The sequence below is a fragment of the Opisthocomus hoazin genome, chromosome Z (genome assembly GCF_030867145.1).
Source record: "Opisthocomus hoazin isolate bOpiHoa1 chromosome Z, bOpiHoa1.hap1, whole genome shotgun sequence".
Lineage (NCBI taxonomy): Eukaryota > Metazoa > Chordata > Aves > Opisthocomiformes > Opisthocomidae > Opisthocomus > Opisthocomus hoazin.
The window spans coordinates 49,555,761-49,624,856 of record NC_134454.1 but is presented as its reverse complement, the minus strand read 5'-3'; the positions used below and the strand labels follow the sequence as shown (position 1 = coordinate 49,624,856).

Sequence of the window (69,096 nt, the reverse complement as noted above, 5' to 3'; positions counted from 1 at the left end):
GAGTCAAATACATTGAAAAATATTTTTTTCCACGTAACTAAGCATAGATAAGTGAACACACATATAGCCCAGAAATAATTTTTGCCTGATATTTGTGCTGCAGACACTGGGAGATGTTTGCACAGACCAAAGACTTGTCTCACAGAAGAAATAAAATTAGATGCATCTGAAAGCACCTTCCCATTGCTATTTTAGGGACTGTTTGAAGAGTAAGCAGGCAGTGAGGGTGACTTCTAATGCAGGAACAAATTCTGTACAATTTTAGCATCCTACTGAATCCTCAAGGAAGTGCAAAGGACATCTCTGGAGATCAGAATAGCAATGATTAGATAAAGGATTTTATTTTTCTAGTTATTGCAATACACTCAAACAAGCATAAGAAAGGCCTTCCAGTTGGCACTAACATTTCCCTGGGAAGAAAAAGAATATAGAGAAAACAGTACAATGAATTAGACGAACACATTAATCTTTTCCTTTTGGCCATTATTTGCCAACTTCTTTTCTGGAAACAGCCAAGTTAAAGTCTGCAGGACAGAAATGTGCCTTCTGGAACTAGCTGAAATTATCTTTGGAGACTATATTCCCTTTCCCATCTAAGTAAAAATACTTTCATGAGCAACATACCAGAAGAGAGAGCCTTTTCAAAGCTGCGCATCACCGGTAAGAGCAACACCACCACTCACCCCTCTACTGCCCAGAAGGACTTTAGCTAACTCCAGCGATAAGCATACTCAACCACCTTTCACAGAATTACAGAATGGTAGGGGTTGGAAAGGACGTCTGTGGGTCATCTAGTCCAACCCTCCTGCCGAAGCAGGGTCACCTACAGCAGGCTGCACAGGGCCTTGTCCAGGCGGGTCTTGAATATCTCCAGAGAAGGAGACTCCACAACCTCCCTGGGCAGCCTGTTCCAGTGCTCTGTCACCCTCAGAGGGAAGAAGTTCTTCCTCATGTTCAGATGGAACTTCCTGTGCTTCAGTTTGTGCCCATTGCCCCTTGTCCTGTCGCTGGGCACCACTGAAGAGTCTGGCCCCATCCTCCTGACACCCACCATTCAGATACTTGTAAGCATTTATTAGGTCCTCTCTCAGCCTTCTTCAGGCTAAACAAGCCCAGATCCCTCAGCCTTTCCTCGTAGCAGAGATGCTCCAGTCCCCGCATCATCTTCATAGCCCTCCACTGGACTCTTTCTAGTAGCTCCTCATCTTTCTTGAAGTGGGGAGCCCAGAACTGGACACAGTCCTCCAGATGGGGCCTCACTAGGGCAGAACAGAGAGGAAGGAGAACCTCCCTTGACCTGCTGGCCACACTCCTCTTAATGTACCTCAGGATGCCATTGACCTTCTTGGCAGCCAGGGCACACTGCTGGCTCATGGTTAACCTGTCATCCACCAGTACTCCCAGGTCCCTTTCCACAGAGCTGCACTCCAGCAGGTCCGCCCCAAGCCTGTACTGGTACATGGGGTTGTTCCTCCCCAGGTGCAGGACCCTGCACTTGCCCTTGTTGAATTTCATCAGGTTCCTCTGCGCCTAACTCTCCAGCCTCTCCAGGTCACGCTGAATGGCAGCACAGCTTTCTGGTGTATCCACCACTCCTCCCAGTTTGGTGTCATCAGCAAACTTGCTGAGGGTACATTCTAACTCTTCATTCAGGTCGTTGATGAAGAAGTTAAACAAGACTGGGCCCAGTACTGACCCCTGGGGGACACCACTAGTTACCAGCCTCCAACTAGACTCAGCACCTCTGATGATAACCCTCTGAGCTCTGCTATTCAGCCAGTTCTCAATCCACCTCACTGTCCACTCATCCAGCCCACACTTCCTGAGCTTCCCTAGGAGGATGTTATGGGAGACAGTGTCGAAAGCCTTGCTGAAGTCAAGGTAGACAACATCCATGGCTCTCCCCTCATCTACCCAGCCAGTCATGCCATCATAGAAAGCTATCAGATTGGTCAAGCATGATTTCCCCTTGGTGAATCCATGTTGACTACTGCTGATAACGTTCTTTTCCTCCACTTGCTTGATTATGACCTCTAGAGTGAGCTGCTCCATCTTCTTTCCCGGGATGGAGGTGAGGCTGACCAGTCTGTAGTTCCCTGGGTCCTCCTTCTTGCCCTTTTTGACGACTGACATGACATTGGCTTTTCTCCAGTCCTCGGGCATCTCTCCTGTCCTCCAGGACCTTTCCAAGATGGAGAGTGGCTCAACAATGACATCTGCCAGCTCCCTCAGTACTCGTGGGTGCATTCCATTGGGGCCCATGGATTTGTGGGCATCCACATTGCTTCAGTGATCTCTCACACAGTCCTCCTCGACCAAGGGAAGGTCATCCTTTCTGCAGGCTTCCTCTCTTACCTCCCGGGCCTGGGATTCCTGAGGGCCTGCCTTGGCACTGAAGACTGAAGCAAAGAAGGCATTCAGTAACTCTGCCTTCTCTGCATCCTCCGTCACCAGGACACCCACTTCATTCATCAGTGGCCCCACATCTTCCCTAGTCTTCTGTTTGTTGCTGATGTCCTTGAAGAAGCTTTTCTTGTTGTCCTTGACATTTTACAGAATAACGTTAGGAGATATGAAGAAAAGCTGATGTAAAAAAGCCAAACCTATCTGACCCTGTCACAACAGCACACTCCCTCTAGCTTTGAGTCCCTTGAGTGTTTTGAGAGTATTCTGCGGATGGTTCCAGTTCAGGTTTCTGAAGGATGGTGCTCAAATCCCCTTGACTTTGTGTATGGTTTTCCCGAATGTTCCCATTAACACAATCACAGATCCAAGAGATGGAAGAACTGCCCAGAGTATGTAGCAAGTGCTCTGCTGCCTCATATTATCTGATGAAACATTTCTCGATTGGAGTGAAAGTAATGGAGAGACACTCTTTATTTAGGTTTTGAGAAGACTATAGCCATCCAATGTCTTTTAAAGAGCCTTTTAAATCCTGTACAAGCTCTTGCAACTCACTATGAGCAGGTTACTGTTCTGCAAAGTGGATTATTTTGCCATGTTAGCAGTAAGTATTTAAGCTCTTGAGCAGTAGTTCTAGTATCTCTGGAAGGCAAGGGAGAGTCTTTGTGCTTCCCTCTTCCCTGTAAATAAAGACTTCGCCAGACACTGCAACAATTGATACTCCAGAAACAAGCCATTTACTTGAGTCACATCTCATAAGGATATCTTGTCAATCCTTTCTCCACAACATATCAACTCCCTCTCCTTTCCAGGTACCGTTTTCTAGGGCTGCCACTCATGGTCTATGTCATCCTTCATATGTTTTTTCTTAACTCGCTTTATACTACAGTGACCTGATTCTTCTTGCTCTCTCTTACCTCTACAAGGCAACTAAGGAAAAGTATACCAGCGTGTGAATGGCCTTATTGCGTTCAGCAAGCCCCAAGGCAGAGGACATGCTGAGACCTGGGCTGGTGGTGGAGATCACAGTAAAAGGGACTTCGGTATTGTTATTGGTGTTGCTATTCTGGGCCATGCATGAAGTTTAGAAACCTTTAGCCACATATTACCTTCAGCTAAATAGAACAGGGTTGTTATAGCAAGGTGCACAACTACCCTCCCCACATAAGCATCTGTTGCAAGATTTTGCAGTATCTACGCATTAATTTATTCCAGAATTCATTTATTCAGTAATTCATTCTTCTGCTTTCACTAAGGTTACGAAAAAAGGATTTTCAGGGATGGCTGTATGGCACTCTGAAGAGTGAAGCTACTCAAAGTGCCCACAGTGGCTGCTTAAAAACCACCTTGGCCAAAGTATATAATTTATATTACTTGAAAATGGCGGGGTAGTTAAGTGTTTAACCTCAGTAGGCCATACATACACAAATGAAAAGGCTAGATACTTGTATTCCTACGAGTTTTCTTGGGAAGAGCTTTCACTGATTATGTTCTGCCACCTAGTGATCTGAGAAAGGAAAAATTCCAGCACTCCAGTGGTGATGTGTGAAATCAAAACAAAGGTGCTCAAGAGTAAAAGCAGCAGATACAGAAAGCAAGATGTGAACAGTGCTACTGTAAAGCCACGGAGCAGTCAAAAGAAGAAAGGATGAAAGGAGGGAAGCAAGAAGCTTGGGAATAAAACAGTTACCTGGCAAAGGAAGAAGTCCAACCTGAAATCTCAGTCTGGGGTCTGCTGTGGTTTCATTACAGCAGGCAAGGTAGCACAAGGAGAGAGCTGATAGCTCTGAGGGAGTTCTGCAAGTTTTCCTAGGTGGTTTCAGGTCAAGCCAGACACCGCAATCACTTATGAAAGGTAAAGGTCTAGTACAGAGAGTACCTCAGTTGGCTTCAGCTGAGCTGTTCACAAGAATAGGGTGTGACTGTAAGGACAAATTCCTTTTTTTGAAGTGCCTGGGCATGGTTATTCAAAAAACTGTGGGGGTCTGGGTGTCTTTTACACAGTATTTGTGAATTGAAAATTGATAAAGGCTTTTTTCAGTGGCTTGTTGGGGGAGCACCTGTGACACAGAAATGATTCAAGATAAACAGATAAGAGACTTTGGAGTCTTTCCCTGTGTAATAATTGGTGTAATTCAGCCAAATAGCCAAATAAAGTCAAATGACACTTTTGTAGGACAAGTTCAGTCAGCAGTTAAGGGTACTTGGAATATTTGGGGTCATAGAGATAATACAGCAGCTATGGCAGGTAGCTGGGATGGTGCGATGTAACTGCAGTCATTTGGTATGGGCATGAAATTTTTTGTGTTATTGAGCTCAGATGCTACAACAATGCAATAGTGTTTCTTTAGAGGTGGGAAATAACATTAGTATGAACCTACCCACAGTCTTCTTTCTTTATTTGAACCAGATCTGTTAGTATAGAAAAAGTGCCAGACTGGTGGAGCTATATCTGTTTCCATGTGCAAGAGCCTCTGACAGAAGCTAGGCACATAATACATAGTTCCTCGTTACTTTTCAACACAGAATCAGGCTGGAAGTAGCTCACAGGTGTACAGCCTGACAACTGCAAAAGTGCTGCTCTCACATTTCTGCTAACAATTTTTTGCTGTACTGCAACTGCTAACAACATCCCTAGGCTACTGCTTCATTTTAGAGATTGGGAACAGAGACATCCCAGAGCTGAGAAACCTTCCAGCACGTGGGGCCTGCTGCAGAACTCACAGCCGGACACAAATCCAGGTTTATTATCCTACACACGAGGCCATTCTCCCTAACATGAGGACTTCAAATGTTGCAATGCAATTGCTGCTGAGGTAGGAACACTTCCCTACCATGTGGAAAACAAGTAAGCAACAAGACGCAAGTACAATATTTCTTACATGTACTTAATCCTGGCAACATGCAAGATTTTGCGCGTAAAAAATCAAGATTTTCTCATCTCATGTAGACAAACATGGTCCTGAACTGCCATCTACACTTGTCACCAGGGAATGTGCAGCAGTCTCAGGTCAGGTGCTCTCATCTCCCTGACATTTCTAGTCACCTGATATCAAAGGCATCAATCAATATAGCAAAAAGAAAATATCTGTTTTCACTATGGCATCCATGGCAACTGATGCATGGTGATCAATGCCTTTTGAGGCAGTGCATTTGTTGCTATAGTGAATCCCTATGTTGCAGAATGCCATAGCAACAAGAAAACGCTTTTTTTCCCCCCCTCTGTAAAACCATCATGTAGTTCTGAGCTGAAGCGTAAACTGGTTTTCACCAGCCTGTTTTTCTGAATATTCTCAGGTTTCAGATTCAGAGCTCCACAAGGTAGACCAGAAGCATGTCTACAGCTGCACTGACTGTCATACAATATCATATTAATTGAAGTACTTCCATTGGCTCCTATGGACAGATAGACTTTAAAACCAGCTTGAAATCAGAATAAAATCTAATGGAACAAACTCTCATCTGATTTACACTGATATAAGCATATGGTAACTCCAGCTTCAGTGAAGATCCCCCAAGTTTAGACCAATGTAAACAAGAGGGGAATTTGGTTCAGCCTGTCAAACATGAAAGTTTTGTAACCTGCCACTTGTTTTTATGCTTGATATCAGATAAGAGCTTAGGATAGCAGCAGGCCTACTTCTTCTGCAGGCCTTCTTGCAGAGTCAGGATGGTGCCACATGGGTGAACTGTGCCCACAAACCCCAAACTAGGGGCCTGACACCAGCTGCCTGCAGGGCACGTGTGCCTGGGCCGCCGGCTGCCAAGCAGGGTTCTGTGCTCCCCTTGCCACACACCCCACGAGGGCAGAGAGCTTTCCCTGCCCTGCACCAATGCCCTAGGCACAGATTTGACTTCTGGCAGGGCTACTGCTGGGGCTGAGGTTCAGAGCCACCTTCCCAGCTGGTGAGCAACCTGCTTAAGCAACTTTAAATGTACCTGTATCTAGTTGAAAATTAGAGTTCTGTTAGCAATCCACAGACTCACAAAATCTGTCAACCACGTATTTATGGTACTGCATAGTGGGAAGCAGCCTGATCACTGCGTAGCAAAAACTGTTTCAATCTGCAGAAGAAAAGAACTGGTATTCACATTCTGTACCTTTAGCATCTTGCCTCTCTCTGCTCATGGCTTTAGTGAGAAAGATGCGATACCTGGTTTGGAGAACACTTCCTTGGCTCCATAACTTTCTGTATATGACTTGTCTCTTTGGCATAGTCAATTATTCACCTGTTCACAAAGGTATATAGGTTGCAAGTGCTGCTGTGGTACACAGAATTGGAAAATTAGTTTATTTCTAAAAGTGGGTTTTTTTTTTCCATCTGCCTCTCAGCCAATTAAAATAGAAAGATTCCCGTTACCTACCAGCCTTGTTGTATTTGCGTATTTCAGTGCTTTTCTAGACTGGAGCCAGAACTTCTCTTACACTGAGGATAGTTTTCTTGGATTGTATATGCTCTGAGCATGATAAAGGCTACACAGTATGTTTCCTGGAACTGTTGTACACTGAACTGTGTTAAGACATTTCCTGGAATTATTACCAGTGATTTCTAGTGACTAACTAACACCCTGTGAATGTCAGAGTACGAAGCTCCACAAGGCTATCAGATACGTACTGACATCCAGTGGGTGGGTAGCTTCTGAGAATGGCAGACTGACTCACACCACTCGTGCTTCATCAAGTTGTCACCTGCATTAGTTACCACCTATTGTGTACTGCCATGCCAGTAACCGCAAAGCAGGTTAGGCTATTCCTTTCTTGCAAGACCTTTGAAACAGGGATACCTCCACACAGGCTTCATCCATTATTTAATCCATTATTTCCAAAATGTTCATGTAGATCTCTGAATCTATTCAAGTACAGAGTGCCAGCAAGCATTTGATTAAATGATACGTTTCTTCTCAGGTTTGTGTTGCAAGTGCATTGCTGCTGGCAGTCATGTTGTTGGAAATGTGTTCCTGGGTGCTGATATTTTGGGGTCCAAGATGCCAGATTAACCCCAAATGGGTGAAATGCACGGTTTTGTGTCAAAAGAGACACAAAAACCTCTACGCTGAACTCCTAGCACTATCACAAGGACAAAGGTAAAACAGCCACCTGAAAGCATGTGGGTTGTGTTCTGCTTGACAGTGAAAGTTAATGTTCGTGATTAATTTCCCTTGAAAAAATATATTTCTCTATTTCAGACTCTAAACTTATTTGAAAGTTAAACCCTGCTATAATCAAGATGATGGCTAAAAATTGTGGACCAAATCCATGCAGTTTCTTTAGGACAGGTTCGCATAAAATATTTGAGCTTATATCTACCATAATCAGGACTAGCGACATTCTTTCAAAGCACCGAAAACTGAGGTTAGCATGCAGACTCCTATATCTCAGTGGATGAGGCCAAAGTAAAACACCTAACAATACAATACTTGTGATAAAAACCACAAGCAGTGGTAATACTGGCATTTACAAACTTTCAGAGGATTAGGTTAATTAACTGAGTTTTACAGAAAACTAGCATCTTTTACAATAAGTCCAAATAAATGCCCCTGAAAAAAAGCTGTATTGGCAGCTGTTTATGAATCTGAATTTCCCAGAACAGATTCTGCAATAATTCATGAAAGATTGAAAAGTTAGTTACTGTTTTATCCGAATAAACTGATTCATTTCCATCTGCACATGTTTTATTTGGAGGGTATGTCAGGACTTTCTTATGCTCCTGTACTTCAGTTCTTAGCTTTTTTTCCCAAGTCTTTGGCATTAATAGTGTCATGGGACAGGAATACTTATCTCGCAATCTTCTGCAAAACAATCCGCAAATAGCTTTTCAGTTTTGGAGTTCATGAAATGTCTGAAGCTTAAAAACATAAGACTTTCCTCTTCAACAGGATCTTCAAGAGGTCTTGAAGATCCATTAATATTGCTTTCACAGGGACCAGTCAGATTGTAATTTGATTTTACCCACATTTGATATGCAGCACAGCTCTGTTGTTTCTGGTAGGATTACTGCTCTGAGTTCCTGGCTGGTGAATTCAGGATCAATTTTCACAATTGTTAACAACAAAGATTGAGCAGAATCGATACAGGAAACTTTCCTGGGAGTTTGACTGCAGTCAGAGTTGCTGTTAATGGCTCACTGTCCAAGCAGAGCTCAATGACAAGTGGTATTCCTCAGGGGTTGGTATTGAGACGGGTGCTGTTTAACATCTTTGTTGGCGACATTAGACAGTGGGACTGAGCACACCCTCAGCATGTTTGCTAATGACACCAAGCTGTGTGGTGCAGTCAACACTATGGAGGGAAGGGATGTCATCCAGTGGGACCTTGACAGGCTTGAGAGGTGGGCCTGTGTGAACCTCATGAAGTTCAACAAGGCCCAAGCACAGATACAGGCTGGGCAGAGAATGGATTAAGCGCAGCCCTGAGGAGGACTTGGGGATGTTGGTGGACCAGAAGCTCAACATAAGCCAGCAACGTGTGCTTGCAGCCTAGCAAGCCAACCATAACCTGGGCTGCATCAAGTGTGGCCGTCAGGTTGAGGGAGGTGATTCTGCCCCTCTACTCTGCTCTCGTGAGACCCCACCTGGAGTCCTACATCTAGCTCTGGGGCCTCCAGCATAAGAACGACATAGACCTGTTGGACCTGATCCAGAGGTGGACCATGAAGATTATCCGGGGGCTGGAGCACCTCTCCTGTGAAGACAGGCTGAGAGGGTTGGGGCTGTTCAGCCTGGAGAAGGCTTCAGGGAGACCTTATTGCAGCCTTATAGTACCTGAAGGGGGTCTACAAGAAATCTGGAGAGGAACATTTTACTAGAGCATGTAGGGACAGGACAAGGGATAATGGCTTCAAGGTGAAAGATGGCAGATGTAGGTTAGATATAAGGAAGAAATTCTTTAGTATGAGGGTGGTGAGGCACTGGCACAGGTTGCCCAAAAAGCTGTGGATGCCCCCTCCCTAGAAATGTTCCAGGCCAGGCTGGATGGGGCTTTGATCAACGTGGTCTAGTGGAAGGTGTCCCTGCCTAGGGCAGGGGTGTTGGAACTAGGTGATCTATAAGGTCCCTTCCAACCCAAAACATTCTATGATTCTATGACGGTTTGGACATTTCCATTCATATGAGTTCCTCTAAACAGAGACCAACCTCCTGGATCAAGATGTGGCCTGGATACCTCTGTGGGCAGAAGGAAGGGGCCTAGGGCACACAGTGATTAGTCCCTGATTTGGGTGCTTCAGTGACAAAGCTGGCCATGTGCAGCTGTAGTTACCAGAAGAAATGTGCAGAGATTCTGAGAACAGAGTCATTTATCTTTGTGCAGTCAAAACACTAATTTGGTATCCAAAAGAGCAGAAACAGTATTGAGAATGGATGGAAATTTTAAATGTTATTTCAAGTTCACAACTTTCTGTAAGTGGCAGTCAAACCCTCTGAATCTGATTTTCTTCTTGCCTACAGCAATTTAATTCATAGATTCGTCAGTTTCAGTGTAGAAATGAGATCAGGAGAATCAGGCTCAAAAATGTTCTTATTCCCTTCTGATCTGTAATGGGAGAAAAGACCTGCAACAAGAGGTGTCTTGCATTTATAACAGTTTAATTTATGAGTAATTCCAAGGAAGTCAGAGGCATTGTGCTGGTAAGAGATGGAGAATAAAGGTTGGGGAGTTTGCGTTCACAGTTGTTGTGGAAAACGAAATTTTTTGTTACCTTTCTACCAAGGAATACAGCTCTTATTTATGGTCTATCTGCCCCGCAATATTAAGGCTTAATCCAAGTGCAATGAGAAGCAGGTTGATTGAGTATTTGGCAACATCCTTTCCAGGAACTCAGGCTGTAATTTCTTCCAGGGAAGATCTCCTGTGAAAGATTTCCACTGGGGAAGGAGATAAAAGCAGAAATCAGATATACTCCTTTTCTCTCATGGAAATATATATGTGTGTGTATCTCTAGATACATCTATATATACGTATCTGTGTATATGTACACACACATATGCATGTATACATGCACACACAAGCGCATACATGCACACACACTTTCTCCAAAGCAACCTTACACATGTTAAAATTTTCATGAGGATCAAAACAGAAAGGACTTTCCAAACACCAGCCATGTGCTATGACCAGATGTTCTCCCTTTTTATTGGGATAATGCCTGGTTTTCTGTAAAAAGTCCTTGAGCCTTGCGTATATCTTCCTAGATAACTCAAATGATTGAGGGTTTCACTTCACTATTCAAGGTTTTTACATCTTAGGAACATTTGCTCAACATCGGCTCTGGTGAAAACAGAGCAAGTTCTTATCTTCAAAGCAACTTTGTAACATTAGAGTTAAAATCAGTGTGATGAAGAAATATGAATGAAGAATGTACCTAGTATCACAAATTATTTTTACCGTGAGAAAAAATTTTTGACACTGGTTCAATGTTGTGATAAACTCATTTGGAACATCAGGTTGCAAAAACAGAAATTTCTTACAGTGATATGTAAGCACTGATGTTCAGGCAGAAGCTTGTGATCTTGACACCAACATGAATAATTTTTTCAAATTACATTTTTGTGAATAGTTGAAATCTAAAAAAGTTACCATAAAAATAAGGCCACCTTACATATTATATATGCCCATATTCAACGCTGTATTTTATGTCAAAGTGTGGAAGGAAGAAATATATGTGTCAAAAGCATAATACTGAAAAAAAAGTCACCTGAAGTCTGAATTGAAATTTTGATTCCTAACGTGAGGAGTTAAACATAGTAAGAAATTTCAATTTGCCACGTCTTGGTACTAAGAAGACGTAACAAGATACCTCTGTATCACACACACAAAAACTGTGTTTTAGTTAAGCGAGGGAGTGTGAAGGCAGATCCAGTGAAATTCAAAGAAATCTGAAAAATTTCCCCATTTGAGGATTTTGTCAGGACTATTCTTGCAGGTTAGATTACAGCAACATCACTGTTGCATTTACATGTTCTATTTTTGTTGTAGACAAATTCTCAATCTTAGAGCATTGTCTTTGCTAAAAGAAATGTGAAAAGAAGGGTGAAGTTCTTGTATTTTCAATCGTATGGAAAGAAGATTAATTAGAGTATTTATTTCTAGAGCAATTAGTTGTGAAAATGGAAAAAACATTAGGACAAATTTAAAAAGCTTTTGCCATAATCTAAACACATAGACCTTTGGTTTTTTGTGAGATAGTGTTAAGCATATCTGAATATATTCATCATTTAATATAATTATTTCTTTCTTCTCTATCTTGGATAGAGAATTATCAAATACTATGTACTTCAGAGTATTTTTCTACTTCAAATATATGTAAAGTTTTCTATATAAACAGGCATGATTACTATTATCTTCAGCCAGATTCAGAAAGAGCAGAAGGAAAAGCTCCTGGCTTTTTTCAGCTAGTTATCCTCAGATACTATGTTAACATTATGTTAGTTCAAATATTTTATTTATTTTTTGTTAATATTTAAGATCAGCCTGAGCTAGACCACTGGATCTTTACATAATAATCTATCTTTAGCCCTTTGGGAAGCTCAGGTTTGGACAAAGACATTTTGAGTTCTACGCTGGTTTTTTTGTGTTTGGCATGTAATAGAGAAATGCCCAAGAAAACAAAAACAATTCAGAAGCATTAAAACAGTTATTTCTTTAAGAGACACAAGTTCATGGAAGGCAGGTGCCTAAGAAAAAAAGCCAAACACAAAAAAATAAAATTAGACTTTTAGAGAATATGTGAGCTCCCTAAATTATGCTGACAGAAAGATAAAGAGTTCCTCAATACCTGGTGAAGAGCTGCTGGCAACATTTGACTAGCTCTGTGCTGTTGGCAGGAAAATCCGTGGCATTGAAAGCATTTCCTAATAAGATGTGGCAAGGAACTTCCAGACCATGGGAAGTCAGCATTCCTGTGAAGTAAGTAACAATTTTCTTAAGGAGTAATGAAGAGGAAGATAAGACTTGGGCATGTCAGTCACTGGGGCATGGTCAGATGAAACATTCTGGCTGATACGAAATCAACCTCTGAGATGGTTCTGTAAAAATGCAAGATTAAAACACTTGAACTGCAGGATTTTTAAAAAATATGAACCGTTTTACAGAGCTGGATTAAGGAGTGACCACAAAATATTTTTTTTTATATAGAAATTAAACTATGGTAACCTGTTACACTTAGAACATTTTGTTTTTCTGCCCCTTTTAATGCTACTAGAAAGGTATGCTAATGGCTTTGCTACTGCTGGGCCACTGTGCTTTCATTAACTAAAATGGAACTATGCTGCATTTATAGCAGTGCAAGCAAATATAGGACCTTTTTTTTTTTTTCAAATGCAGAGACTAACAGTTTATTTATCTTTGCTTTGCTAGATGTTCTCCAAAATCTCCTATAAGTAGTAATGTCAGCATTCATTGCAGTAATGAAGACAAAAAAAAATATGAAAGTGACAGCTCCTTCTTGTACATAGTGTTGTGGAACCCAGACACATTCTTAGTATGTTCTTATCTTAACTAGGTCATAGAAATTGCTTGGCTCTTTTACCTTCTTCTGGGCATAAGGAAAGCACCTGCCATGGCAGGAGTGGGTGGAATGTAATCTTCTTGCCAAAGCATATTTTATTGTTTTGGAAAGATCTCCCAGTGGCTGTTCACAATTCTATTCTTAAGGCCAGGACTGTGAAATGACACATTTTAGTAAGACTTCCTGATTCCTCAGTTATAGACAATAGTGTCATATATTAAAATAGTATGAAGGGCTATGAGACTAAAAACATTTCAAGTGTACTAGTCCTATAACCTTCAGAAAATAGTATGGCCTTATCCTTAAAATGTGTATGTTTCTGTTGCTGCAGTGAACGTAAAGGGATAAGAAAGCTGTAGTAGAAACAGACATGCTGTTTCCAGCTACATAAAGCACCAAGATCTTTCTTCACTGGAGGAATATGAGTGCTTTAACCTTCATCATGCAATTCTGCATTTCACATGCTCAGAGAATAAAGAAAGAGACTGTTAAATACTGTGGATAAATTTTAACTGCTGAATCATATCCAGTCAATTAATTAATCTTCTGAATCACTAATATTATGGGTTTTTTTCATTTCCTCCCTAAAATGGCTGTGGAGTTGTGACTTTTTACTCATCTGGAAGGTGAGACTTCGAAAATAAGGATTTGCTGTTGAGGAAGCTTAGGACAATTTCATTGACTTACATGCTCTGTGGGAATACTATCAGCCCAAAATACCCATTTAATATTAGGGCAACAAATTGTGCAGCTTCCCCCTCACTCCTTCTCTGTCACACCCTCCTTTCATTCTACTTCATTTCTGCTCTGTAATTACTTCTGTATTTCTGTAGCCAGCAATGTGGAGGAGGGGTTGTAACTCATCTGTAACTTGGTTTGTCCATGAGATACGTGTTACAGACTGACAAAAAAAAAAAAAGAGTAAGACATAACGGAGGAAATACAATAAATCTTCTCATGCTCCAGTTTTCAGGAACTTTCCTTGCATATTGACTCTCAACCCTGCCAAACCCGAGAGCACCAGCATCGGAGCAACGGGAGCAATCGTGCCGGTGCACTGCTGCCCTGCGGCCACCGACCCCAGGAGACACCAAGCGTGGGTACCATACCTGCAACACAGGCTGTCATGAAACAGGCGACAGTTCCCGCAATCATTGCTCTGAAAGCACCACCAGCTATCTCCCTTTTTTTTGAGGGAGCAATGCTCGCTAGGAAGAAAATTAAAGTGTGTGTCAAACATAAATACATCTAGATACAAAGAAGTTGCACCTGCCAGCTCCCACCAGGAAAGGAAATTTCCACCCTGTGGTTCAAACCAGGAGAAACAAGTAGGGAAAACGAGAGATTTCTAGTGGCCCTTTGAAGGCCAAGTGCCAATGTTGGCTCTTTCTATTAAAAAAGTGGCTTGTGTATAAGGTGGTGACTTCTGTTTGCATGTCTGTGCTGGCCAATGGTGGCCTTCAGATGCAACCCAGGGTCTGGCCCCATGGCTGGGCCCTGCTCCCCCATGCTGCCCCGCTGCTGGCCCACCTGCCCTCCAGGGTAAAGGCAGCTGCCAGGTATTCTGGCCTCATGGTGAGGAGCACAGATGGCTTTTCAATTTTTCCCTCAAGATATGAAAAGCTTTCCCTCCGCCCCAAGACTACTGCATACATGTGACATTTTTTCAGGAAATAGCCAACTTGGTCTTTCAAACCAGCAGGCTACAGAGATGGTTTGCTCCTCCTGAAGCCTGAGGGCTGTAGTAGCTCAAGCTCACAGTGGGACGGCTGCACAGGGAGGCCTATCAGCAGGGCTTGGTCCCCTCCCCTTGCCCTTAGCCCCTCTCTGAGTACCTCCATGCCAAAGCCCGCACCCCTCTGGGAGCCCTTCCATGCACGGTTGGGTGCTGGGTCTTTGGCAGAGCAGCTGCTTAGCCCCTAATGCTGCTAAGCTTCACCCACAGCCTGTTCCTTTGCATGTTTACTTGGGGATTTGCTTGCCAAATAAATTGTCCATAAGAAGCATTCTTACTCAGGCCTCCTATTACCAGTCCGAGTGAGCCAAAGTTTGCAAACCCACAAAGAGCATAGGTGGCAATGACTTCAGAGCGAACCTGGAAAACAAATACACACCCCGTTGAGTGGTTTGATACAGCTCGTGCTGATTCAGAGCTCTGAACACATGGCTTTGCGGCTCAGGGCTCTGAATACTGAAATCACCCTGTTTTGCCTGATTGCTGGCCTGGTGTGTAGCTTTCAGCAAGGCAGGCTCATTCTCTCACAGGTGTAGGCTTTCACACCCACTGCCCATGTGAGGACTCATAAACCATGTGATTGTCTTGTTTTTCATGCATATTGCTGTGCCTTGTTGAACTGAGTACTAGTAATTATAGACAAAAAGTAATTCTTATCTTGCTAGTGGCAATTTCGCTGCTGTTTTTTGAAGGTATGAGTCAGAGAGCTTTAACTCAACGTGTTGTTCATAGCTGGACTGACTCTATAACAGCCTATTGAAACCTTAAGTTTTCATATGCATCCCTTACTCCTTTGTCCCTGAACAAGCAGAGGGCTCCATGTGCAAAGCTGCCCTGTGCATGCTCTGCCCTGTGCACAGAGGAAAAAAAGGGAAATTGGTCTCCTAGAGAGAGTGGGTGCTTTGATATCACAACAGGCAGATGGATGTTAAGATTTTGGAACCCGCATTAGCAGCTTATTTCCTTCCTGACTTCAGCCACCTTCTTTCCCTTGGGCAACACCAGCCGAGTCTGGACCTCAGAGCAGAGACAAGGTTGGGTTGGCCTTTGCCCCTGTAGAGGGACCCCTCACAGGATGCAAAATGACTTTGGGTGAAGTCAGGCTACAAACCTGCAGACCTTGAGACAAATGCAATCAAAACATTTTGGGAAAGGAGGCAACATATCTCAGCAAATGGATTTTCGTCCCCATGGCAGGTCTGAACTTGTATTTACTGTGTTTTAGGCCCAGGCACAATACGCCTGTGTGAGTGTTCTAGTAGGTTTCCTGCTTATTAGAAGTTTCTCTGTTTCCATTCCTGTTTTATGAAAACCAATTTGTAGATCTTTTCAATCACTCTGCACATATGCAGGAAAATGCTCTTCAAGTGCCCACTCTACCTGCTCTTCCTAGAAAAGGCTTTGTGTACTGTCATTTCCCTGCTTTCATTTGCACTTTGCTAGCTCTGAAAACAGGAAGTCTTGTTATTACTGGCTCAGGTGAGGGAGTACAGAAGACCGCTTGTTTGCTCGCTCTGACTGAGTATCTGTGCCTGGATGTAGTAGAGAGTTCTGAAGCTGAAGAGGAATTATAAGTGGAAGTCAAGTGCACTCTCACCTGAACTGTTGTGCCATAATTAAAATGGTTACTGGGTAATTTTTGCTAGTGTTACGAATCAAAATTATTTTATATCTAAGAATTTTTTGCCATGGAAGCATGTACAGCTCTATATAGATATTAGAAGTGAACATGGAAGTTCTACATGACATCTTAATTAAAAAAAAAAAAGAAACAAAGGTGAAATATAGTTGATTGGATTTGAATTCTAAGGCTGACTTCCAGGTTAAAAAAAAAAAAAAAAAATCACTCATTCAGGAGTTCAGAGCCATAAATCAGTCTAGCCCAGGATCCTATTCCCAGGACTTCCAGGAACACTGGTAATGGATGCTCAGGCAAGCGTGTGAGTATTTGATCAGACCTCCTGGCTTTCTGCCTCCACTTATGAAATATGATCTGGTAATAAGGAATGTAAGTGGTCAGGAACATGGTTTTGGTTTTGTATGTAAGGCAGGTATCCACAGCATCACACCAGATTAAATGAAGATTAAAAGCTGTACAAAAGGATGCTTCCTAATCATAGGGTCCTCTGCAGTGACAATTTGTTTTGATTTGAGGAAAAGACACCAGTGCAGGTGTAAAGCCAGATATCACAGTTTTCGTTGCCTGTGCTTAGAATGAGGACAAATCCAGCACAGGCTCTGCTGCGTGGACGCCAGATGGGGGAGCAGTCATAGCTGCAAAGGTCTGCCTTGATCACTGCATGCTCTTCACGCAGGATGCCCTTTGTATTGCCATCCTCTAGGTTTCTTCCTCAGTGAATTGTGGTAGGAATTATGTATCCTGTTGGGTGAATGTGGGTGGTTGTGCGAATGAGGGGTGGGCCCAGGCTTTGACTGGAAATCCTCATGCAGAGTAACTTTCACTGGCAATTGAAACAAACTGGTTGGACTCAGTGGGGCAAGGGCGGTGTACGCCGTGTAGTTCATGTCCTGTATTACTACCCTCTGCACACCAGCATACGTGTGCCAGTAACACCTTAAAGGCCTTCAGCTAAAGCTTGCTGGTTGCCTCTCGAAGCTTGATGATTGGCTAAACCTCTGTAGGCAGCAGGACCTTTCAGTTCTTGTCAAGGATTTTCTTGAGATAGCACCTTATCCCTGTAAGCACCTTATCCCAACAAAGAAGTGCTAGCTAAGAATGAGGTAAGAAGAAACCCATCTTGAAGACAGCCTTGATCTTAAGTGCACTGTCCTGAACTGGACGTTCCCCAGAACTATGCCTTTCTTTTGCTATGTTTTCCTGAGATAGCTAGTGTGATGACAGTCATAGCAGTCTCACAAAGCAATGCTCCATTTTAACTGAAGTAATCTGCCACCATTATCCCCCTGTGCCCATATTAAAAAATAAGTTGAGTTTCAGCAGAAAAGTATTAGATCCAATAAACTTGTAGAACAGAAAATGTTACTTACAGACATATACTGTTTCACACCGTTAATGTACATGATTCCACCCTTTTCTCGGTTGTGAATCAGTTTTGAGAGGCGCTCATAAGCCACAAATTCATTGAAGAAAGTTTTGTAACCTAATAGTCCGCCGACAGTGAAACTGTCTTCCCAGTCTACCCCCATCATGAAAGAGAACGGCATGAAGACATAAGCGCAAATGTTCTGCAAAATACATAAGACAAAGCAGGTCAAAAGATATGGTTGGTCAAAGAACAACGGCATGCGATAAGTTCTCTAAACTTCAAAGAAGGATGCTTTTATTTTGGCACAGGAAAATTGGCCTTTAATTCTTACTGCCAACACATTCAGGAGACTGACGATTTTTAATACTAAGGTATGCTTGAGTAATTTTTAAAAGACTAATCCAAAATCTAGATATAACAAAGTAATTAGGTATGTCCCTAATTTTACAGCTAAAGTAAAATGAAAATATCTCTGCCTTTTTTCCCCAACAATGGCTTCACACTGGGCACAGTGTTTGAAGCAAAGAAGGAAGGTTGACTTAAAAGACCTGATAAGAGAACTGAGAAGTCTAGTTCTTCTGCTGATTAAATCAAACGTGGTAATGAACATGCTTAATTACCTTGTTATTGGACTCCAACTGGTGTAAACAAAAGACTTGTCTCTGTATAAAAGCTGTGCATCTGACATAATTAAAGCTGCACCTTTTTCCCTAGCAGTAAAAGTTTTATGCAAATTTTTTTAAAAATGCCATATGACAGTAAATCTTGTTTTTATATAAGAGAGAAAATAGCTCCAGTTGTGAAGGGGTTTGGTCAGATTGGCTTTAGTGAATATAACTGAGGTGTTTAAGCAGTTACTATTCCTGGTTGTTTTCTCTGCCTGCTTTTTGTCTCTCAAAAGCGATGGATGGCTGAATGCAATGTGTCTGTGGGTCTCAGCTCCTTGTGGGTTATCTAGCTGTCCAAATACTAGTCCACCAGGCAGTTATAAAAATACCAGCCCCTGCATAACAGTGGCTGAGGTATGCGTACTTTTGCCTTTCCTCTGGTGTCTGTGCAGTGGGATAACCTGCGGAAGGTGTGCAGGGCTGCATCTTAATATTGCTGAAGCCACAACTGCTGTGAGTGTCTACTCACTTCTGTACCACCTTTATCGCAATGTCATATCTGTGTTTCACACAATACTTCTGTTAGGAGCTTGCAAAACAAAAAAGCCCCATACCATTGAACCAAGATTGTTGCATTGGGTCAAAAATAATGTATTGACCCAGGTTAAAAAAGAAGTCCTGTTTAAAACCTGTTTGCTCAGCTGAGTGATTTGAGTGCAGTTTTACAATTCAATTGTGTTGAGAACTAACTGGCATTGACCAAACCTGGGTTCAGACAAGTCCAGCCTTGCTGGTGTCCTTATCTAAGTGAAACAGTAAGGACTTGATTAAGGGGCTCTCTGAAGCTAAAGACACGTTAATGTTTAGCTGCAGGAGATGTTAATGGCTTGGCAAGAGTGTAACCAACAGATTTGCTGCACTGCCAAGTCAGAGGAGGCACATATTAGCATACAATGCCCTGTAAAAATACTCTGCTGGTCAGCAAGAAAGCCACAGAGGGAAGCTATACACAGACTAAAGGATACAGAAATATTTACATGGCAACAGTTTTCCTTTGGCTGTAAAGACATTTTTCAAGAACATGCACATAAAAATATATGGGTTTAGACCACATCAAACAACAAAAAAAACCCACAACAAAACCACACAGACATGCAATTTGAGAAAGACAGATTATGCATGCATATAAGCTGCACGAAGGACCTGAAGACCGTACCTCAAAGTTCAGCTGTGGATAGTCAAACAGACTGCCCACCCAAGAGAGGACTGAGTCAATGAAAGCCAGCAGGGAAAGGAAGGAGATCAGATTCACGGCGATGTTCGCCACCAGCGGGATGGAGGCAGAGGCACCTTGGCTGGCTGCTTCCAGCAGGTTCTTTGCTTCACTTTAACAATCAAAAGAAAAACAGAGTTCGAACATTTTTTAATTCAAGAACAAATCATAGAACTAAAAGTTACGTGGACTTGATTAGAAATCTACTACTGAAGCTGTCTGTTCGCTCACAGGGAAAATAATGATGCTTGGAGCAGGTTTTTGCTTTCAATCTTCATGGAAGCCACCAGAGGGTATGCTTTTGGTGCCCCTAGGAGGAATTCTGGCACATTCAGGAGTGGGCAAGCTCTGGATCGGGTCTTGGTACTGTGACTCCCTGTCACACCGCCGGCACGAGGGAGTGGGCACTGGTCTTCTTGCAGGCAGCCCTTGCAGAGATGCCCAGGCTGCTCAGGAACAGCTTCTTACAAGCCTTTTTGCTCTGCCTGTTCTTCTCGAGGCAAGTGAGTCTCCCTGCAGACGGGCAAGTTCATTGCTGCCATTCTTGAAATGATTGCTCCACCTCTGCTTTTGTATGTTTGCATTTACAGATTCCTTACAAAGCAAAGACAGCAAGCAAGCAAATGGGAAACCCTCTCGGTGGCTCACCTCAGGTAGGCATTTCTCTCTTTTTTTGGAGGGTTTATTGTCTGGCCCAGGTCCTTGGTGTCTCTGTGCCTGTCCCACTGGGTAGTGATACCTCGATATGTTGCAATGGTGCACGCTGCACCTGAATTCACAAACTACTTATTTGGGGTATAGTGGTATATAACTAACTTCTTACTTGCAGATCTACAATGTACTACCCCTAAAGCTTATGTATGAGGAGTTATTTTTCCAAATCTCATTTTTGCATGAGTATTACTATGAACTAGAGCCTAGATCAGCTTACCTTTTTGCCATTTGTAGGCCACTCTTCAGAGATACTGTAAGCTCCTCTGTTTCAGGCCAGAATAGTTTGGAGGTGGCTAACGCTGCTGGTGCTGACATGACAGAAGCCGTCAGTAGGTGGGCGGCGGAAACCTAGAATTTCAGGTGACAGAAAATATGTTGTGTTAAACACATCAGACACAAACATGGAGGAAAGTAATTAAAAGTGTTAGATGCTTGGATGATTTTTCTACAGGGGCTCATTAAAAAGTTTACATTGCTCATAAGGAAGAGAATGAGCAATACAGGAGAACGCCAGCTGGAGACAGCCGAAGTAGTGAAAAGTATGGAGTAATCTTTCCAAGAGGCAAACCAGATCCATCGAGTGCAGCTGGGTGCCACAACCGCAGAGCAGGTGAGTGAAAGCCAGCCTTCCTTAACACCCCTTCTATGCCTTGCAGTAGCAGAAAATTGTTTTTGTCCTTTGATGTTGTGTTTAAAAAAAAATTACATAGCCTAACGTAAATTTTTCTATTCACTTTTCACCTCTTCTTCCCCAAATTTCTACACAAAACAACTTCTTTGCTAATTTCTGCAGTATTTCCTTTTCTTCTCTCACTCTCTCGATCTTTTTTGCCAATCCTCTCTTCTTCCCTCTGCCTCTCCACTGTATTTTTTTCAGATATGGAACTAATATATTTATCAACCATCCCTCAATGACTCTGATCACAAATTACATCTTCAACTCTGTTCTTCTGGCTTTGTGCTGGCAGCCCCTCAGCAGATGAGACGTTTACCACCCATGTTTGTATAGCATCACTAGAATATCAGTTGCAAGTCAAATCTTTAGGCTCATATAGCTAGCGACAATTCCTGAAGAACTTTATCTGCATCACTGCCACAGAAGTGGGAGGGTTGATCAGTTAGTATACTCCACATGTTGGTTCATCTGGACTGGAGTAAAGTATACCGATCAGTCATTTCCTTGCACCTGCGGCAGGAAGTCTCTCTGTATTACTTAAGTAGACACTTGTTCTACTTAACAATATCTTCAAGATCAGATCTTGGTATCCTTTTTACTGTTGGAAGACAGGGTATTTTGTGGTTAATTCCTTCAGTAAAAAAAAAGATGGGAATGACTCAGGTATACTTCCAAAGCATTTTAGCTGGGCTTCTGTACTTCCATGATTTCAGGTAAACAGCACATTTTCCAGTTCTCTTTTCCAACTTACCCCAAAAGAAATATATGCTCCTAAGACACTTCCAGCGATAGTTGAGAATCCTGCTGTCATGACTGCATGGAGTTCAGATTTGGTGATGTATGGTAAGTAGGGCCGTACCAGGAGAGGAGACTCTGTCTGGAAGTGAAAAATGACTATCAAATTAAGAACTTCCTAATAAACCCTCAGATGTTTCTTTTATTAACAGGGCAGAAAAATCAGTGGCTACATCACACTTTCTTAAGGGTCTGACTGGTTAATCTTAGTGCTAATGAGTGCTCTGAATATTAACAGGTTGGGGTTTTCTTACCCCAAGAAGGAAAGCTGTACCAATATCTGTCTCGTCCAAAGACAATCCTTGCTGGTTTACTGTGTCTCCCAAAGGCTCAGTGGCGTTGCCAAGAAATCCTAATCCAATCCTGAGCGAGTTAGGGACAGCCACAGGTGAGCTGCAGGTAAGGCTGTACATCAAGTGAAGCAAGCATACCAGCCACTATGGGCAGCTTAAAGCTCTCAGTCCCTCTGGCATGTGTGCAAGCATATTCTGGGACAATGTCATGCAGAGGTGCTAGTTTATATCTTGAAGCAGTATGATATGGTGATGCACCACTGCTAAACAGCTGATATGATGATGCACCACTGCTAAATAACTCACACGCTGATGTCACTTTTGGGCTTGCACGCTACTTGGTGATCTTTCCACACTGCTTTGAAGCCTGGGACAGACACTGCTGTAGTGTGGGTTTAATGGATTTTCCATTAAAATGGACTGTTAGACTCTGTCCCACGCTTTTTTGGCGAAGGCCTTGCACAGCCAGCCCTGGATCTTAGTTTCCTGCATTGTCTGTCTCTCCTGCCCTCGCCTGGCTCATGTGCCCTCTTTTCATCCCAGTTGCCTTCTCAGCTGAAAAAACACCTGAAATTGTTATTTCTCCATAGCCTTGGAGCAGTCTGGTAGTCATTTTAAGGGAGATCTATGGCCTAACTGATGCTCGACTTTCTGCTGGGAAAACAGACTGTTCCCAAAACACTCCCCACTGTGCATCACTGCCAACATATGAATGTCCTGGAATTCTGGAAATCAACCACCAGTTCTGCTGTACTGGTGTCCTAACTTCATATGAAATGCTGATTTTTTTTTATACACATATGCTTGCTGAGTAGCAATATTTCACAGTATTCAGTAATCCTGTGCTAGCATGTTTTTCTGTGCTCCAACTTACCTGTCCCACAAATATGTTACCCGCAGCTACCAGAGACTCAATAGGAGTTGTCCCCATGAAAATTTGCATTATCCAACCAACCTAAAATGATTAAAGAAGAAAAAAAACCATGTTGGTCTTCCTATTCCATGCACTTCTTGAATTAAACATGTCAATGTAAGAGTTCTGAGACATGTTACAATATTTTCTGAGTTAATGATTTCAGCTTCAAGATATGGCACGTTCATTTAATAGTAGCATGTTGAAATAAGCCAGAGGAGAAATAATTTAACAGAATTGAGAGTACTCCAGGCTCCTCCTGGGCACTAAATTGTTAAATTAAATTAATCAAAGTAGATATTTTGATGTGCCCTTATTGCTTATATACCTGTCCAAAGGGGTTTAGATCACATGAGGGCAAAAAAATATGAAATGTAGATTAAGGCTAAAAATGCCTCATAGAAATTCTAGCACACTATTCCAGCCAGGTGAGGTTTGTGGTGCTTATATAACAGTCCTGTGAATGAGAAAGACAAAGGACTTTTAAAGGGTATGTTCAAATAAGGTTTAACTACCCTCACGCAGGAAGATCTTTTCCCACATGTGGTAAGTTCATTGGGTGGAGAGGGCAGAAAGTGGACTTCTGGTGGACTTGCTCTTATCTTAGTGGACACCATCACTAGACCTAGGACCTGACGGAAATGAACGCTTAGAGTATGAGGTGAGGAACCAGCCTCTGGTCTTATTCTGGGGATCTGTGATAGGATGGCATATGCTATTGTTACTGCAGTGCTTAGCAGAAAGCAGAAATCCACTGTCTGTGATGTTACCTCCACCCTGCATTTTGGGGGTTGGGAAACGGGCAGGCAGAAAGGAAGATTTAAGCAAGTATGGCATCTGAGGAATGCTAAGCTAGTCAGACAAATCTAACACTTGCTATGGTTCTAGCAATAACATCACGTTTGGGGAAGGACAGTGTGCTATGCAACGCCAGTTATGATTTCACAGTACTAACATTTGGAACTTTTTCCAGGTTAAAAATAAGCAACTACTTTTTATGTCTCTACCCCTGAGCAGCTTGGTCAGGGCTAATCCTACAGTTCGGCTGCATGTGTTCAAGTAGTGTCTCGTACTAGGCAACTGAGTACCTACTGGCAAAATTTCATACCTTTTCAATGAGACACTGCATGAATCCAAGGTGGTAAAGCACAGACGTCACTGTGCTGAAGAAAACCACAATTGGCAGGACCTGGTTTGGAGACACAAAACCATCAACACTTCTATAGTAGTCTTCCTTTCCTTGATTCTGTAAGCCATTTAATTTTTGAAAAAGCGGCTCATGTTTTTGGAGATACACTTAAAGGTATTGAAAACTCATCAGGAAGTTTACACTTATGCTGTGATATTTTTAACTTTCTAGACCCACTGCATTATGTCTCTGGTAGAATTAACTATTTTTCATGTATCTACACAGTTTTCTAACAGGATTGCAATAGTTTTGAAACTGTGTGGTTTAACACAGTACATGTTAGTTTATAGCCATGTTTAAGTCGGCTTAAACATTTACTGGGCAATGGCATTTACAAAGGCTTGGATATGTACATCTGTAGAGTTTGAAAACGATGAACAGAAATATATACAACGGGACTGTGGCACAGAATTCAGAGCTGAACTTCTCTGTGTCTGTGTTTAAAAAACACAGTTGAGACTGCTATGTAAGCAGAAGTTGAAGGGATTTTGATTGGGATTGTAGCTGACTTCATTTCACAGAATCAAGGGCAGCTTCCTTAGAAAGCTCATACTATGTAGCTGCCTTTTAATAACACACTACAGCAAAATCCTCTCTTATTCTGCTCTATTTATAGCACTGATTATAATGCCAATGTGGAGTATTCAAGAGCTCTGTAACTGTATTCAGAGACATAATCTACTTAAAAACAAATTCACAGGTCTATACTTCTTAAATACAAGCAGTGAATATAAGTCTCTTTCAATGGAGACTGAAGGAAAAATGTTTTCCTTAAACATATAACTTAAAAGACTTGCATGAATGCCTATCCTACTGTCTGATGGTTATTAAATGTGTTGTTTTTTCATCTTGAATAAAAGTAGTATCACTTGATTCTCAAGCACGTTAAATATACAGAATCTCAGCATTTCTACGCTGGTATAAAACAGGAAGAAAAATCCCTCCAAAAGGTCCAAAGTCAGGCAGACAGATTAGTTACAGTTACAACAGTACCACTAACACTAGGAAGCTTTTATGTGTGTTCAACTAAGGACATAATTAATCATAAATAAAAGCAAGGAACAGAATTAAAAAGTCCAAAACACTTTGTTAGTTCAGACATTTTCAGTAAATAGAGGTCATGCCCTTCTAGAGGAGAGTTAGTACTACCAGAAATTTTGATAAAGGTTTGGAAACTCAATTTAGATGATTGGAACCTTTCACTGAAAGCAGGGAGTGCAATTCATGAATATCGTTGCGCTCTTCAACAAGTTAAGATGAGCCTCCTTTCCCTATTTTGATTCTCTGATCCTTTTCGCGATTCTCTCAAGGTGGTTTGCCATGCAGTGACAGCAGAAAGTTTAGTTCAGTGAAAGTAACACCATTCTCCCCTGCCTTTTCTCTCCTGCCATTTCCCCTCCCTGTTCCAATGAGTGTGGTAGCCAGAGAGGCATCTGGCTGCCAGACAGCTCCATGCCTGGGTGCAGGTAGGGACCACCAGGATGTCTGCAGTGAAATGGGTCTGGAGAGGCAGTGGGCAGACAGGCAAAGGTCAACTGTCTGTACTGGGTGGTAAAAACCATTAACACTCAAGCGTCTTTCCGTCCTTCACTCCAAATGGATGAGAAGAGCTCTCAGGTATTACTGTGGTTTGGTTTTGGCTGAAGGAGGAAGAAGACAATGTTCTGCCTATGCTGGGTGACAGCTGGCACCCTTCAGCCTATTTCTTGTGCACATTCCCCTGAAAATAGCTCAGATAACTTCAAAACACGCTTTTCCATTTTTGCAGTTGCAGGTACTTCTGGATGAAGCATTTGTCTTTACAAAACAGGGAGCTTGTTTTCTAGTTGTGACCATTTGTTCCTTGACTGCATAAAAAAGTTGGGGACTATTTTCTGACTCAACTCTCCTACCTAAATCCCCAGTGACTTAATGTGGTGCCTATTATGTTACGTCTTCATTAGAAAAGCATAGCAACCATTTAATAGGTAACTAATTGTACCGATATGTCATGTCCAGGCATAGCAAAATCATGTGGAAAACACTGGCAAATTGTTACTCTAAAATAAGCAGCATGTAAATAAGCTACGCTTCACACTGCAGTGGGTTTTCAATTGCCTTGTCTGCAGAGATAAATGCAACGAAAAGCACTTAACAGGAAACAACTAGTTCAACTGAAAAAAAAACTGAACCCTTTTACAGAAAGGCTCCCCACGGTGTTAATACACTGAAGTGTTAAGTCAGTGGTTTTGAAACTTGGGAGAGAGGAGAGAACAGCCTCGGGAAAACTCCTTCTGTCCCATGTCTATATGGCACAGCCACCTCCTCTCCACCAGCCCCGAGAGGAGCTTTGCCTGTGTGCTGGGCCCACGTGAGGGTTGCGGGTGGGACAAGAGTGGGAAAACTGACAAGGGAGAAGCATCTTCTCCTGCTTCCTACCCTCTCCCTCCCCTCTTTGCAGTGCCAAAACCAGGGAAATGGGTGGCACAGGGTCAATAACCACAGAGTGCTCCCTCCAAGGAGGTCTTGGGTAGCAGGGCATGCATGTCCGGGCAATGCCTCGATGGCGTAAAGCTGTGCAGGGGCATGAGAGAGGAAGTAAACAGCTCTGGCAGTGCTCCAGGGTCAGGCACCTGGTGAAGCACCCACGTGGCAAAGGGAGCCAGGCTGGGAGCAGGTCTGGGGAGGGTGGAAGGAGCCCAGCCTTGCTGGAGCTGCATGTACAGCATTTGGGGAGGTGAGGAGGTGAATACACCACGCAAGCCTTTGGTCTGAGAAGGGGTCTGGAAGGCTGGAGGATCGAGGGGGGCACAGGAATATGTAGGTGGAGGTAGGACTGTTAGGAAAAAAGGAGGCATGGGGATGTTCAAGTAGTCTGAGCACAGCTTCCCTCTCTAACTATGGGGCTGTTGCACATTGTGTGTGTGTAGGAATATCTGCACAGCAGGGGAAGGTCATGGTGAAACACCAGCCTTAATTGGCAGTGTTTCCTTTCTTGGTTAAATGTGAAATATATTTGGAGACTAAAGGTCAAGAGCCCCCTTTGTTTTTTATTGAAAAAACGTGCACTGATTGCATTGAATTGCTTTCAGGGAAAGAAAAGCTCTTAAAATTCATTCTTCTGTCACACAGACTCTCAATTCCCTCTTTCTGCTGCACTTGTGTGTCACTCTGTTTACCATATATATTCCTATACCAAGACTTACGCAGCTCTGAAAATCAAATAATGGATTTTGCTTTCTTGTTTTTCAGTGTGAAAATAACCTACTTGTTCCTGTCATCCTCTTCTAGAATTCCACATATCTTTTGCTGGCTTGTCCCACAGAAGATGACTGATGGATGTGTGCATATACAGAAGCAAACAGCTGAGTGTCTGGTCCCTAGTTATGGCTTTAGTCAGCAAAGTATTTTGCATCACTTCTGAGATATTAAAAAATCACCTTGAAAAAATCATATTCATAAGGCATTGTGGAAAAATAGCACTGGGGGTGGGAATTAAACCATTTGACCCCCAGAATAGGCAACTATGAATGCATATTGTTATTTGAGTGCTCATCAGAGCAAAGGTGAGAGGAGACTGGAAAGTGAAACAAATGGTACAAAAATACTGCAATTAAACTGTAATTTATATTTCTCGCTAAAATGCTTAATTTTTTTCCCCCTCTAAGATGTTCTGACTATTCTTAGTACCAGCATATTTTACAGGTAACATCTTCTTTCATAAGCAGTAAAAAGAGCTAAGTGTGAAGAATATCTGGTTTGGAATAACACCTCCAGGCAAAATAGAAGATAAAAGGTGTGTAATCCCACAGTCAGGTGTCTGAAATACCAGACAGAATTGTCTCTGAGAAAGTCCTGATACATTTCTCATGGTTGGGTTTTTGGGTCTTTTTTTTGCTTTGTATGTTCTTGATTCCAGCCTAAGCAGGTATTATGGCATGGGTTACATGTAGGAGCAAAACCAGACAGGGTGCTGGTGTGGGTTAGAGAGCACGGAGAACATAGGCTGTATTCCAGCAGTTTCTCACCAAGGTCTCCTAAGGGAGAGCTGGGAAATTATTTATCCCTGGGATTTTATTAATGTATTAATAATGTAATTCTTCCTGCTTATGCATGGGCAGCATCTACCTCTTCTACCTGATATAAGTATACACCCAGGCTTTTCCCTTCTACAGAGGCCATGTCTGCAAGGCAGTGATCTGCACAGCACCTCAGGATAGAACAGCATAGCATGGTATAGCACCTTTACTTGTGGAGAGGTGGGCAAGATAGGCTGAAGGTAGTATTTCTTTCAGTGAACAGACAGGAGCTTCTTAACCTGTTCCTTGTAGAAACATACCCCAAAGTCCTGTCTACTTGTAATATATGTTCTTATAATTAGACTAAATAAGTGTAACCTAACTCAGTGTATGGCAATAAATGAAGGAATGTGGAATTTCCAAATTTTATATTTGGAGTGTAACACAGTAAGGAATTGTATACCTCCTATCTGATTTCTCTGGTGACTGCACTGGTATCACAAGACATATCATTAATTAATTTCCCAGCCATACTGCTTGTTCCTTTTTCTGTTGTCTACCTGCCGCACATAGTATATATATAAAATCTGTCTTACCTTAAAAGCAAATAAATGATCCATATATTTCTCACCAAACACAAACTTAGCACCTGTGTCAGAGTACTCCAGAAAAGTCTAGGGACAGAAAGCAAAGAAAGTTAGCCATAAGCTCCTGTCCCAGCCAAAAACCAAGCAAATAATGTTAGTTGTCTTGCAGAGATCTGGTGAGGTCCAAGGAGCTTGTGCTCTGCTCTGTATGGGTTTCACTGACTGTGTCTGGCTGAACCAAGGGGCTCTGCTCTGTTCTGTCAAGAGTTCAGGCTGCTTCAGAGTATGTAGATAAACAGCAAGGGCACAAGGCACATTTTCCTGCTCTAGCCAAGAAGATACAGGCCAAAAGAAATACTGAAAGAGGAATTTATTTTTTTAATCCCAATATAGTGGTGCATTTCTACACTCCTTCTCATGCAAATAAGTTCAATAAACAATAGAGTTTAAAACAGAGATTTAACGGCTGAAAATGAGTTTTGAAAAGAGCAGCCAAAAACTAGTCTAAAAAAATCTACATTTTAATTTTGATACGGTAGTGCATTTTTATACTCCTGATGCCAACATATGCAATTTATGATACAGCTTAAAATGGAGATATGATAGCTACAGTAATGAGTTACGACAGGAGTGACAGTGAGCCATGCTGAGCTAACGAAAGGGGGCACCAGACCCGCTTCAGTCGGAAACGGAAGAGGAGACTGAGAACCTGGTAACAAAATCCAGATGACTCCCACTGCTTGCAGATTAGCAGCCAGACAGACGTCAGACCTGTGCCTTCACTCCCGCGCAGAGACAGTACATTCTGCACTGCTTTAAGTTTGCTTAATTATCTGCACTGTGAAGAACAGCTGTGTGAATAGTATCCCTGGGGTGAAAAGTCTGAGTGTCCTTCAGTGGGTACTCTCTGATCTACATTTTGGATTTCTCTTATCCATTACTTTCCAGTAAAGGGCTTTGGTAAAAAACTTTGTGCCTGCAGGGGCACCTATGGATGGATCTTGTGCCCGCTCTACAGATCCTTTGCTGCTCGCAGAGAAGTGGTTTGCCAGCTCCCAGCTGTGGATTTTGGCACTTGTAGTTGAATTCAGTTTCTTATATGTTGTGAGAACTTTGAAATGCCACTGGGGCTAGGACTGTGGCTATTCTGAAGACAACGGTGGTTCTGCCTTGCTAAATCCCAAGGGTTTTCAGCATATCAGGTTTATTGCAAGGATGCTTTGAAGCTGGGTCAGGTCTAAGAGTTTCTGTGAGCGCCCTGGCACAATAGCGGTTTTGTGTTTGGAGGGGCAAGTTACAATTTCAGCCCAAGGATAGTAAAGCCATTAAGAAACAAGGTCACTCTGGTCATTACTCATTAGCCTGTTCTCCATGTCCTTGTATTAACTGGACAAAAAAGAAATTGCAAGATTGAATTCAGACAGGCAGTTACCTTTCTGAGAATCCAGTTTTTCTTAAGAGGGGAAAACATCCAGGGGCAAAGAGAGCCTTGACTGCCTGGCTGTTATGCAAGAGTCTCACAACAGAAAATTATACTAAAAATTATTCTTTTGCCCAGTAGCTTACCTGGATCTGATTGCCTAGCCAGTTAAACACATCAAACCCTATTTTGGTCCTCAGAATAAGAAGCCCAAGAATAAACTGCATTCCTATTCCTGAAAATACTGGTCTCCAAGCAACCTAGATGGACAGAAAAATAGAAATAAAGAAACCACTTGTTATTTAAATAAATAATAATCTACTGTAGATGTTTGTTAAAATAATGTACGGGGATTGTCTGACTACACTGTAGGATAGGAGCAGCTACCAAAACAGGTTGTAGGAGGTTTGAAGTGTGAGTCCCCTCTCCTAATGTGAACGCTCTGCGATGTGGACGTCTCCATCTGAGTCAGCTGCTGAAAGCCTGGTAAGGTAAGTATGGGCACGCCCATTTCACCATCACAGACTGTAAGTAATAAAGTAGTATGAAAAAGAGAGACAGTTCTTCCTGTGCTACAGTTTACAGAAGAAATAGACATACATGAGGGCAGCATACATTATTATTCTTTTTTTTTTTTTCTTTTCCTGACTGAAATGGAAACATAAAAAAGAAAGTAACCCGGCATACGGATTCCTCACATATCTGGACTGGGAATAAGGACATTTTACTACAGTTTTTTGTGTGTGGTTAGACAATTTCAACTTTGTTTCTGTTCCCCAGCTTTAAAGAGCTGTGATACTTTAGAACTCACAGTTAGATATTGCAATTCAAATGACATAAAGGCAGTTGTATGAAAAGCTGTGGCTGCCTGTGACTAGCCACTCTTCACTACGCTGCATATTTCTGCTCTGCTGCCTCAGAAAACATCTTTGTCTTGTGAAAATAAAATCTGATTATTTACAAGGCAAAGAGCTGAGATGGCAATCTAATTTATTCAGATGATATTTGAATAACACAAGTCAGTTAGGTGTAATGAGGACCCATGTGAGAGCACAAAGCATTTGGAGTACATGGGTTTTCACCTCAGCTGGAGACAGCAGCAGTTGCAAGGGATGAGGAGTGGCAGGTCCATTAGCCTGTGCTGAGGGCACTTCTTCTGTTAAGAAAGTCTCAGCACTGATGCAGGAGTTTTCAAATAGCATTGGTGAAACTTGGTAACCTGGACAATGGATTAATATACAAAAGCATGCGCTGTATGCTAGGCATGCACACAGGGGTAAAAACTGAGGGGCGAGTTGCAGTTGTTGAAGTAACCCTTTCGTAATATCACAGCAGTACAGAGTGGACAGCTCAGCTGGAAAATTAAAATACATGGCATTGATGAGCCTGTGGGAGTGGGCTAGTAAAAAGTGAGGACTTCAACTCAGCCCCAGCTGCGGCTTTTGCAGTGGGAATCAGCTTGTGAGAGATTAAGAGCTGCTTGAGGGAGGCGCATCTCCAGTTCCATGAGGTTTGCAATGAAGTGATGACAGTGTTCTTCACTTCAATGTCTGTGAGTTCCTGTGGACTGTGGTGAGCCTCCTGTGGGTGGAAAGCACGGAGTATGCCTGCATCAGCTTGCACTGATGCTCCAGGAGCAAATGTGCATCAGTCTGCATCAGGGCTGGAACAAAGGATGGGCCGCAGCCTCCCAGCATAGTGACAGCCAGATGCTGGTACAGTCCCCAAATGCTCCCCAAGATGTCAGAGCAAAATTACTTCCCTCAGAGATGAAATACCTCACTGGGTTTCGGCAAGCCTAAATTTTGACTTTCATGGGCTTCCTGTTACTCATTAGGAACTTGGTGCTAGGGTTTTGACACATTGAACAAAAAAATCCCAAAGATCCAACATGGACTAAATACTCACTCTGGCTGGATATTTGGAAAAGATAAACATCAGGAGAACATATATCACAAGGCCACCAAAGGAGATGAGCTGGTGGGATCCCTGTTTTGCTGTGTCAAAGATGAGCCAGCAGATGACAGTTATAAGAAGAATTGCCCACAGCACCCTAGGGGAAAAAAAGTATCAGGCATGACACCCTGAAGAAGAGCAGGTATTCCTTCCCCTTCCCACAACATTTACAACTCTGCCTGTGAATGAACTCTCTGAGCATACGTATTAAGCTGAAACATGTAGCTCTAGACAACCAGGAACCTGCCTCTGCTGATGCAACTCTGACAACAACATCCCTTGGTGGCATCCAGAAGAAATGTACTCCAAATATGCCCCCAAAGTCAGAGTTAGGGAAAACCAATAAAGCACAAGTGACTCTTGTCTGGGTGTTATTTCTATTAAATGAAGTGTGAGAAGATACCCTCCTTTCTCACTTTTCTTTTCACATTTTCCTTTTCCTTTCCTGTCTTCTTTATTGAATATTTTCTCAGCTCTGGGCAAGACAGGCTGTGGTTTTTACTAATTGCATTGTACTGTTTAACTGGTGGGCATATGAAACACACTATTTGGAAGCTGGTTATCAACTACTTCTTTGTAACTGGCTGTAGTCTGTTTAGCAAAATAACTTTTAATTACAACTGTTTTAATTATCTCAGAAACAATGACAGTGCATAAACAATGTACACAATGTACCATGTGTACATCTGTGGTTAGTGTTTCTATGGTCCCCACTATCACAGAACCGTGTTCAGCTTGTGTATTGAAGGTAATTATCACAACAACAGCCAGAGAGGCAAGGAAATACATCGTCCCATTTACAAAAGAGAAAACTAAACTTAGTCTCAGTCCTTTAACGTTACTCATGTTTAACAGTTGTTTAGCTTCCACCAATTTCAGTGGTGCCTAGATACCTAAATCTCATTTTTAGACCTGAAACAAAAATATTGCAGGCCAACTCCACAAAATGGCTTGTCTATTACAATGCTGAATAACACTTTCAACACCTAAGAGCCTTCCTGTCTCTTGGAGGAATCCGTGACCTACAGTTAAGCACTTCATCTGTGATATGTACAATTTAAGGATTGCAGCCCAGGTAATACAGCACTTACTGCCTCCATTTTGTTCCATCTGCTTATCAGGGCTCTCCTGTTCAGCTTGGTCCTCCCCCAAGGAAGCTGCCAGATTGTCTAATGAAGGTACCTGTGTGTGACTGCTCTCTAATGACTCTCCGGAGCAGAAGGACCACAATTTTTATAGCACCTTTCTTAGAAATTTATGCTTCTATGGCAAAACCATTTCAAAATTTTAAGTACATTGGGACATTTTCCTAAACCCTGAATGACTCCTCCTTCAACCTCTGTCTCTCTCAGATAGAAGGTAACTTAGCTGAGACAGGAGGTAGCTGGCCAATTTCCTTTCCAATGAGATTTCATTTGGTCTTTTCTTTGGTTCATGAGCCTCCTTTGGATCTCCATTTTCCCAGGAATAACTTCAGTCTTCCTGATAACTGCTCACAAATACTTGGAATAAGTATCTACCAAATCTAAGTATCTACCATTTATCTACCAGATGAACGTCTACCACACCAAATAAGGTTATATTATCTTATTATGACAGCAAATATAGCTGGCATGTTTTGATTCCTGAAGGTCACGGAAAAATTGCTATGGGGATATGTGAACAAGTAATGTCCATGTAACACACTTCAGTTTTTAGCAGTTCGCATATATTGGAGTCAATATTTTTATGAATCTCACAGCCCTTTGAACAAGTGACAGTGAGGCACTTTCTGGCTTGCAGAATGAATGCAAAAGGCTACAACACACCTGAACTTCCGTGGACATATTGTCTTGCTACCACAAACATGATCTACCTCGAGGAATTTTTTTATACTTTCTGTCAAGTTTTTTGACACCTAGCTACTGTATTGCAATCTTGAAGGTGTGCCTGACATCTATAAACTGGAAAATACTGAGTTATTCTGTACGTATCCTTTGACCTTATTGCAATTTGTATGATTGATCCATCTCCCGGTGCTTATGGAGGTGTAAGCTGAAATAAAACCATGGGAGTAAATTAAGTAATATTTTGTTCTTCTGCATAAACAGGAAGTAATTAATATTTACCATTTCAGCCAAAACCATTGATTCTCCAGGTATCTTTCTCCAAGGGAAAAGAAGGCAGGAATTCTGTGTTCATACTTAGCTATTAAAAAATTCCAGCAGATGAATAAGATGGCTAGGATCGTGATGATAAAGAGTGGCAAGGCTCTCTGAAAATTCAAGCTGCAGGCTGCAATAACTACTGCCAAGTATGCTGTACAGAAACAAGAATACATGTCAGTTAAGTTGGTCTTTTTAAAAACAGAATAAAATCTTAAATTTAAAGGATGTGGCTAAAGTCAGGCCTGTGTTTACCTTTTAAGTGCTTTTCTGACTCTTGGCCTAAATACTGAAAAATTTTGCTTTCACAGATAAGTGTCATTACTTACAATATGCTCACTTGTATGAAATGGTTTTCTTATCAGTGACTTTCACCCTGTCAAAACAGTTTATATGCTTTGGCCAAGCCAAAGTCATATCAAGCATGTTACTCACATGGGAAAATTAAGCACACCTACAGAACTGCTTTTTCTGTATAAAACCTGTGAATTAAGAACAATGAGTCTTTTTGCCTTCTTTCACAGGAGGATGAGATTATCCAATAAAACTAGAAGAAATACTTAAAAACATTTATCAACAGCCTGATATGATGCCCTCCCAAGTAACTGGGAAGTTTAGTAGTAGTTTATTTTGTAAAGTAGCTGTGAAATTATTTGTCATTTGGCAGGTTCATTGCTAGTAGGTGCTAGCCAATTAAACATTCAATTTTTGTAAATAATAATCTGATATTGTCTATGGCCAATAAGGAAGACAAACTACTGATTTTTCTAAGCCAAGTTGGTTTTTATGGAATTAACATATGAAACCCTGACTTATCCTTAGAACTCACTCGCTTTCTTGAGCGAGGATATGTCTGTGCTATGACAAAGCAAGGTGAGCTGATGCTAGGAGGGCAGGATATTTAGCATGCAAGTGTCCCTTTTACAACCACTTTACGGTATGTTGATGCCTATTAGACAGACATATTTTAGGTTTATGTCTTCTCAGTGTTCAGGTAGGAGGATCTCAAAATGACAGTGGAAACAAACCAACCTACTGGATAATTAGGAAAGGAACAAAGACTATCTGAATGACTTTGCAGTGCATGCTGACTATAAAACACATTTCCTCCAGCAAACATATGCTGTGGATATCGAGTGATAGGTGTCAGAATAGGAAACTTTCATTTCTAGCCTGATGACTTAAGTTCATCTCAAGTTGGTGCCCAACTCTTATTATGTGATTTAATGGTTTTGGGCAAGTTCCTAAAACTGTAATTTAATTAGCCTCTTGGAGGGGGCTAGTAATGGAGTGGACACAGAGACTGAACTTTCGCCAAATGTAATTGCTCGTCAGAGATGCAACGTCTTCGAGGAGCAGTGTAGCAAGATCTGTGTTTTTGTTATGTTTGGAATGAGTGGAGGTCTTGCTATCTGAAGCTTCTTCTGGGACTAAATTCACTTTTACTTCATGTCAAATGCATTCTTTAAGACAGTCAAGAGCTTTTGTGTCAGATAGAAGACAGGCACAGTCTACAATCTCATATATATATTCAATAAAGAAGGCTTCAGCAACCCTGGGTGTAATATACTGTACCTGTTATGAAAATTCCGTAGATCACATACTGAATGCTGGTTTTATGTTTCTTGCAAAATTCACAGACTTTATCATATTTTTTTTCTAAATGCCTAGGAAAATGCAAAAAAAAAAACAGAACAGAAACTTAAGCTGTAGACAAAAAAGAAGAGTAATTTGCACAGGAAGATCAGGTTAAATTGACCAAAAATTCTCCACTGGAGTATACTGCACTTGGTAAGGATTAAATCTGGATCCCAAAGAAAATTGTGCCGACCTCTGTAGAGCTTTTGATGGGACTTCTTTGGTCTGATGTTGGACATGTAAAAAAGAAAATCCGGCAGATATATAATGGGCCAATCCATCGACTAGCTAATGGACCAAAGTTCTGCTAGCCTCTGAAGTACGCCCCTTCCATGAGGACATCTGTTAACAGGGTTAGTGGAAACTGGGCAGGTAGTTAGAAATTCAGTGCCCATTACTAGACTCACAAATATTGTTAATACAGCCAGCCCAGCACTGCTATGTGGAGCAGCAGTGTTACCATAGTTGTGAAGGCCTAAGCCTGCATTTGTGTGTGCAAAATAACAAACACCCATCTAAAATCTTATTACAGTGTGCATCAATGTTTCTGGATATTTGAAAATTTGGTTGTGAAGTACATGAACCTTTTATTTAAGACTCATCATTTCATGGAAGCTAAAATAACATTATAGTTGAATATCCTATTCTAGTATCTGTTTTTCCAATTAATATATACTTAATTTTTGTTCTTTTCTCATCTCACTAAGAGTAACAGTGATTTCATGATGGAGGGTGAAAGCTAGGGAAATAGCAGTTCCAATGTTAAGTATGCTGATGACAAGGACGTATTTCAGTTACAAAATCTGCAGCTAAATAAACACCCTCCTATTGTGCAAGCTGAAAAAGAAATCACAGCCATAGCTCTGTCTCTCTAAAGCGGTGCCTCACGCCCTACAGTCTATAAAGGCAAAGTTATATTTAGAGACGCTAATTATCCAGACTGCGCTTGTTTGGAAACTAGATGCAGCTGGAGTCAGATGCACACTGAAATTCAGCACAAACGTCCTTCTTTTCTACACTAAAAAAAAAAAAAAAAAAAAAAAAAATCAATTAATTTAGAAGAAGTAGGAGAGAAACAAGGAATATTAACCTAATTCATATCAGCACTCAGAATAGCAGAGCAGGAACATACTCCTTCACTAGTACAAAGAGTAACAGGGTCTCTGAGAAATCTTGATTGGTTTTGATATTTCAGTTTTAGTTCTGGGAATTCCTGTTGCCTCACAAATCATAGCTTTATTTTTTTTTGCTTGTTAGAACATTAGGTTATCTACCCAATCTCAGCAGAGAGATTAGACACAACAGGAAAAGAAAGAAAAGGAGAAATGAGACATAGATGCATGAATAAGTTACTTTCACAAATTTATGCTTTATCCACTAACCAAAAGGGAAAAATATTATCTACTATCTGTTACTGCTACTCATGAGCCCTTTGGGATTTAAAATTGTTATTTTAAGATTGCAGTTCCTTGTAGTCTCTTCTTTGCTCTAGCATATCTCTCATTTTTTTTATTGATTTAGGTGATTATCACTTTGGTATCAGGATATCTTAACTGTTTAGGCACATACATGATAAATATGCAGCTGGATTCTGAAAGGGGGCAGAAAAAACATCTTCCTTATGAAATCCAGTTAATTTACTAAGGAAACATTGTCTTCTAAAAGCTGATCCTATAGGCTTAAAGTGCAGCATATTGCTGATGACTTTTGCTTAACCAAAAATGTTGAAAAAGCAGGTACCACTTAAGCACATTTAAGGGAGCAATTTAATGTAAAATATTTGTATATGCCAAAACTATTCTTGCTTGCATGTTGCAACTCAGAAATCCTTTTTCTAGTGTGCATATACTCTATGAATGAATGGTTACACCTTGCACATATAGTGAATCCTTGTTATCGACAGACTGATCTTTCAAAAGTGTTGTGTCTCAGACCACAGGCTATTTATTTAGTACTATCTGTTGAAGAAATCGATGACGCACTCAAAATTACGGCAAGCTTTGTGAATGCCCATTTTGAGCAGATACAAGAAAGACATTAGATCAGATTGGTGCCTGCTTTTAGGAGCTAGTTCACAAAAAATAACTTGGTAAAGATACCATTGCCCTTGTCAGGTGCTCAACATAAAGAAGCCATAGCCTAAATGCAATGAGAATACAGCAAAGCACTCTTCAGCTTCCAGACAAGGAGCTTTAGCTACCAGAGGCAATAGTACCTCCTGCTGATGGAAGAACAAGGGGACCTGGGGAACAGAAAGGTCTGTGAATGAAAGCTTATTTACCCTTCAGTTCTCCATGGGAGTACAAATAAACATGAATGAATAAAAAACATACAACCTTCATCTCTGCCCTGACTCAACCCATCTCTGTGCAGAGATGCCTCTTGTCGAGTGACTCCTGCGGGCACAGGTTGAGGAGAAGAGACTGCCCCCAACCTTGTACAGCCATTTGCATGCCAATCTTTGCCTGTGCAATTACTTTATTTCTGGGTAGACGCTGGGTACCTGCCGCTGGAGAGGCTTATCAAACTTGGATGTTTGATCTATCAAATCTCAGCTTTTATTTTTCCTAGACGAGACCCTAAATGTTTTAACAAGAAAGCGTTTTGCATTATGTACTGCTATAGGAACGACAAATCTCCAAAGAACAGAGAGGAGCAACAAGAAAATATTTAAGTGACATCTAAATACTTTTGCTAGATTTTCAAGGCAGTATTTTAATATGATGGCATCAGTAAACCTCCACATATTAACAAGTCTTTAATTTCTGTATGTACAACTTGAAAGCATAATTAACATCTTCACAATTACTTCTGTCTATAAGCGTATCATTTGTACAGGCATGAGATCTTTCCTAGTAGTCTAATGTCAGAGAGACAAACTCCTATCTGAGATATCCAGTAAGTGAATTACTAGAATCTGCTGATAGGAAGGGAGGTTCAAAGCTGAAATGGTGTGCTGTACAACAGAATGCAGTCATAGAAATCAGGGGAAAAAATACAATATGACTTCTATGAAGATTTATATGAAGATTCAGTATGACAGAAAAATATTAAGACATCAAAATATAAATTTAAGTATTGTATCTTAACTTTATTATTGCCTTATACAGGGTTCGTAGTTTTCGCCAAAATCCTAATCTGAAGTAAAATGTAGCTGTGTGGTTTCACTGTGTGGTTACTCAGCACCAGTGTTAACAAAGTGTAAAAATTCTGCTCCAGTGAACTGGCTTCTTTTTAAAGCTAATGTATTCTTATTTTGCAGTGGGGTAAATAGCTATGCAAGCTGAAGGACAATAGCGCATCTGTAACTTCCTGCAAAAGACCACTGTTTAAGACCTCTCTTTAAAAAAGGCACTTCTGGAAATATTGGAGGAGTTAATGTACAAAAATTAAAAATATTGCTCCTTTAATTTGCAAAGCTTTAGAAGGACAGTTCCATGATCACAAGTGTCAATTGAAAAGTATAATAATATCACAATGTGTTTCTGTATTACACCAATTGCTAGGCAATACAAAGGTCTGTGTAGCATAGGATTATGGCAGTGAAATTTAGAGCTGTTCGTCCAAAAGCAGAAACATCGGCAGCTTCTTGCTTTGGCCAGAATGAAGTGAGTTCAAAACTTGCTCATCTGAAAGACATTACCCTTTCAGGCGTGGCTGCTCAACATCTACTGAGTCACATTTGTTTTCGTGCAGATCCCTCTCAGTATTGATGTGTAAGTCCTCCTGGAAAACAGATCATTGCCAAAGCTGTGAGAGGGATGCATGCTTGTTAAATAAGGTGCAAAAAAACAGATCCCGGCTGGCAGATGGCTGAAGCAGTCTCAAGACTCTCCTGTCTGCACCGAGTGCACGGCTGCAGCTCTCCTGTCTGCCACCAACACTGTGACCGTACCAGTCAAACCCAGTGGTTAGACGGTGGCTGTGAACTTTCCCAAGCCATCCACATCATTTTGAAAGGGGAAATAAAGGGGGAAAAAAATACCAGTGCTACTCAGAGCTGAAGAGGGCTCCATACAGATCACCTTTGCACACGCGCCGAAGAGTGAGAGCTGCATGTAGGGATGGTAAAGCTGCTATTTGGCCAGCTTGCCCACCACCTCCTGTTGATGACCCCCTGTTTTTGTCCCTTCTCTCTTTGCAGAACTTTAGTATGGTGGAAATATTATGTACAGAGAACGGTTAAATTGATGCATCAGTACAGGCTTGGGGCAGACCTGCTGGAGAGCAGCTCTGTGGAGAGGGACCTGGGTGGCCTGGTGGACGACAGGTTGACCATGAGCCAGCAGTGTGTCCTGGCTGCCAAGAAGGCCAATGGCATCCTGGGGTGCATTAGAAGGAGTGTGGCCAGCAGGTCGAGGGAGGTTCTCCTTCCCCTCTACACTGCCCTAGTGAGGCCCCATCTGGAGTACTGTGTCCAGTTCTGGGCTCCCCACTTCAAGAAAGATGAGGAGCTACTGAAGAGACTCCAGCGGAGGGCTACGAGGATGGTGAGGGGACTGGAACATCTCTCCTACGAGGAGAGGCTGAGGGAGCTGGGCTTGTTTAACCTGAAGAAGAGAAGGCTGTGAGGGGACCTAATAAATGCCTATAAATATCTGAAGGGTGGGTGTCAGGAGGATGGGACCAAACTCTTTTCAGTGGTGCCCAGTGACAGGACAAGGGGCAACGGGCACAAACTGAAGCACAGGAAGTTCCGTCTGAACATGAGGAAGAACTTCTTCCCTCTGAGGGTGACGGAGCACTGGAACAGGCTGCCCAGGGAGGTGGTGGAGTCTCCTTCTCTGGAGATATTCAAGACCCGCCTGGACAAGGTCCTGTGCAGCCTGCTGTAGGTGACCCTGCTTCGGCAGGGGGGTTGGACTAGATGACCCACAGAGGTCCCTTCCAACCCCTACCATTCTGTGATTCTGTGATTCTGAGGGGGACGATTATCATTTTAAAAATTTAACTAAGCCAACAAATTTATTCCTAAGAAAAGCTGCCAAGGAAAGGTAACAGGTAATAATCCTTTAAAGAGAGGTAGCGTCCACAGGCTTTGTAGCAGAAACTTGAAATTTGGCCAGACAGCGGATTTTCCCTAGGAACGCACTTTTTGCTACCTGAATCTATGTGTGCCCGGCTGCGTTAAAGCTTCTGAACAACCACAGTCTGACCTCCGCCATGTTCAAGGACAGTGGTTGAGACGGCTGGGAGCCAGCCCTCCAAAGGTGCCCAGCAGCGCAGCCGTGGGGGCTGCCGTGCCCACCCCGCGATTATTCCCCCCGGCCCGCTCAGGAGGGGCCTAGGGAAAGTGCCTGTCCCACGGGCACGTACCTTCAGATACGTGGCGGGGTCCATGGTGGCGCCAGCGAGCCACAGCAGGCGTCCGTTGCCTTCAAAAGCAGCAGCGCAAATGCTCTGGGCCCTTGCACCGCGCGCGGCCTCCTCGTTGTGACGCTGTGTCAGCGCAACGACCGGTTGCCAGCACCATGGTGACGGCAGACAACGCCTTCCTGAGCTGGTGGTTGTGTCATACCCTCTCACGAGGAGTCGGCCCACCGTGACCAGCCAGCTTGGAGCGGTGGCAGGCTGCGGGTGAGTTTACCTTTTCTTTCTGTGTCGCTATTATCTGTGCTAACTGCATTCCCCAAGCTGCGGTGTGAGGCAAGGCCCACCACAGACCTTGCCCCGGCCCCTGCCTTCGGTCTGCCTTTCCAGCCATGGATGCTGCTGAAAGTCCTGGAAAGACTTCAGCTAGTTTCTGTCAAGAGACTTGCACCAGCTCAAAGGTAAAATTAACATATGACCAGTAATTAAAATGGTGCGGAGGAGCGTGTACGTAGAAGCTGCTATTCATTCCCCTAGGAGACAGCTCAATGTGACAAGGACAGTAGTCTCCGAGTCCTCTTGATTGCAGTTTTTGGAGGGGGGGGTGGGGGTGGGGGTTGTGTGGCTCTGTGGAGCTGCACTGTACCTTACGGCCACATTTTTGCTGAGATCAGTCTTTTTCTGTCTTTGGTCTAGACTGTGAAACAAAGCAAACCTGAAAAATGCAGATGCTGCTGCCCACTAAGTTGCTATTATTTTTGGTAACTGGGAGCACACTTCCCGGAAGCTGTAGGAGGTGGGCTTCTCACCTGAGGGACACCGAGTGATGACAGTATTGAAATATCATTTATTCCTGGCACTAAATTTGGCTTATATTGCATGCCAGGGCTTCTCACAGATTTTTGAACCTGCATTATAAATCAGGAGAGCCCAGGCCTCTGGGTCGATGAGCCATGCTTCCACATTTGCAGGCAGCTGCGCTCCCCCTGGCACCATGACCTCTCTCCTGGTCCCAGCTCGAAGCCCATGTCCCACTCCTCCTGCCTCCATTCCCACCACCATCCCCAGTGCCCCTGCTTCACTTGCTGCCTAGGCCAGATCATGCTCACCCGTTGCTTCCCCCCATGCCACAGCATCTTCCGCAGGCCAGAAGCTCCCCTGGATCACTCACAGCCTGGGCTCTGCTTCTTTGAATTTGTGAAATATAGTTTGTCTTGAGAATATAACCTATTTTTATTTGAGTTTCAATATAAAAAGCATCAAATCACATTGTCTACAATGTATTTAAATACGCTCACAATGTTATTACATCACCATTTTATTGTCATATATTCTTTCCTACATCTACGTTAAAAGGTGTTAAGAAAAGCTGAAATCAAAGATCACTTTGTGTCTAACTCTGTGCAGATGCACAAGGAAAAGAGAGGATCCAAACCCCTTTTCTTCTTGGCCAAACATGATATGAGATCTGGCTCCTGGGGGGTGCCAGCCCTTGCTGAGGCTAACCCAAGGGCTGCGTGGAGTGCATGGGCTCTTGCCAGCAGGGGCACAGCAAACTCCATGCTCTGCAGAACGTCAAAATAAGCTCTTCTGCCTCAGTCACAGTATTACTGACAAAGTGTTGGTGTGCGCATACATATCTCTAATACACTTGCACAAAGTAGTGGCTGAATGCTTTCAGATGAACCTTCTGAGTGGGAAATGGGTTTCATCGACTAAAATCAAGCTTTTTTTGACTTCCACTACTTTTTTCCATTTTTCAACAGTTTCAATCAGTTCTGAAAGTCCTTTTATTCTTTCTGTTTTGACATTTTCCTTTTTGCTGGCTTTGTTGAAGAAGGTATAGGCACTGTCTACCACCTTCCACTCTTAGGATCTCAGATCCTGGTCTAGCGCATGTCAGAACAGTTTGAATGATCCTTTCCATCACTGTAAACCTGGAATTATTTCAACTTTTGAAGCAGAGGCATCTCTTTGGCAGCATGCCTTTGCTGTCTCTGATCTTGTCCAAAAAACACTAGAATATAGAAAAGAATATTTGCAGCATCAGGAAACCTCTATTGCTTATGTGCTGCTTCAAGTACCATCACCAAATTCAGTAAGTAGGTATGATTATGACACAGGAAAGTACTAGAAGTTTTTAATCAAACTTTCAGAATAGCAGATAATTCCTGGACTATGGATGTAAAAATATTAATACAAGACACTAGCAAAATACCTGTTTTTTTTAACCTGACTCACGTCTTCATAGTGAGCTACTCACTAAGTGGGCTTAAACAAACATACAGTCAAAAGAAGTCAAAATGGATGTTATCTGTCTTTACGAAGTCATCTGTATTGTAGTCTCTTCTTCTTTTTCTGGCCAGTTGTATGTCAGAGCTCTTGCCTCCAGTCTGTGTTTGTCTGAAATTTCCCCTATTTTGGATTAGTATTTAATATGTATGCCCTGTCTGACTGAAATATTGCATCACTAAACCCAATGTTTCCATCTTCTCTTTTTCCAACTTCTCAGGAGAAAATGCTTCTATATCAACTCCTGGTCCATAATATTCCCTCTAATCACCATTTCTGATGTCTCTTTTGTGTCTTGCATGAAGCCATTATGACATTAGAAAACATTTTTCTGAATCCTACACAATCTGTCAATTTTATGTGTTTTTTCCTTCACGTGTTTCTGAGAACAGAACTCTCCTCCCTGTCAGTTTATGAATTTTAAATCAAATTCAGGTTTTGTTAAAATATCTGTCTTGGATGTATTATCACAGCCAATTACTGACACTGAATTTGAGGTTTATGAATTTACATAAGGTTATTCAAAAGAAAAAAATAAAGAAAAAACCATACCTGATTAGTACGTGCAGTTTTCTTATTTTGTGAAATCTTGATTCTCTGTGAATTGTCTCCTAGACCTTTTGGATTTATAACCTCCACACCTTCACTGTCATTCTGGAGCATGACAAGACCAGAAATTATATCAGTTCAAATCAAAAACTGAAAGCCTTTCTCATGTGCGGTAATAACTGATTCGTACTCTGACGCCTGTGTTTTCATGTTTTACTTTCCTAGGAGCCTGAAACTCAGTGTACAGAGCTCGGGTGTTCAAGTCCCCACACTATTACACAAAGCTGCATTGGTCATGGATGATGCTTGACTAAGTGAATCTGCTGTTTTCCTGACCCAAACTCACCTGTCCTCCCAGTGCTGCCCTTTCCTTCAGGACTGGTTCAACAAGTTTACAAAGGGCTGGCCCTTCTCCTCACCAAGGGCAAAATGGCCAATTTGGGCCTTCCCCAGATTATTAAGACCTTCACTTCATCTGGTAATGCATATGCAATAAATGCATGTTTTTTAAAAATACGTACTTCTATTGCTCTTGGAATAAACCACTCAGAGTATTTTTAAAGAGAGCAGCTAGCTTTAGTGCTTTAATTCTCTCTGGTATACTTTTTATCAGAGTGTACTGAGAGCTGCAGCCAGCCATAACCAGCTCCATTATTTCTACTTCTGAAAAAGTTTTTATTCTGAAGCTGAGTTTTCTTGTTTCTTAATGTTTTGAAGGGTACATTGTTTCTTTTTAATGATCGAAGTGCTGGTTCTTATTTTGGTTTTGTAAGAAAGCTGCTTAAGCGAAATGTCAGATAACTTATATCCACAATTGATATAAATGTTTTATATTTCAGCGGTTTCTTACAGCAGCAGTTACAGTATGGTCATTTCACTGTGCGTTATTGCCTGATAAAGCAGATGCAAATATATCAGTTCTGTTCCTTCTAAGAGGAGAGTATCTTTGCATTTCATTAGGAGGGAGGTATTACTTTTTCAAAAAGCACCTCTGTTACTTCTTTGCCTTCTAACCATGCTGTCTTAGGAGTTTGCCATAACTGCCCCCTGCAGTTCAGCCACTGAACACTCCACAGAGTGCAAATAAAAAAGTATCACAATAAGTGCTTAACTGTAACATTGAGACATAGTATATTAAAAATACCATACAACACAGCATAGTGATGTTGGAGTGGTACAGTTCTGTCACTGATGCCCCCAGCCCCCCCGCGTAATAGTCCCTTTGAAGATCTCTATGCTTTATGCAGAGCAAGAAGAAGTAGAGATTTCTTAAGACTTTTGTAAGCTAATACGAAAAACAGTAGCCATGTGAGTTGCTATCTACAAGCAACAGAGCACAGAATAATTTGCGTTGGAAGGAACTTCTAGAAGTCACTTTGCCCAACCCACTGCTCAACTGCAACAATTACATAAGAGTTTCAGTTATAGAGTAATTAAAATATATGTATGTATGAGTAATGTAACAGAAAACTAGTAAGAGCATCACATGATTGCTGGAACTCTAAATTTAGAGCCCACACTGCAAAATGATAGATCTATGTTATTTTATGCTAGCATAAAAAGCACTCATTTCAACTGATCATACCACATTTCTGGCATATTCCAAATTCAGCAGAAACTGTTAAATTACTGTTGATAACAAGTTTACTTCAGTAAAAGACTACTTCTGTTGACTACAACAGACTTTGAATGAGTGCCATAAAGCTGAGTAATATTCATATATTTCACAGCTGATTCTTCAAGTACAATCTCTATCCTCCCCTTTATACAATTTTTTTATTTAGTTCCGTGAAAACACGTTATTTAACTCTACTCCATCAAGAAAAAGAATTCTTAATTTCTCATAAGAAAAGCGATATTCAAGTGACAAAACCTGCCTATTCCTTTTTCCTGTTTGCTTAGAGACTGAGTTTGCTGAAGGAACTCCTCACCAAAATGTCAGTCTGTCTGCTTATCACCTGCTGTTGCAGATTGCTACCTCAGCACTCAGCATGGGCAGGAAAGCAGGCAGAAAATCTCCTATCTCATTTGCTCAGTAACCTCTTTCACCTCCCTGGAAATGTCTGCAGACCAAAACATTGCAACAGAAAATGGGAGTTCAAGCCTTAGGGTCTATAGCCAGCACAACCATGCTATGAGCACAGTCCAGATCAGGCAACATGCCGAGTCACTTCTGAACCTGCTCAATCTGTGGTGACATAAGGAAGCAGGAAGTTAAAACCAAATTAGAGAAGCCTGGGTGGGAAAATTGTTTTCCCTTTAAAATTGTAGAATGGTTTGGGTTAGAAGGGACCTTAACAATCACCTAGTTCCAACCCCCCTGCCATGGGCAGAGACACCTTCCACCACACCAGCTTGCTCAAAGCCTCATCCAACCTGGCCTTGGACACTTCCACCGAGACAGGGTATCTACAACTTCTCTGGGCAACCTGTTCCCGTGCCTCACCACCCTCATAGTAAAGAATTTCTTCCTTATATTGAATCTAAATCCACCCTCTTTCAGTTTAAAGACATTACGCCTTGCCCTATCGCTCCATGCCCTTATGATACAGAATCACAGAATGGTAGGGGTTGGAAGGGACCTCTGTGGGTCATCTAGTCCAACCCTCCTGCCAAAGCAGGGTTACCTACAGTAGGCTGAAGAGGACCTTGTCCAGGCGGGTCTTGAATATCTCCAGAGAAGGAGACTCCACCACCTCCCTGGGCAGCCTGTTCCAGGGCTCTGTCACCCTCAGAGGGAAGAAATACGTCCCTCTCCAGCTTTTTTGTAGGTCTCCTTCAGGTACTGGAAGGCTGCTATAAGGTCTCCCCAGAGCATTCCCTTCTCCTGGCTGAACAATGCCAACTCTTTCAGCCTTTCCTTGTAGACAGGTGCTCCATCCCTCTGACCATTTTTGTGGCCCTCCTCTGGACCCACTCCAACAGGTCTGTGTCTTTCCTGTGCTGAGGGCTCCAGAGCTGGATGCAGGACTCCAGGTGGGCTCTCATCAGAGTGGAGCAGTGGGGCAGAATCCCCTCCCTCGACCTGCTGGCCACACTGCTTGTGATGCAGCCCAGGGTATGGCTGGCCTTCTGAGCTGCGAATGCACACTGCTGGGTCATGTCCAGCTTTTCGTCCACCAGTACCCACAAGTCCTTCTTGGCTGGCTGCTCTCAATCCATTCTCCACTCAGCCTGTATTTGTGCTTGGGATTGCCCCGACCCATGTGCCACACTTGAAGGATTACAGAATTTATCCCTCTATTTTGAGTGTTGACAATATAAATAGGGTTATGCAGTTGCACTTCTGTTTTCACACTCTGCTGTACTTCTACTGACTGGAATTTTCTGCTTGAAAATATATTTGATTAAAAGGCAAGGACTTGGAGCTATCTTCTACTTGTAAGTAAGTGTTTTTTCAACGTTTGTTTAGTTCCCTCTAGATGAGCAGTTCACTTGCCAAGTCTTTTTGCATAACCACATTCTTTGACCTTCTATCTCCTCCCTGCCTTACAAGGGAGGATTGGTTTTGCAAAAAGCGCTAACTTCTGTCAGTTGTGCTTTTAACAACAGCACACAGAATTAGAGAATCACAAAGTGGTTTGAGTTGGAAGGGATCTTAAAGATCATCTAGGAATTGATTCTCTAGAGTTGCACTCTACAGTAGATGGTTTTCCATCTCTGCCAGTTAGTGATTAAAACAGATTGGCTACCAGAGCATCCAGGCAGCTGCTTAAACTGTTTATGGTTTAGGGGTTGGCCATTACATTAGCTTTGGAGATTAGAATTACGGTACCTATGGAAGTCAGTGGAAAACAGATGCTTCAAAAGCAAATGTTTTAAGTTAGCATGTTGGATTTCATTGGTTTTCAGATTGCATCCAGTCAGCAGGAACAAAGCCATCAGAGTTACAGTTCAAAACTTTGCTGTTCTTTTAATATTCAGTGTAACCATTCATCTAAGTTGTCCTTCCGTGTATTACCTTTTTCTAGCCAGAGTGTCCTGATTCAGAAGAAGTTAAAATGTATTTTTAATATTGAGGAAGAATTTTTTCAATCAATCATCACAGCATTCATAAATTCCTGTCAAATGAAAAAATTCAATATACAGGGCAGGAGGGATGATTGTTCATTATCCATGTGTTAAAGTATAGTAAAAGAACTGTAGAGACAGCAGATAGGAAACACATAGTGCTAGATTTGAATTCAGCTGGCTAAATCTTCATGAGGTGTTTTGAAATGGGTTGTAACTTCAGCTTACCCACCTCTGAGTACATTAGTGTTTTCTTTAAAGGCTTAAGTTGTCAGTCTTGAGTAGGATATTTGGATAGTATCCTGAAATGCTGGATAAACAGGTTAAAATGATAAGACTGACACAAGCTGGCCATAAAAAAAGAAACGGGAAATCCATTTGCTCTCGGTGCCAGTAAAATGTATGAGAGGCAGAAAGCAAAATCCAGAAAAACCAAAGCAGGAAAAAAATATTGGCACATTCCTGAGAAGGTAACAAGGTGCACGACCCCTGCAATTACGGCATTCAAAACATCTGCTGATGGTAAGCAGGAACACAATGAGGATGGCAAGAGCAAGAATCTTAAAAATGTTTTTACAAAGAATATTTACTTAGCATGAAAAGAAAAGAGCCTGAAAGTATGACTAACTTTCACTGTTTCCTGTAAGAGATGGGATAGTATGTCATGGTTGAATTTTTTTTTTTAAACAAGCATGGCTTTGGAAAGCAAGTCTTGAAAATGTGGAAGAGGACTGCTTAATTTCCTGTCTGGATCTGATGGAGTTATGCAGTGCAATGCCTTCATAATTTCCAAGGGAAATTACAACAACAATGCCCATGAAATGTAAATGCTTAATAGCGCCTGTAGTCTTAATTAACAAACGAGACAAGAGTATCTAGGAAGCTGAGGGGAATGACAATAAACACAGAACAAAAAGACATTTTTTAGGACATGTTACAAGTTTGTTTGAATGAAATGGAGTACAAAAGCTGCATATATTATGACAGCAACAATGTCCTTACGTAGCACGAGTAAAAGGCAGAATTTTAAAGGAGATCCTTCCTCAAATCAGCTTCCTAAGAGCATGGTGTACTCTGCTACAGAAACAGCACCGACTGCTCAATGCATCATAAGGCTGACAATACGACACCAGTGAACAATAAATATTTATTAGCTGTTATCTTCCCTTTGCATTGTATTTATTTTGCATTTACCTCTGAGCTCCTTTTAAAAGTCAAGGATTTTTTTCATTCCACCTACCATTCCTTTTTATGAGCCAGCTCTCATCAATCACTGAGGAATAAGTGTGACTTGTTCTTTAATGTCATGATTAGCAGAGATCTGAATCATCAGGACTGATCAGGTAAAACCTTTGCCTCTTAAATGAGGGCTAAACACAAGCTAGGTAAATCTGGTCTCAGTTTTAGGATTATACTGTTGGTGTTTCAAGGTTTCTGAGCAGAAAGTTCTGTGGGCAACTGTAGCGATCCTCCAGCCAGTGCCATGAGAGAGAAGTTAACCATACTGAATGCAAGAGACACAGTAGAGTGTCTATATATTATGTATTACATTATTGTAGATAAAGATACAGAATGTATTACATTGGCATGCAGACACTTACCATGGACAATCTTCTGAAAAGCGATGAGACTATTATGATAATGATTTAGGTTCCTTAAATTGAATTACATATTTAAGAGGAAAAAAAATACTAAAAACCTGAATGTCTTGGTATAAACAGTGCAGCAATCTGTTGATTCTAGCTACTAGGTAATATCCAAAGCAGTTAACTTCAGCATGTAGGTCTTAACAACTACATTGGGGTTTTATTAAGGATATGTTCCACTGAAGGGTAGGAGCATGCTCGGGAAGACTAGCAGTGTGGGCAAAGCTATGTATCTTCTTAAAACCAATACAAGAGGCTTACTCATTGTAATACACCCAAATGGCTGTTAGTAACCGAGATGTCCCTAATACCAAAGAGAGAGAGAGAATGAGAGACACAGCAGAGCTGTATATTAGGGTTTTGTTGTCTGCTTCCTTTTGAGACAGTTTTGTACTGTTAATGAGGTAAGAAGTTGCTTCTGGGTCTCCCAGGTACTGGCATTATCACAAGGCAATAAAGCAGGACCTGCATTTTTTGCTGCTATGCCTATAAACAGCTCAAGTAGAATCTGTGTAGTATACAAAAGAAGTAGCTGCTATTTTGCAGGATAATGCATTATTTAAAACGTAACTGATGGTGGTAATAGTTTATGCTACATGGGTGCATGCTCTCTCTGAAAGTTAACATTGGTTAAGTGATTTCTGAGGGTCTACTACAGCTTGAAAAGTTTAATGCTTCTGTGATTCAGTGAAAATCCTATCACAGTACAGAAGGATGTATGTGTTTTAGTATCAACAGCCAATATGAAATTGAGAAGAGCTCAAATAGTTATCCCCTTTTGACCATTTGTATGACCAGTTACTCTGTATTACAACCTTTTCATCCTGTTAGAGTACCTTCACAAAAGAAGGCACAACGCCTCTCATTCCTGACATAATAAAGCTCTGATATATCCTTCATCCATCACTTGTTAGCCTTGAGCTCCTTTGTATTATGTTGAGAGCTGTTTTCTTAATTAATTTACTTTATAAAATAAAATACCTAACCTGGGTTTACTTTGTCCCTGTCTTCTTTTTCCTATCCCTTCACGTGTTAATCATTGAATGGCTCAACTCCATCCGATGGTACTACTTAAAAAGGCTTAAATTGATCCCTTTCCAGAACAGTTTTTTATTTTGCGATTTAGGGAAGACACTCAGTGCTTGAGACTAGAAGAAACTGTATCTTGGAGGAAGAGAACTATTCACTCTTTGTGCGAGAAAAGCTCAAATACAAGAAAATAGGAAACGAGATTATTTTCTTCTCAGCAGCTTCTACTGTGATGTGATTTATTTTTCTATATGCAGAAGTTTACCTGTTTCCTTCTGTATCTTGTTTTCTCTAGGGAGTGACATATGTTGAGTCAGAGATAGACAGTGTAAATGTAAATGTGAACACTGTCTGGTGTTCCAGGAAAAACAAAAGTAACCAGAAAACCTGACTCAGGACCCAGGCTTCACAGTTGGACAGTCTCTGGGATGTGGCGTTTGAATTATTTAAATCAGAGGGGATTTGTAGGCTCTTGCAAACCTCTGCAATGGCCAGGAAAGGAAGAACCTGGGTTCCCTGCATGTTATCCAGGTGAGCTAGCTGTGTTATGCAGAGAATTAACCCAAGTCGCTGTACTGTGCTCCACGGAGACAGCTGAGGAAAGAAGTGTTTTTCAGCTTAGATCATTCACAAGTGTTGGGCACCCAGCTTCCGCAGTTAGGGAGGGAGTTCTCTCCTTCATGAGTTTGTAATCACAGACTTTGGAAGCTGACTGCACTATCTTAAGTGCACATTTTCTGTGAAAATGCAGCCAGGATGAAGTGCTCTCTTACCTCATTCACTTGAACTGAGGGAGACCCAGGTTCAAATTGCTCATCTATCTGCTCTGAAGCACAGATGCGTTGAGGTGCTCTGATTACTCAAGAGAATGCCCTAACAACTGGGCTATCATGTTTTAAGAGAGTTATCTGTCTCCCCTTGAAGCTGTCCCACTTAGTGTGAATTACTAGCTATTGACTGGAGTAGGTACTTGACCCTAACTCCCTTATGCTCCACAAATATTCCCCAACCGGCAGATCCTCAAATTAATCTATTGCTTTTCTGTTTCTATAGTCCAATGAATAAATATACAGAGTGTTTGGATGGCACTGGTGTTGCATGATATTCCACATGCTTAACACCTACAAAGACCTTTCTGTGTTGTTTGGACAGCGTCGGCTGACACTCACACCCACTACGTGCTACCATTCCTGCTAGCTGAGCTCGGGGGCAGCGTAAGGATCAGAGACGGCAGGAGGAGAGCAAGGGGTACTTTGCTAACACAGCACTCGTTAGAGCCACTGCCTCTCCCGGACCAGTTTTACCTTCAGCAACAAGTACAATGAACCGGCCTGGCTGTTGGTTTGCAAGTTTCTGTTTGTCCCTGTTCTAATTACTGTGAAAGCATAAGGATGATGGGTCCTGAGAAACGATAACTAACTAGTTAACAGCTTTTTTGGTGCTTCCACTTTTGAAATCTGCATTTTTAAAATGGCTGTTAACATTACCTTATGCGCACAATGCGCAGAACCTTCTGGGTTGGCTCCTTCCCTCCTCTCTGTGCTCTTCTTGGGAGCAGAACAAGACAATCGCACGTATTTTATGCATGGAAGAAAGAAGATATGCCCCAGTGTGGTGACATGATTTTTTTTCTCATGTGATTCCTATCCACTGCTTTGATGAGATTATGTGTCTTCTGAATAATGATGACCTCCTCTTCAACAGAACTGTGAATTACCTATTCTCAGGAAAAAGCAGCACCTGACTGAGCTGGATGAGCTAGTTGTGAGACCCGTCAGCCTATAAACTACTACTGAGTCAGGACACTTTTCAAAGATAGCAGTATACCAGGCAGCATATGAAGGCAATAAGCAGAGCCTACTCCTGAATGTGTCCATTGTGCTCCAGCTTTTTACACCAGACTCTTGTACTTTGGCAGCGTATCAGTGCAAAACATGTGGGGTATCATAAAATAACTGCAAGCAGAGAGCTGATATTGCTTTTTCTTTGTTCAGGGACCAAAATAAGCATTTTTCATTGTTTCTAAGTCCTTCCTCTTCACCACAAAGCAAAGCAAACCATGCTTACCTGGAAGGCGAAATTGTGCACTCCTGAGTGATCACAGGTGGTCTCCTTCAGCTCCATGTGCCTTGCATGGGCAGGAGAGCTTTGGGTGAGTGTTGAAAGCTCCTTGTAGCACAGGGCAACAGCACCTGGTCTGTGTTGCCTCGTCGGTCAGCAGGGTCGGTGAGTATCTTCTGAAGTAGTGTTAACTGGAGGCACTCTCAGATTGCTCTTGCTCAATGGTAGCTCCACCTTCTCGCTCTCCTAGCACAGCCCCTTTTGGCCACCGTGGGAGACTGCATTTAATGTTCCTTGAGACAAGAAGGGAGGATTACTGCGGGCCCCAAGAGGTGGATGTGTCTCTGGGTGATTCCAAAGGCTAATGTGTGTACTCTACGCGACTTCTGGCTTTCCTTGCTTGCCTGGGGGAAAATCTTCCCCGCCCAGATCTTTGAGAGGTCAATACAGTTTTGGTGGTGTTTACAGGTGTTCTCAAGTCACTGTTTCAGTGATGTTATCATGGCTCTGTTTTCAAAGTGGTTAAGGGCTTCATCTAGTAAGAGAAAACAAGGGAAAAGGAACAATTCCCAAACCTCTAACAAATACTGGCTGTGTACCTTCAGCTGGCATGGCAATTTTTGGTTGCAACAGAAAAACTTCCCACACCATTGCTAAGTAACTTTGCCATGAAATCCTAGTCACAAGGAATAGTATTCAGAGCTTTTTTGTGCTTGAAGGAACAACACAGCAATGCTCAATCTGCTCTGAAATTGTCCTGTAGCCTGGCTAGGCCAGAAAGGGTTTTCTGAGTACTATAAAAATACTAATCAACAGCACTGCTTTCTGTATAGACAGCAGGCAAATACATGGCAGTATGATTTTTAATAGTTTGCTAGGTACATAAAGAAGATGAGCAGGACTATGAAGAAACAGGTGAGGTATCTAAAAAGAGTAACGTCATAATGATTTTTCATCGCTGAAGTGCGGGAAGCAACTTCATGGTTAGGACTTATACAGTTGCTCAAAAATTCTTTTTTTTTGCATACTTAATTGATCATAGTATTTATATTTATTCTAATTTTTCTCAGCTATGGGTTCTAGAACATTTTCGTAAAAACTTCAAAAATTTTGAGATAATAAAATCTAGAACAGTCTCTCTTACGTGCCCTGGACTTCAAACAAAGTAAGGGCTGGGCCATGAGGTGGGCAGAGCAGCTTCAGTCCCAGCCTAAGGACGAAATGTAGGTAGATTTGTCCAGAGATGCTGTTATTCTGGCAACCAGTGACCATGTTTTTCTATGCAAATTTTTGCCAAAGCTGCAGAGGTCTCCATGTTCAAAACCATAAAGGAAACCAAAAGAAGTGTTGTGGGAAGAGTCAGAGTGAAACTGTAGACCGAGAAGTATTTTTATGATTATTCCGTATTACTGCTTATATTTTGCTCCTCAAAGGAAAGGTGAGTGAAAGAAAAGCATGGTTATCAATCTAAATTGTTGGCAAGTAGAAGACTAGTTCCTTTAGTTTTTGCTGTATATCCTAAAATTTATTTAACCAGCCTTGCTTTTCCCTCTACTGACTTCTCTGAGTAAAAATAGTCCTTTTCATATTTGAAAAAACTTGGACGACAAAGTGATTCTTTGTTAATATCTCAAAGCTTCAGTTGTTTGCACCATGGCCTATTCCGTTTTTAGAAACATTTTCATTAGGCTACAAATGTAAAAGATGAACTCTAAAACTCCACAGTACCACGAGTATAAAGGAAAACCCCCACAATTTTACATGTGTAAAGTCATCCTTCACACACACTTTTCTTGGAAAGTCTGACCTGGGGACTCATTGTTACCAAAGGGGAACTTTTTATTTCAGAATTCCCAGGCACTGGTCCTGCATTCTTAGGGGAAAAGCGGAAAGTAACAAGTTCTTACAAAGATAAAAACCATTTTGAAAAAATCAGAACGGTGTCGAGTTTGATAAAATGTAGACACAAAACCCTGAATCTCCATTTAGAAAAATCTTTTACATCTGTACAGAGTCACAGTAAATGCTATTAAAGAAACATTATGTGGTTTTGCAGCCATTTTTGTAGAAACATGTATTTTGCATAACTACTAAAGCATTGGTATTGATTGAACTGTTCTTTTCCTTCATCTGAAGCCCTTTGCTAAGAAATTATTAATCTTTTTGGAAAATTACATAAGCTAATTATGTAAGATTAGTAAGGGAGAATAAAGGCTGGACAGTCCAGAGCATGTAACATTTGAGAGATGACATCTAGCCTGCCTGGAATACTTTGAATTCTTTCATAAAGCGTGTTGGAGAATTTGTTTGCTACATTAGGTAGATGATAGGGGAAAAACTTCATCATTTTCGGGATAATTTTAACTTTTTTCTAGATGGACTTTATGAAAATACACTACTCCTGCAGTTATGAGGTGACTGAGTGGCCAGGTGCTGTCTTCTTCTCTCCCAGGTTCTGCTGTGGATTGGCTTTTGATCCACACTGGTCACTTGCCTCTTGCCCATCTTCTACTCTGGCTCCGAGCTCTCCCTCTGAGATACTTTTGAAATCTGCGTGAGTATATGAGCAGACTATCTGCTGAGATAATTAGTCACTTCCTCAGTTTTCTGTGGTAGTAGAAATTAAACTTTTTCATTCTCCTCAGTTGTCCTAAAGTTGCCTCTTGACAGGAGGGAAACATTAATGTAAAAGAACTTCGTATTTGACAAATGCAAAGAATTAGGAAGGAAAGACTGCTTGGAGGACAGTCAAGGGCCTTGGAGGGCTATTGCATTTTACCTTGTGACAAATATCCCTGTAAGGCTGAACAGCAGGAATCCTACAGCTGTGCATTCTCAGACATTAGCAGCAACTTCAGGAGAGTTCAAAGAGACCACCCCAAAGGGAGCAGGCTTTCCTAGAAACAGAGAAAGAGAAATTGATAAGGTATCTTGATGATGCTGCACAGGCTAACTGAAAGAAACTAACTACACAGCTGCCTCCTTAGCACATTCACATGAATACAGAATGAACATAAACAAACAAACAAAACTCAGATAAAATAAGAAAGGTATACACTTAAACATAATAGGAAGGATCATTTCAGAGAATACTAATAGGGAAGTTACTTAATTAGGATAGAATCGGTTCAATGATTGTGTTTCAGAAGGGGCTTGGTTATCTGCGGGTGTGCACCTCTGTGTGAAGATCAAAGACACAGAAATGCAATTAGTCTTACAAGGCTGTCTTTTAGTGTCCTATTAATCCGGAATTATCTCCTTAATCTAAAATGTCTTCATCAATAGATGGTATTTGGATATAATTCTCTTAATCCGAGGAAAAAATATATCTATTGTATGTCTCTGACTTGGACTGTTTCATCTAACATCTTATGCATAGAAATGTGTGGCACAATCTGTAAATGTCACATGCAAAGGCAAGCTGAAATTTTAGCATACTATGTTTTCTTTGGGCAGTGGCTTTGAGTTTGTTGTTTTGTTTTTTTGTCAGTCGGTTTGATGTATTTTTTTTTTTCAAATTCTGATTTCTAAATAATACCTTTTGCGTGCTGGAAATCTTTCCAACACCTCTACTCCTTGTTTTGGTTAAAACAAAACCAATTCTCTTTAGTGATTTTTCCTTTCAGGTAAGTTCTTCTAACTAACTGCATTTTTCTGAAGCTGGCTGCATATTGTTCAAACGGTGTCCATTCCAAAGCTGTTAACACCTAGTGTTTATAGTTTTACGGAGCTAATGGTAGGAGTGGAGTGCAGAAAAAGGCCTGTGTTTATGATTACAGAATGACAGAATCACAGATGGTAGGGGTTGGAAGGGACCTCTGTGGGTCATCTAGTCCAGCCCTCCTGCCGAAGCAGGGTCACCTACAGCAGGCTGCACAGGACCTTGTCCAGGCGGGTCTTGAATATCTCCAGAGAAGAAGACTCCACAACCTCCCTGGGCAGCCTGTTCCAGTGCTCCGTCACCCTCAGAGGGAAGAAGTTCTTCCTCATGTTCAGATGGAACTTCCTGTGCCTCAGTTTGTGCCCATTGCCCCTTGTCCTGTTGCTGGGCACTACAGAAAAGAGTTTGGCCCCATCCTCCTGACGAGGATTAGTACTACAGCAGCCAAGGTCACTGTTAGATCTTTTAGATGCCGCAAGTGAGGAGTCGTAAAGCGTCTTTCTTGCAGGGAGGGGTGGACAGGACAGGTGACCCGATATTGACCAGCGAGGTGTTCCATGCCATGCACGTCATACCCAGTTTAAAGCTGGGGGATCACGAGGGTCTCGCTTTCTTCGTCCATGGCCGGCTTCTGAAGAGGACCTTGCTCATTGTCCTGCCTGCAGTCCTGACCCAGATTCCAATCCGTGCATCCCTGAATCCGGTTCCTGCCTGCTGCCGAGGCCAGTCTGGGACTGCCTGGTGCTGCCCAGCAGCTGCTGGCAGGATGCCAGCCCCCGAAGCACGCAACTCTGGGAAACTCGGTATTGGTTTTGTACATTTTGCCCTATTTCTCTTAGTATTATTAGTAAAGCTGCTTTAAAATCCAATTTGTGAGTCTTTCTCCCTTTTCCTCCTTTTTCCCTTCCCATGGTGGAGAGGGCAGAGGTTAATGAGAGAGTGTCTGCCACTCCACTTATTGCCGCCCTGCTCTAAGTGGTGACACTACTTCTGGTCATTACTTGGACACGTGAATAAGGCCCATAGAGGGTGCAAAGACAACTGACTTTAGTGGGACGATTGTGTCAATACACTTCGTGCAGGATGCAGTTCAGCTTTGGGGGGTGTGTGCAGGCTCATCAGTTGTTTTTGCTTTGTAATAATTTTGCCTTTCTGTTCGGTGGGATGAAATGCTACAGAGAGTCAACAAGACAGGCAGTCACTGCTGTTGTGAAAATTAGATCTCCAGGGTAGAAAGTGAATTAAAGGTACATAATGCAATGCATGAATGTTGCACTTTCTGTGAAGGCAGGTATGGCAAAACCCATGGAAATTAGCTTACAATTGTGATATAAGGAGGAAATTCAACTTCTTCCTGTAGTTTTAGTTGTGGTGTGGCTGGCATGTGCAATGGCTGTGTATACAAAGGCTGTGCCTGTGTGCATATCTGGAGTGCTATTCACAGGAACTACCCAGCTTGTCTCTGTACAGATGAGAGAGTGGACTGATTTGTGACAAACCACTTGACTGAATTCCTAGCTTGTTTTGTCTCAAAGCAATTACCTAATTGGTACTGGAGGTTTCCGTGTGCTGGCTTCCCAGTGGCTCCAGGGCATCCCTGGGCAGCTGGTCCTGGGCGGTGAATAGGCACTATGAGCATGTTGAAATGTGTCAATTAACACCCTGGGTGGAGAATCTGACTAATTCTGGGGGCTGTCCAAGGCAATTCCTACTGCAGAGAAAGGAGTTGACCAAAATGTGCGTAGATAAGAGAGTCTGAATAGTCAGTAGAAACTGTTCTTGCATATGTACGAATGGTAAAGTAGGATAGTCTTTTGTGCACAGCTAAGATAGAATATATTTTGTAGGTAATTAAAATACCCCATGCAACTGATTGCGCACTTGCTGGAGTAGCTGTCCTGCTAATAAGACTGAGCAGGACACTTATAATCCTAGTAGGTTCACTACTAGGGTGTAAGAATTCACCTCAATTACAGTTTGGGGAGTCTCATCTGATCCACTGAAGATGACATTGCAACATTTGCAATGGGGAGTCCTGCACAATCTACAGTGACTGACAGCCCTCTTTGAGAGATTCAGTTCCCTACATGAGCATTACCCTATCTATGCAAAAGATCACAGTGAACTATTTTTCTAACTAGCACTCAATCTTTGAATGTCTGTACAGCTCAGGGAATCTTTCTCCTGAAACAAAATCTTCTGCTATAAAACAATGATGTCAATTATTTATGTTTGTTTACAAGTGAGGTCAGAATCTGCTGAGTTTTGACTATTTCAGTGTTTATTGTATGATTATTTGTTCCTTTTATGACCCAAACAATGATACTTACCTACTTCCTGGAGTGCTTTTTACGTAAGTAAACAGAAGTGTCCTGCTCTGAACGGCCAGTGCAATATAAGCTCAAGTGTGGTATCAATCTTTAAGCTGTAGCAGCACAAACAAATGGTTTTCTTACCATAAAGTGTTTCATAGGGACGGAAAAGAGGGAAGTCCTGGATCAGAAATCTGAAGAACCTGACCAGAAGTCCTAAAAGTATTTAGATGTCTGTCTACAACAAAAAGCTATACAGATAACACAATACTTACACTTCTGTGTGATTATTGCTTCCTGGACACACTTAATAGTGTTTCTGGAGCTTCAATCTGTGGGAGGACATTGATAAGCAGGAGCTTAAACCAGCCAGTGGGAATCCTCACTTACTGGGGAATGAAAAGCAAGTCACAAAAACCTCTGTGCTTACACTCCTTACGTTTAATGGTAAATCACTCATTGATATTATTAGAATCCAAGGTAATTTAGAAACAGTGTGAATATACAGTGCTCGTTGTGGTTCCCTGTGCAGACACTTACTACACAGTCAACAAAATTTCACTGATGTAAAAACTACAAACAGTGTAGCTTATACTACTCAGAGAGCTCTGCTGACTTGTAGTCACTGCCCTGGCACTGTCACAGTGAGGTGAAACATTTTTACAAAGAACTGCAAATTTACCTGCAGTCCAGGTTACCTGGATTTGGAAACCGGCAGCACTGGTGAGAGATTTAACCTTGATGTCTCTATAAGACGTCATCTCAACTGCCAAAAGAGGTCCTATCTTTCCTTTTTTATCCATGTACTGGTCCACCTATTTTTGCTTACTGTCAGTTCAGCAGGCTTATATTTTCAAAATAACAGAGCTAATGATTGTGCCCTAATTTACTGCTCTGACCAGGACTCCCAGCTTCCATTCCTCCAGCCTCAGAGCCTCCTTACTAAAACAAGAAGTGTCAGAGGAGGAAGGCGATTGGGGTACATGCTGTGCTAAGTGCCTTTCATCTAGTACAGTAGTACAAGAAGTACTTTTTGTCTAGTACAGCCAGCAAGGCCTATCCAAGTACGTCAACCGTGTGTGTGCTTTCAAGAGGAAGTAGAGAAATAATTTGGACTTAATCAGGCTAAGGATCTATACTAATAAAAGCTCTTTTTGAGCAAATTTCTTACCCATTAGCTTTCTCTTGGGGTTGTTTTTTATTTTTTGGGGGTATTTTTGCTTGGCTGATACTGATCCTTTCTCTGAGGGGATTGAAAACACACTTTTCATACATGTTCATTAAACAATGCTACTTCAATTACATATCTGAAGTCCGGTGGAATGAATGACTTGGAAGCAGCGTAAGCACATACTGTGGTTTTCAATAAATATTCCATAGGTCTCCAGCAAGAACAAAACTTCAAAAATGAGCCGAGTATGGAAGATAAAGTCTTGGAGACAAATGAGGTTGAATATAACCTATTAACTTGAAGTGACTGGGCTAAATATCTCCCCCATGCTGGTTCCCTAGGTGAACTGGAGATGATGTAGCGTCACTCTGCTTGATGCAATGGGATCACCCAGTGTGATTCTGTTAAAGATCGTCTCCCGAGTGCTGAATGTGACTTAAAAGAAATATGAACATCAAAATCTTTTGAAAGACAGAACGAACCCTCCCCTTTGAATATCAGGAAGCCAATTCATTGAAATACTTAAATGTGATTAAGCATCCTTCAGTATTTTCTGTAACTGCATATTTTACATTTATTGATCAGATGCAGAAGTTGAAGTAAAATATGCTTCAGAAGAGAAAATAACTCCCTGGGCTGTGAAATACTACACCAGGCTAGGGCAACATGTGCACTCAGTTTGAACTCCAGGGCATTTTTTTAAACTGCTGCCGCCTGGGGAGGGAGAGGCCCCATTTAATATGCTCTTTTGAATTTTTAATGGATGTGTAGAAGCTCCGGCCTTTGCCACAGCTGAGGAGATGAAGAGGTCAACAGTGGCTGAACACCACTCTTAACATACTGCTGTTAACACAGCTGAAGCTGTTACCGTCCCAATAGCATTTCAGGCAGGGTTTGGCCTCGAGCATCTTTTGGGGCAGCTCCAGGTTGCCCAGCACCACAGCAGTGTTGTTGCCCAGACCAGTTCTGCCAGCTGAAGTGAACCCTTTGTTGGAGCCTGAAGATGTTTATGCCCTGGGTCATCCCAGCAGGACCATTTCACCCATCCCCTGCACTTTCTTTGTCTGGGAAACAGTTAAACTCATCTTGCAAGACACCAAGCCTGGAATTATGCCTAATATAAAAAATATGTGTTCCAAGCGTAGTTTATTATAAGCAGTTGCAACTCCCTCTCTGCATTAAGGAATTCAGGATAGGCATCGTTAAGGTCCAAGAGACATGAAACTACAGCCTGTCTGTCAAAGCAAGGGATTTAACAAGACAGAAGTGGATTTGGACAACAAGTACCATAATCACCCAAAGGATTCTTCTGTCAGCCAACAGATCCCGTGTTCACACAACTAATCTGCTAGTGGGAAGTTTATATTTGCAGTCGCCTTTTTGCAGCTCTTATTTTACTATTCTTCAAAAAAATCCAAAAGTACTACCTTACATGTTTATTATAATGTTTCTGTACTTCAGGGTGTATATACTGATGGTTCAGTAGTACTCTTTCAGCTAAATACTTGCTGACCTAGTGATCTTTTTGAATTTCTTATAATACTGCTGGAGAGAGCAACCTAATTGTAAAACTGACACAACACAACCTGAAGACAATATTTCCTTACGTTTCTGACAGACAAAACTGTAATCTATCCCACTTCACCATATTACAAGTGTATTTTTTCTCCCACGTTTTTCAGCAGCAGAGCTCCCTCTAGCTGATTTATGCGACCTAGATCCAAGGACTGATGACACAAAATGTTATCACAGAAGAATTAGATACTCCATTTTGATCTAGCTTACACTGGAAACACTTTTGTAAGTTGCTGATAGGTATTGCATAAAAATTCTAGATAGAGAAGTTTCATGTTCTCTTTAGTCTGCTGATCTGCTATACTCATATAGTCCCTTTTAATTTTTGTGTATCTCATTACAGGTTGCAATTTCTCTGCATATCTTTGAATTCCACGTATTTTGGCCTGTATAGGTCTGTGGGATCCGTGATGGTTACAGGTGAATAAATAAGACCTTTTGAAGAATTAGGAGAGGAAGGAGAAAACCATAAACAAAGTCACATTCAAATCCTTCCAGGCTCCATTTCCAAACATAAACTGTGTATCCAAACACGTTACAGTGGTGTGGGACAGAGGCATATTCAGGATGTATGCAAGTAACACCTTGCTTAAAAGAAGCAGCGGAGAGAAAAATGGAATTGTTTACCATTGGACTAAAAAGCAAAGAATTAGTTTCAAAGCGGGAAGGAATTGTAACCATGCAGCTGAGCAAGATGTTCTAGTTAATTACGGAACTGGGTGCAGAACATAATGGGATAGAAGATCTTGTGTGCCAGAAAAGTAGCAAATGCCAGTTGAATAGTGAATGCCACATGCAAAAGAAAAGAATTAAGTAAACAGAGTGACACATCTCCCTATAACCACTGTACAAGTACTTGTTAATTCCTTTTCCATTCTTGCCATCCTTGGTGGCCTGTTCTCACAGGAGCAAACTTCCCATTGGCACCCTCTGTAGTTGTTAACTAGCATCCAAGTCAGAGCCTTTACTAGAAAAGCTGACTCTTGAGGCCATGCATAACCAGCAAGTTAAATGCATGACACATCTGCTTCTGACTGACTATCCAGCTCCTCTAGGGGCAACTCTAATTGTTTATGATGGATCATTCATTTTACAAAGCTTTACACTGAAATACTTTAAAGCATATTCGAAAATTCTGCTGGAAGGAAATTACCTTGCAGAGCTGCCCTGCACCAGCTGTATGCGAGATTAATTATTAGAGAGCACCAAACCACAGTGTGTAGGAATTGTATTACAGTCCTAGCAGTGATTGATGTGGAGGACGAGGAAAGGTCAGGTGCAGTCCCTGCCCCCCCTCTTTCTTGTGAGGGGGAACAAGATCCTATAAATTATCTCATTCTAAGCAGAGGAGTAACATCTGTTGGTAGCAGAAATTCGGTGTATGTGTGGTGTTCTCCAGATAGGCCATGCACCAGATAGCAGGAAGCCTCTGTTTATCCCAGAGTGACACTGTTAGCAAGCACTCATCATCTGAGCTGTCTTTGGGGTCTGAAAAGTGAATATAAGCATTATTCTTTCTGTTACTTCTGTGTGATGATTCATACGTACGCCCTCATTCACTGACCAAATAACAGAACAAAGATATCTGGTCCATGCATACAGATGGATGCATTGCTTAGTGTACATTTGGACCAGTTTTCCTGCCAAGAGCCAAAGTTTGACCTGAAATCTTGAAAGTTAAGGAGGTGAAAGGTGCTTGGTGCCAGTGAGGCTGAAGGCCAGGCAGGCAGCGGGGCCTCACCTCCCGTGTAAGCACAGTGAGAAGGGGTGAAGCCTAGGAGCCGGTCCCTGCCTTTGGGTGGGCTGTGCCCCGGGGTCCCCGGTGGGCTGGGGGCTCTTCCCAGGCATTGTAGGGCCATGTTGTGCTGTGGTCAGGCCATCGACGGACAGACGCCTGCGCTAATGCCAGCCGGTGCGGGTGCTGGCAGCAGTCCCAGGCTTTCAAATGTGCCTACTCCTGAAGCCCTTGCCAGCACACCTGAGTGCTGAATCGAGAGAGATTTGAAATTTAATTCTGGGGCATGCCAGGCAATGGAATAGGCCTTACAGACGCAGAAGCCAGGCCATGGGGAGGTGGATTAACTGGCTACACCTTTTAAAATCTAATGCAGCTCTGCTGTCTCCAGGAGGATGGTTGCATTTACCTGTGCAATCAGATTCGTTAACAGTTTGACAGCGTACCAGGAAGACTCATATACGAGCATCCACAGCTGATGTATGCTGTGTATTAACATCCACATCTCTGTGTGTAGCTGCAGATGGAAGTCTGCACTGCGAGCAGGTCTGTTGGGCACTTGGTGGCAGTATTTGCATTGGGTTCTTGCACCAGTAACTCCATTAGCTCCGTGGTTTCCAGTGCAGTCTCCAGAGAGCTATGGGCATTTTTGGCTGCCTGGGGAGGCAGGGCTTGGAGGGGAGGGAAAGAGAAAATCACAAAGGAAGAGGAGTGAAAGGACACTAAATGTGATTTACTCTTTTCAGTACTACTGCCACAGTTGTCAAATACAATTTTGATTTACATACTTCATTTTCCTGGTTATTGTTGACTTTCTGCCTCAGGAGCTCTCACTGACCCTATCTGCTCAATCTCAGGACAAAAGTTAAGTGAACAGCTATTTGAAATCTGTCACAGTGCAGCTGATAACATTGATCTGCATTATATTGATGAAGAGTGAAGGTAGGATTGTTATGACAGCATTAGCCTCCAATAATTATTGCCTTCAAGGGGCTACAATGCTTCAGCAGCAGCTAAAGGGCTTGGCAACTTGCTGGTACTGCAAAATGCCTCTAAACAGGTGAATAGGTGAGAGCAGTCCCCAAGTGCAGTGAGGGGCAGCCTCCCACACAGCTTACTGCTGACCTGCCTCTGGTGGTGCCTTTGGAAATGGTGATCTGAGGCTGCCTAGCCTGTACAGATGACTGAAGCAATCCGCTGTTAATGCTGCACGCAAGTGGCAGAGGTATAAAGGTGGCAAGAAACCATTTTGGGGGGCCTGGCAAGTGCACCCTAGCTCAATACAAGGAGTGCGGCCAAGAAGAATACATAAAGCACTTCGGTATATGTTTACCAGTATCTAAATTCAGCTCCTTCTACATTCTGAAACTTGTAAACTCTGGCATATTTTTAATCCTACCCTATTATCAAATAAGATTTGTGGGGAAGCTTGTTTTTTTTTTTTCAAATGTGAACAGCAGATGCAAGCGTTTGTGGGCAAATAGTAAAAGCTGTATTCTGGTGCTCTGGTAATACTGTGAAATGCCAGGCATTTATTCTGGTTAGATATTTTGTTTCTGTAATGCAATCAGCTTTTTGCGGTGGATTAGAACTAGAAAAATATTTTAGGGTTCCCAACATACCCCCAAATTTTTCTTCTCTTTTTCCTGTTTGTTTCAGAGAAGAGCATCTGTTGGTCTTATGAGATGGTTTTCACAGTGTTGGGTGTGCAATAAATTAATGTTATAGTGTGGCTTTCCTCATCATGCTTACAGCTCTGGATTTTTATTCTAAGAACTAATGTCAGGAACTAAAAGAAAATCACACAACAAAACAACCCAGTTCCCCTCAAATGCTAAGAGAGGTCCTCAACTGGCGTAAAGCAGTACAGATTTAGTTTTGCTTACTTTTGTTAGGTGTGGATCTGATCCACCGAGTAATTAATTTAGGGATGAAGTTGCAGAGTTTTCATGTCCAGGTGAGTCACCTTTCCACTTGTTTTCGATTGAAAAGCTGCAAACAGAAATTTCCCCCTCTCGCTACATGGGAGGTTCACTCTCCTTGATGTCTTTATCCAGCTGAATTATTCCTCTGTTGCCTTGAAATGCTCTGTAATAAATTAATAATTTATGCTAAGTGAAGCAATGCAGCTGGGAGCGGGGAACTAATCAAAATTCAGAAGTTGCAGGGCCCATTGAAAACATTTGCTGAAATTACTATGGCTCCAGGAGATATTAAGATGCGCGCACGCATGTGTATGTGTCTGGGGAGAGAGAGGAGAGAGCTTTGTCCCCTTTTACTTTCCCGAAGGAATGACTAGCAATGGTAGGATTTAGGAAGACAGCAATGCACAGAGCAATCTTGCTCAGTGCCAGAACCCTTTTGAAACTGAAATTCCCCTCCATGGAAATTTCTAAAAATATTCTCTGTGCTTGGAAAAGGTAAATAGATTTTCCAGCATTTTCAGTGGGATGAAGAATTTGAGGATCTTTATTTAGTAGTGATTAGTTTCTTTAGGGTATAGTTGCGGGGTTTTTTTTTATTATTTCCTTTGAGAATCCATGTTCTGAGCTTCTTGTCTTGATTATGTCTCTTGCAGGGAGAAGTTTAGCTGTCCTGAAACCTGTAGCTGAGGGTCTCTCCAGCCCCAGCTACCGAGCAGCATAATGGTACCACCCCAGAACCACAGCTCATGTGGCTCCTATGCCTTAGGTGGTCCCTTGAGCTAGCGGGAAGAGCCCAGAGAGAACGGAACTCTCCCTGTTTTGTTGGACTATGATCACGCAATGTTTTAATTTTCACAGGCTATGTTTTAAAATATTTTATGAAAAGCACTTTCAAATAGAAACTTCTAGCCAACTGGCTTGATAGGCAGGTCATATATTGAAAACACTGGAAGGACAACCTAGTAACAGTGGACCCCAGTGTCTCCCTAGGCACCACTTCTGGAGAGTGGATTATTGTTTCGTGCTGTAGCTGTAATGACAATGGCCATAGTGAGGCAAACCTACATGGTTTATTAAGACTCCATTCCACATTTATTCTCTGGTGTCTCATTTAATCTTTTCTTGCTGTCCTCCCAAGTAAGTCTACATAGCCAATCCCCTGTTGCCCTGGGCTGCCTGTAAAGTTGGGTTGTTACAGCTTCTGGGCTGTCCTGCGCATTCTGAAGTGCAGGTGTATTTTAAGAGTGAGCTGTAAAAAAGTTACTGCTGTGTAATGTATATGGTAAGAGTGGGTGGAAATTCTATGAACCTTTTTGTGAAATGCAGCACTTATTCTTGATTTAGTCAGCTTCTCCGCTTTCTATTATACATCAGATCCCCCCACCCTGCAAGACTCCAAATAACAGAAAATACAAAGCTGCTCACTGAGAAAAAAAGAAATCAAATACTCTGGTAGCTAAAGAATTGATCAGGTACCAGCAGATGGTGCTCCAGAGTATGCAATGTTGGTTTTTGCTTTGCTGGAGCAGAAAAATCTGTTGCTTTATTGTAGTACAAAAGGATTCTTGAAGGGAGTGTTCCATTGTCTCCTTCAGTGCAAAGATGCTCATGCCTTGATTTGCAAAGATGCTCATGATAAATAGCTCCTAGTAATTTAATCTAAAAGTGCAAAATTCAGTCATAAAAAATAACTGCAAGTTTTCAAATATCTTCTGGGTTCGGGTAGTGTTTTCCTGTGTATTATTTTGATAAACTGATTTATTCCAGCCAAGATTCTCTTTAGCACCTCTAGGAAACACAGAAATAATACTAGAAATGAATTTTTAAAAACCACTGAAACCAAAACCACACAAAACCAAGAGGCTAGAATATTTGCAGTGCAAACATCAGTCCTGAACTGGTTCTTTGTTTTTCTGCTTTTCACAAACAGAAAGTAATCTACAGATTTGTAATTTAAAATTATGATTTTATTTTTTTTAACTTTAGAGTTTGCACAGAATGAGAAGACCATAAACCAGCAGCCAGGAAGCAGAACGTTTTGTCTCATCTGTCAATGAAAACTGGTTCAGATCACTAGAGAATAGTTGTGTTCTTGCAACAATACCCCACTATTCCTCAGCACGTCTATACAACTCACAAGGCAGGGCTTTTCTCCATACACAGACTTCCCTTGTCTAAGGCACCCTTAGTTTAATTCAGTTTTGTGAATTTCCTCTAATCTTAGATGTTTAAAGGAGCTTCAGTGTTGTTGAGAGTCTGGTCCAAATGCTGAGATAAAATTCTGATCTGAAACTGGATGAGGGTCTCAAATCCTGCATAGTTCAAGAGATGTTAATCCTAGACCTTTTTTCCCGAACTTTGCAGTGATCAATTGAAAATTATAATCTGGATTTTATTTCCGTTCTACATAAGAAAGATTGGCTCAGTAACTTCAGTTTTGGCTCATGCTTCAGTTGGATATTTTAGTCTAATGATAATGGTTAAGGCAAAAGACAACCTTTAAGGCAAGCAACACTTATGAGAAATCTCAGTCTTCCCTGCAATCATATGCCTCAAGCATATGTATTATTTTTGATAATAAAAGTTTTGAAATTTTTGATCTTCAAGATGTAATTTCAAAAACAGGTTCTTGAATCTGAACTCAATCCACTGGTTTACTTACACATATAATCAGCAATGAAGCTCACAGAGACATCAACAATGGAAGTGTTTGCTCTTGGCTTGGGATTTCGGGGGGCTTTGAGGGCAGTGAGTCAGAATATTTCAATAGAATACAAAAATCAAAGCAATATGCAAAGATTTCCATCCAGAGTAAATCAATAGCTGCATGGAGGTACGAATGTTGTGTCAGATTGTGGTCCTTTTGCCTATTGTGATATGCTTCTTACTCCAGTTGAGGTCCCAGTAATCAATGTGTTTAATTATCATAGATTTACTTATAAAGTAACTTCATACAAAAAAAGGCTGTTCTGTTGCAGATTTTCCTACAATTAGTACCTAATCTGCCATATAGACTCCATAGCTTCATTGACAAATGGGCTGCCTCTTCCCTGGTTGTTCTGTGAAGTTGCCCTTGCTCCTGTAGAAGGGGATCTCTGAATCATTCAAAAACATATGAAGCATGAATTCTTTTACAATAAACCGTGAACAACCGAAAAAACAACCCAAAACACCCTAGAATAAACTTCTGTCCAGCTGTGGTTCCATAAGTTGGTAAATTTGATTTGAGGTACTTGTATATGGCTCAAAAAAGCTGCATTACTATGATACAAATCACTGAAGCAATACAAATTCACTTTACTCGCCCGAAGTGGTTTTCATGTATTTTGTCTAGGGTTTTCCAGGCCAATTTTATTTTGGATCAAACGTACCTTTTCATACTTCTCTAACTGTCTTTTGGATCAGAAATTGCTTCCTATGGCTAATTTGATAAAAGTGCAATTATGTATTCACACCTGATTCAGATGAAATTTGTAATATCTAGTAATTCAGTAGTGAAAATCTCCAGTGTTACTGTCTCTGAAACTGCATTTTATTTTATAGACAGATGTTCTCTTTTGAGTGCCCCGGCATCAGCTGAAGACATTATTGCCCGCTCCTGCTGGGTGTCTTTCTTGGCTGGTTTGAAATTTCCACCTCCCAGTGTTGCGGCTGGTTAAAGTGATCCTGGAATACTCCCTAATCCAGACCAGGCGAAATAAACCAAGTTAATTCAGACCACTGTACAGAATGTTTAAATTAATGTAGCTGGTTTGCCGGGAGTGGATTAAGCATCATTCATACACATGGTTCTGCAAGGGTGGCAACCTCTAGCAGGCAAGTAGTTTCTGACAGCTGGGGAGTGCAGAAGTAGAAATCTTTAAATAGCACATCTGTGAAGAGCAAAGGTCTCTCTGCAACTTTTGCCTTTAATTGAAAGACTTAGCACCTCATTAAAGGCAAGTTGTAAGTGAGATAAAAACTG

At 41.8% G+C, this 69,096-nt stretch overlaps 1 protein-coding gene across 1 annotated transcript; it reads right to left on the bottom strand.

Moving 5' to 3' along the window:
* Nucleotides 1-10,151: 10,151 nt before the first annotated feature.
* Nucleotides 10,152-52,816, bottom strand: SLC28A3 (solute carrier family 28 member 3). The gene is made up of 18 exons (XM_009936459.2): nucleotides 52,760-52,816; nucleotides 44,010-44,111; nucleotides 39,499-39,581; nucleotides 35,793-35,884; nucleotides 34,182-34,371; nucleotides 32,026-32,170; nucleotides 30,264-30,377; nucleotides 28,707-28,784; nucleotides 24,032-24,112; nucleotides 22,885-22,965; nucleotides 21,674-21,799; nucleotides 20,464-20,594; nucleotides 19,476-19,644; nucleotides 17,653-17,850; nucleotides 14,922-15,003; nucleotides 14,018-14,116; nucleotides 12,177-12,300; nucleotides 10,152-10,266 (listed from the first exon to the last, which is right to left on the bottom strand). Exons 1-18 carry the CDS (start codon nucleotides 52,814-52,816, stop codon nucleotides 10,152-10,154), a joined length of 2,067 nt encoding a protein of 688 aa, XP_009934761.2.
* Nucleotides 52,817-69,096: the final 16,280 nt, after the last annotated feature.

What these genes read in the sequence shown, in the direction of transcription:
- SLC28A3 (XM_009936459.2), bottom strand. Translation starts at nt 52,816, where the DNA reads ATGGAGCTGAAGGAGACCACCTGTGATCACTCAGGAGTGCACAATTTC. An exon ending in ACTGGTAATAGGAGGCCTGA is followed by an intron (nt 14,117 to 14,921) that starts GTAAGAATGCTT and finishes TTTTCTTCCTAG; the next exon opens with CGAGCATTGCTCCCTCAAAA. An exon ending in TGCCAGCAGCTCTTCACCAG is followed by an intron (nt 10,267 to 12,176) that starts GTATTGAGGAAC and finishes CTCCTTCCCCAG; the next exon opens with TGGAAATCTTTCACAGGAGA.